We start from the raw sequence: 72,089 nt of genomic DNA, 5'->3' as shown, positions 1-72,089 counted from the left end.
CCAGCGTTCTATATGAATTACTCTGGCCCTGCTTGATTCAGCAGGGCCAGGCCGTGTAAGGGCGAACCTTCATTACAGTGACAATGTTGGATCTCTGTGTGAAAAGAGCTATAGTCTCATTCACCAATTTCCTTTTTTATACCCCCAAGTTATAGCGACAGGTGACCAAATGAAACACAGTGTTACTTTTAGTAAACACGGTTTAAATACTGTTGGAAACAGTATTGTACACAACTCAACAAAATGTATCACAAAGGTCTAGTCATTTTTAGGCACTGACAAAAGCTCAGAATTCTTACATATTATATCTTTAGTGCCTCTTTTCAGGTAAAGACATTTAATTGTTTAAAGGTCTCATATTATTATATATAAACTGTCCTCCCTGAGCCTGCCAACTCCCAGAATGAGGAAAGCAAACAAGTCCTGCATCGTCTCTGCAGCCCACCCACTGGTAAACCGGTGCTCATAGGTTCATAGATGTTCATAGGCAGTCCTCCTCAGCGCTGTGATCGGTGTTATCCGAGTGGGGGCGTTCGGTTAGGTGTGCCCAGCGGTAAGATAGCAGTGTTTCACAATGTTGTCACTTACAGCTGGAGACACAAATCGCTCTATTGTTGGTTGTAAAAATCAACATCAGTGCCTATATTCTGTCCCAGCTACAGAAGAACAGAAGAGACAGCGGTTGCGTTTCATTTTTAACAACAACGTGCTGGCTATGCTTCCTGTTGGTTTGTATGTGTGTGCTAACCACTTCACGTCTGACTGCTTCGACACTGACCCTCGTAGAAGGATCAGTCCCAACCATACGGGACCCAGCAACTGCACCCAAGCTACAGGTAAGTGTTGCTACGTTTTGATAGCATTTACAGTTACCTACGAGTATTGTGAAGTCAGCTGGAAATTGGCAAGCTAGTTAGCTCCGCTTCGGCTCTGTGAACAGTGTCCAAAAGTTTGGAGACTGTGTTGGACCTTTTGCTAACTGTTAGCCATTAGGTAGTGACTGTAACAACACATACGAGCAAACTAACATTATTCAGACACGTTAACCATTCTGAAACGTCCTGCTGCAGTCGCAGAGTCTGTATTCCTGCAGGAATCTCTCCTTCTGGGTCTGATTCTGGGTCAAACTGGTATGGTTGAGCGATAGCATCCCAGCGAGCCATAGCAATACATCCACCGAAACATTAGCGCACGCTACCACTAGTGTAAGCGGCATCCTCTCCCTGAGAGGGGTGGGTTGCAGGCCAGGCAAGCGTTGACAGACGGAGCTCATTAGCATTTAAAGGTGCAGGAACAGAAACAGCCTGCTCTCAGTAGAGCCCACTTGAGCGACTTTTAGACAGCTGAATTTCAGGACCACGGATGGTTTTAGGGCAATGCATATCAAATACAGTGTTGTTGGACCTCTGACAGCGATGTGAAATTGATGAAAAACAGTATAATATGGGCCCTTTAAAGCTCATACTCACACGCACATGTTCTTTTTTTATCAAAAAAAATACATGTTTTTACACCATATATCCAGGTCATTAGTTGTCCTTCAGCAGTGTCTGTTTGAAGATTTTTAATCCTTGTATCTTTGCTCTTTGAAAATTTAAGAGGCTGCAGAGTTTTTCATCCACCTTCTGCATCTATATACACAATTTGTTTGAGTAAACAAGTTAGTGGCTTCAGGGCTTGTTTCAGAGTCATGCTGAGGTTAGTCTCTCTCACTTAAGTCCTGTCCTGCCAGTTTGTTTGAGCACTCTTATTAAATCGCCATACTGTTGTAGCTCTCTCCATGACCTGCCAAGGATAAAAAATCTGTTTACTGTAAATTGCACCCCGCTCTCTCTCAAATACCATCTGCTGCCCGAACAGCTCTACACTCACAGTCTCTAAAAATAGAGCTCCTGATTGGCTCCTGAGGAGACGGGGGTCCACATCAGGCTTGAAACTCCTCAATACGTCTGCTTTTGACTTATGGCTGTTTTCATCTCATCTAGTTCAACATTACATGCAAGGTAGTTCACCAATCTGCTTAATGTCTCATAGAAATGGTGTGTTTCAGTCAGGTTAAGGTTTTAAAGCCAAATACTGACACAGTGGAGTTATTGACCATTTTATAACATTGAACAGAGCTATATTGGTTGTGGTGGTGTTGGCTCAGAGAACATCTGATGTGGTGCACACTTAACAGGATCTAGGTAACCGTTCCAAACAGGGTTGAACTCAGGAATCTATCGTATTAAAATACAAAACAATCTTGTATCTTCCCAACAATTACATAAACCAAACAGAATATTGTGAAATCCATATTAACTCACTTCTGCTCTCTCTTCGTTCTGCCTGGAATGGTTTGGAGAGACATGGAGGAGTCAGGGCCCTGAAGAGGTTTATGCAACAGCATAAAACTGATGCTAAGTTAATTGTTCCTATTTAGTAGGTCTTGCATAGATTCAGAGCTTAAAAAATATTACGTACGTATCATCCATAAGTACACATACATTTTATTGTTGAAAATTTACTTTTTGTACCTTAAGAATTTAGATTGAATATGCATAATAAGAATTCCTTTGATTTGTCAACTGCACTGGGGGAGGAGAATGTAAACAAATTCATTTAAAACAAAAAGAAAACATCCATCTGATGGTACTGACCCGGACCTGACAGTAGTGACAGAGAGCTGACGGTGGCGACTGAAGACCAATTACAACAAACAATCTGACAAATTTCACCACTCAAGTCAATGTTTCATGTAACAATATGGGACTACAAATGACGTTTTTTTTTTTTTTTTTTTTCACAAGTTAGAGCAGCAGATATAGTAACTGCAGTTTAAAAGCTGAGAAAAGACACTCTCTGATTGTAGTGGTGCTGAAGAACGATGACCACAGCATTTACCGTCTCATCTGACTGGTGTTCACATTATGTTTTTAAGCCGCTCAGTGTGAGCAACTGACCTGCTATCTATTAGCTATCTATCTGATTGTAAACAGCCGCTAGCAGTGACTTTTCCTGCTGTGTGCTTGGTTGGACTTTCAGCTGGTACAGGACATGTCAAAGTGTCTCTATTTGTTGATAAGAAGAGGGCATTCGCTAGAAAAGCTGATATAGGTTGGTTCAAAGTGGTGACTGCAGTGTCTTAGTGGCAGAAAATACTGACAATGTCACTGCTGTTTGCAAATGTGTTGAAATGTGTTTCCAGCTGCCGCCAATGTGAAAACATATATATATATATATATATATATATATATATATATATATATATATATATATATATATATATATATATATATATATATATATATATATATATATACTGTAGCAAAAAACAAACTCTTCAATTTCAGTTTGACTTTAAATGATGGCAGCACCAAGGGGAAGATCATTAAAATCACTGGATTCATCCTCTGGGGTCCATTAATATGAAGGCCCACATAATTATCTTTCACTGCACCCATTCTTCGTGGACAACTGGCAACAAAACCGGGATGCAGACATCACAGAAATAGAACTGGGGTGGTCTGATCAGCCAGAGCTTATTGCCTAACCGTCTAATTGATTCTGCATGAAGTACCCTCTTTAAATCAATATCTCTTTTCTATCTTAACCCCTCTCTCCCTTGACCCATTATTAAATGCAGTGTCAATTCTGAATTCTAAAATCACATTTCATCTTCTGATAAGGTTAACAGGATTTCAGAAAACACAAGTGATGATTGAATATTTTACAGTCCCCCTTAAGGGTGGGCTGCAGTATTAAAAAAGACAGATGCTAGAAAATGGCAAAATTTTCCATCGCTGCAGATTGCGTAGCTTGTCACAAAAGAGAAAAGCAGAAGAATCCATAATAATCTTCCAGAGGCAGGGCCCGTATCTCCAGCTCTGCACATATTTAAAGGTCATCTGTGGTTTTACAAGTGGAGGTAATGGCGTTCCTATATATCTATGAATTGGCTGATCTGTCGCTAAAGGCTTGTTTATGAGCGGTTTGTTCCTCTCTGCGCTCCTCTCCAACCACAGGGCTCATTTCAGCCACCATAAAATACACAATTGGTCCGATTCGTCAATGAATTAGTGGGACGCTGACGGTTTCCCCCCACGCTGCAGTATGATCACAGATTCACGTGCAGCCACGAGCTATTATTGTATTAACTGATTAGGAGAAACTGTCATCTTTAGGCTGATTGGAGGGATAGAGGTCTTGCATTGCACTGATGCACTGCCTATACACAAACAGCTCCGGAACATCTGGTGTAGAGGGTCTGATGATGAGGCATTCATGTGTCAGAGAGGGTCTCACCTCTGCTCACAGCTCATCACATTTTGCGTTGATATTAATAGCTATTCAGCAGGGATGTAATGATACCAAAAAACTCATGGTATGATTTCCTCACGATAAATAGTCCATCATATAATATTTTTCACAATACATATATCTGTATATCATTTGTTTTATTTAATTAATATTAATTTTTAACTTGAAGTACTCCTGGTTTTCCATAGTAAATTAAAGTAGCTGACCATGATCTAAGCATGAAAGTAAAACGTAGCCATGAATTGTCTTTGGCAATAAATGAAGGGATTCTGTACAAGTGTAAAACAATACAGAAGTCAGTGGCAATCTTACCCTCCCTTAGGTTCTACAGCAGGACTACAAAGGCACCCAGGGGGATGAGACATGGAGGAAAACAGTGAACAGGGACTCACAGGTCCCATCGTTCTCCTTCCCTGTTGTTGTCTAGCAGACTCCCGGGGCTACAAAAATCTGTGTCTGGGTAACTGAGACGTCATTATTTTCTAACCACCTAACCTGGTTGTCTAGTGTCTTGTCTGCTGTTGTATTCTCTCACAGTTGGCTTATAAAAACAAACAGCCTGTGGCTGTAGTAGCTGCAGTGTCTCTGGGCTCCTTAGGTGAATCAGACAGGCCAGGTGGCGGAGCAGTGACAAGACAGCCTGGTGGCAGCCTGTCTTGCAGACGACAGGCCTGTTTTCTCTGCCTTACAAGCCTAGAGACACTCTTGCACTGAGGAGGGGCTCAGGAGGAAGAGTGACCATGACTGGAGTGGCAGAAGACCAGCAGAAAGGCCAAAGAGATCAGTGTGAAGGTGTTACCTGGGCAGCTGTGGCTCAGGAGGTAGAGTGGGTTGTCCAGAAATGAGAAGGTCATTGGTTCAATTCTCGGACTTGCTTGGCTGCATGTCAAAATAACCTTGCGCAGGTAGTGAACTCCAAATTGCAAGCAGGTTGTGTATTGTAAAGTTCTTTCAGTGGTCAGTAGAGTCCATTTATTTGAGCTTCTATACTAACACTTTAAGTAAAGCATAGAGAGCGCGACCAACGAAGCCAACCAATCAGAGGTGGAGTAGGGTGGGTCTTATGAGTCTGTCTTCTTAGAGTATAACGACTGCACCCTCTCCTGTTCAACAAAACAACAGAATGATATGGAAATATCATATGGAAGGTCAAGCAAAATAACCATGTGCTATGGTAATGGATGTTCGTCACTGTCCCACGATGTAATCGCAACATGCATACATCCCTATTATTTAAAAATATCATGTCTGTTGAAATATTGAATACAATTCAGTTTAGTGGGTTTTCACTGAGGAACTAAGGCCTGGGATTTCTACAGGTGGTCCGCAACCCCTAGGAAGCCACTGCAGGGGTGTTACCAAATTATCGGTGGATAATATTTTGAACGTTTGTTGTTCACACAACAAAAAAGAAGTCTACGGTTGATTCCTAGAGAGCAAGTAACTCTAACCATACACTAAATTGCTGTGCAGCACTCATCCATAATGGTTAACCAGTCAGAAACATATTGGCCAGTTATTTGCTTTATTATTGAGTCTACAGATATTCTTGTGAGCCACAGTGGATTGTTTTGTAACTTATCAAAAAGGGGCTCTGAAATACCCTCCACCTCAGAACCCGAAAGAGACATTGCAGAGGGTGAGGCTTATATTAGCCTGACTACAACTGCCTGCACATCTCCTTTCCATCATCTCATCGCAGTTCATCGTCAGTGTTTCTGTATGGTTTTCTTCTGTTGTTATTGTAACCATTATCTGTCTTCCTAATGCTCCATGATCATCCCTGATCTCCCTGTCTGAAAATGCACTTTTTCTTCTATTCTTTCCTTCTGACAGCAACAGACAGTGAAAATCCAGGTATTACGTACTGTCTGTTCCAGTCATCCATCATTCATCCATGGTGGTCATTTGGAGGACAGCTGCTATGCCTATGGTGTACAGAGTTGTTTTGTTTTTTTATATATATTTTTAGTCAGATGTATACGAGACTGACAACTGAAAAACTTTGCTATAAAATGTTCGCTGTAGACAGCGGGGGAGCACTTTGTCTGCGTCGGACATGCAGTGAAAGCAGCAAGTCAGCTGCCGCACAGCAGTCTTCTGTAAGGGTCTCTACCAATACAATGAGCCACAAAACTACTGTGCAATAGCAAAATTTTGGGCAGCACACACACCCCAACCAGTGCAGATACGGCATAAAAACAGTGCTAAGTTTCCCAATTTTCTCAGTTTTGACATAAAATCAAGATGTCTATGGACTGTGTTGAAGGAATATCTGCTCAAGTTAGCATTCTAACCAGTAATAGTAACAATCGCAATGTAAAAAAAAAAAAAAAAAAAGTGTAATGTGAGAGGATTTGCTGTGTAGTGATGAACCTGCAGAGAGATCAGCTCAATCTGCAGCTCCCTTTGTTTGTTGTTTTTGTTTCTTTTGGAGCTGTGTGGTGAGTTTCAGATTATTGTTTAGCTGTCTCACAACTCAACTGTGTTTAGTTCAACTGTAACTTCTCCTCTTCTCTATGCCACAAAAGGCAACAGTTTTTGGTGGCAAAGCTCTCATAAACCCAATGTGCACTACTTGCTCAGGAAACAGACAGAGAGACTAGGTAGAGACTAGCTGGTGAACACAGCACAGCATTTAGCTGCTACAGAGCCACAGGAGTTGATGGAGACCAAAGAGTGACAGATGATGAAGTTAAAGGATATTTTTGCTCTCTTGGTTAAGTAACTGTTTGCTAACATATTTGCCATGTCAGCTTTACTGGCAATGACATAGAGTGCTGCAGGAATAATGTATTTTTGTAGACTAACACAGAAATTAGCATCGCCTGGGGTTCCCTGGACCTGGGCGTTGGATTTTGGATTATTGCAAAAAAAGGGTCTGTGGCAAATAAAAATGTAATGATACTTTTACACTTTTATCATTATTATTAAAGCATAGCAAGCTAACTTTAGATTATAAATGAAACACATTGTAATTATAATTCAGTTATTAAATAATAATTTATTATTATTATTAATTGTACAATAATAATAATTATTATTATTATCGTGGTCACATGCATTAAAAAAATAATAAAAATACTACAAATCTACAATAAAGTGTACTATAAAATACTCCACCTGTAAAGACAGACTACTTAGTAGATGAATCTTGTATGTGTTCACAATTTGATTGTGTTGCCCCCAAGTGACCAAGAAAAGGCTTGCAGGGGAAAGGGAGAGATGAGTAGTGTTCACACTTGAGCAGTGCAAAAGCATCTAGGGCCCCCACTTGCTTTAAAAAAAAAAAAAAAATCAATAAATGTGGTGTTCAGGGCCCTTCAAGGCCACTTCAAAAAAAAAAGAAAAAAAAGAAATCTCCATCTCGTCAACATGATGGCTTTAATATTCAAGGAAGCTGATGCTGATTTGAGTTTCCTTGGTGTCTTTACAGCAGAAGTCAGTGGGCTGACATTGAGGAAAAACAGCCATTTAAGCAGAGCGCGGTGTGGAGGACAGATACTGATGCTCAGCTTGCTGCCTGTGTATAATATTGTGAAAGGTCGTTCTTCTTTGCCCAGCATTTTTAGTACAGTTCTATCTCTCACCTCCAGCTCTGCCGGGGGGTGATAGCACCAAGGTGCGCTGTAATTTTCCTGCGTTTTCTCATCTTTATCTTCTCGGCTGGTTTGGCTCTGTATGAGCGGAGCGTGTCCTACACACACCCCGGAGTGTAATCTCACATTGTGTGGCGGCTTCATTTAAATGAGGCCCTTCTGAGGGTCATCACCCTACTCTTTCGCTCAAACACTCCACTCCAAAGAGTGACTCAGGGCTGCAACCTACACTGGCCCTCAGACACAGACCACACAGCCAGCAGAGGGAAAGGGAAAGTACCATCTGTATTTATACTGCTGGCTGTGGTGCTAGGGAGGAACAATTTTTGGTCTCTAACACAACATCGTCCTGGATGTTACTTGCCTGTGTTTAATACTTTTAACATATTTTGTCATCATGCTCATCTATGCAAACAGCTTCTTATGACCTGTACTTATGTTTATTGTTAGACAGTGACCGTTAGAGGTCACAGTGGCAAAGAAGGAAGTCAGGTGACTTAGGGTAACGAGTGATGAAGTTCACAGGATGTCAGAATTGATGTGAAGGTTCAAACCAAAGTTTGTTTGTTCAGTCAAACACAAACAAGTGGGATTTACTGGGACAGACACTGGCAGCCAGGGAGGAGGTTACATTCTAAAATTAAAAACGTAAACATGGAGGGTACTTTATGAACAAATTCTAATATTTTAAGACTCCAAATTTGCAGAAAGCCAAATAACAACTGTGGATGCGGAGGGCGTGTCATCTGATTATCAGATAGAATTATCTCTGGTGAATGGTGAGTAACAATATAGAGTACCAGATGAAGGACATCCTTCCCAAAATGGTAAGCATACTTACCATTAACAATATAGAGCAGTATTCGTTTTCATTAAATTTAAAATTTGTTTGCTATAGTACAACAACATTAAATATGTAGTGTATTAACACTTGGATTCATTTGATCTTTGTTTGATAAATATGTAGTAGATTTTTTATTATCCTTTTCTCTCATTGTTTCATTACCACTAAACCGATGCTTTTGAAAGTAGTAGTCCATCTGTATGTCCCTCCAGCATAAATGTTAGCACAGCACATTTTCTGCCAAACCACAGTTAAGTTCAGGGTGTTTTTGTTACAACTTTATTTGTTCAGGTTCCATTTTTTAATTTCTCTCTCGTCGCAATGCTGTGATAAGCTCTGGTTAGGTTTAGGCCCTCGGAAAAACATAGAAAAACATAATTGTTTTGTTTTTTTTTTAAAATATCACTTTTGTCACCCCAAACACAGCTGGAAATGTCTCCAGGTTTCCTTAGAAAAATCCTGTAGTGTCATGCTTTAAAATGCCAACTGCGGCTGCCCATTTGGCAGTTGCTGCCTGTAACTCCCACCACCATCTCCTCCACCAGCCAACGTGAAAGTCAGTTAATAAACATGTAATGTGAACGTGATGCATATTTTTGCCAGTATGGCACATAGCCTGTGTACAAACATGGACTTATGCAAGGTATAAAGAGATTAATACGTTCCAATAAAATGAAAGTTTGTAAACACCTTCATGCGACGGAAATTACAGAACATATATACATTTAACTGCTAACATTTATTTCCTGGCAACTTAGCGGCATCCATCCATCAGGTATAAATCAAATGAGAAAAGTCCTATCTATGATCACAAATTTGAGACCTTGCATGATGTAAGTTGTAGGGGGTGTCTGGGGAGACTCATGACCTCAGTATTTCTAAAACCTTAGCTACGGCCCTGCTATAAATCAGGCAGGGTTCGATAGCAGAGACGTGAATAAACCATTGTTATCAATACCGTGAACACGATAATATTTGATGCTTGGTATGAAATTGATGAGTGTAATGTTATTTGTTTTCGCCATGTATCATCAGTGAGCAGGTGCTGTAGGTAGGAGCTGTAGGCTTTGGTAACAGCAGAAGAAGAGGCAGCGGCAGCACTTGAGCATTAGAATGTGCTGGAGCTCTGTCAGCTGGCTGCAGGCCTCGGCTCGCAGCGGGGAGCTGCAGCTGGACGGCTCCACACCACTGGAAGGCAAATCACATCACACCCACCGTCTGAACCACACACGATAAGGCTTCATTACCATAAGTTTATTTTCTCCTGTTTAAATGGCTGCTAAAACAAAAGGGCAGTTGATTATTTTTCCTTGATCAGTGTAGCATTCAAGGAGTCTGATTTGAAAGGGGGGTGGTGGGGGGGGGTGACGACAATGAAATCCCTCTGAGGGAAAAGGGGAAGGCTGACATGCATACAAGGCAGGGAGGACGGTTGGATCCTCGTGGCGGGGATCAGCCTGTCCAGCCTCCACAATGGACCCGTGAGACAAAACGGACACACAAAAGAGCTGAATCTGACAGTCTGTCCACTCTGCCGGCCACCGTCTCCAGAGATGAGGAGCAGGCCGCCTGCTCCTCCACCTTCACAAAAGCCTCCTTCAGCATTGTACTGAATATTTGACAGATTTGACACATTAGACTCAGTTCATAGAGCTATGGCCACACAGGGAATACACTCATTTAAATACGGAGGGGGGTGGGGGGCATGAAACTTTAAAGCGTGTCTGTCTCTGTTTAGCTAGGTTTCCATACGGTGCCATGTTGAACCAAACCTGAGCCTGTTTGCTTTTTTTTTTTTTGGTAGATGGCCACAACCATGACCTCCTAGCGGTTACCTTTACCCATCTTACATGGATAATCAAACACTGAAGAATCCAGCAGAAATGGGAACAGCTCCCTGAACAGACAGCTCATTACTAACTATTTATCATAGGGACTCCTGGAAGTTGTTAAATGTGCATGAAATGATTCTGGACAAAGATAGTAAATTGTTGATTCTCATTCCGCTTTTTATTGACCTGCGAGTGAAACTCAACAATCAACTATCTTTGTCCAGAAGAGCTTTGATGCACTAACACTAGCACAACAAAGAACTGGAAAAGATCTGATGACATCACACATAGGTAAGAGTGTGATGTCATCCTTTCCTCAGGATGCCATCCCTGCACTAGATCGTTATTTAGCAAATAATTGTTTGCTGCTTTATCAACGCTCCAAATCTCATACATTGAACCTAGAAGGCGGCAGATTTGTTGTGATGATCGCTAGGTGTAATAGAAATGCACTGGTTACAGTGCAAAGGTATTCTAATAGGAATGTGTGCAAACATATACTACTTACATTTACTTTTAGGGCATTCAGCAGATGCTTTTGTCCAAAGCGACTTACAATAAGTACATTTGTCACAAGAAAGAAACAACAACATATCACCGTGGATAAAGTAAAGAATAAAAAAAATAGAAAAGGTTACTATTGCTATTACTAATACTATTTGATGAGTTGCTGTAGCTCCTTGACAGGTAAAGAATCGTTAGCCAGGTGACATTTTCCAGGATGATCCTAGATGTTTTTTTTTTTTCCTTTTCTGGAATGGCCCTCATTCAATTTGAGGGGATTGCATTTTTATGAAAACAAGGGGGGAAAAAATGAGAAAATCTGAAAGAAAAATTTACTTTTTAGTATCTGTTTATTCACAGGTTATCCATTTGATGAGATTTCTCAGGTATTTGTACCCAGTGGAAGGTCCCGACCCTCTGATTCAGTGTTAGTGTTATGATCAATTCATTCGTATACATGATTGAGGAATCATGTATATGAATGAATCCAAGGTCCAAACTGAACTGAGAGCGCTGGTGTCTTGTGCTCCATATTTTTCGGGTAAATTTGACAGTTTTAACAACCAGGAAGAGAAAAGTTAACACCCAATTAAATGTCCAGTGTTAGTCCAGTGCAGTGTGGTTGCAAATTTGCCAGCTGAACATCCCCCAGTTTCATTTTCCCCTAGAGTTGCTGCTAAAAACATGAATGTGAATTGCTGTCTCTCGAGCCAGTATTAAATCTGTCTGGCTCTTGGTTCGTGTTTTGGGCTACTGTAGAAACATGACGGTGCAGCATTGTAGATTTGAACAGTAGATATTAAAGGCTCATTCGGAGGGAACAATAACACTACGATTTTCTTAGATTCAGGTGATTATGTGTCAATGAAAACCTAATTATGAATCTTGTTTCCATTTTTTCTCCCAATAATTCCACTAAATCCTATACACTGGACCTTTTAAATGAGTACCAAGTGTAAAGAAATGTCATTTTAGATATCTTGGATAAAATGTTTAGCCTCTGCCACCCCACCTCTGACTATGGGAGGACACTGGACATATTGTCCACCACTGTTTTTTTCTCCCTAGCTTTGAGATGCACGTATCAAATGTGCTCCGTTCTGGACAAAAACACTCACACAAAAAAATACTCAACTTCACAGCCATTTTGCTTCCGAGGTAGTGTGTGCAGCTCAGCCTTGTAATCTTTGCTTTTGTTTGGTGTATGAACAAAACCAGCAGGTAATGACAGCAAAACCGACAACAAACCGCCTATTCGGATCCAGTCCGAGGAGCGGAGCACTGTGGAAATGTGCGTTTAACCTTCGAGCTCTGCCTCGGCTGCAGGGCTGATTGGCTGGATGAGAGGGCTCTGATTGGGGACAACTCTCACTAACTACCCACTAATTTAAAGGCTTGATTGGCCGGGTAGTGAAGGGCAAGCCAACCTGTGTGACAGCATGGTGCACTTTGAATGTGTCCCTACAGCCACATGTCGCACGTGTGTGTTGGAGCAGCGGGAAGCAGATTTGGTGTGTTCCATTATCTTTTTTTTTTCTTTCTCTTTGATAAATATGGATTAGCATTTTGCATGGTGTTGCATCTGAATGGGGAGACAGTAGCATTGCTAAGACGGCTGGAAAACAGAGGATTACAAGAGGCTTTTTCCACCGTAATTTGATTTTAAAAGAGTCTTACCTTTGTTCTATGTGCCCAGTTAGGATGTGCTGGGAGGTTGAGATTAGCACGGAGAATCAAGTTTGTGACAAAGCCGATTAAGCAGTTGAAACAGGGCCAACAACGTTTTCTTGTGAGAAAAAAAAAAAAATTAATTCAATGTATTGTTTCTCCTGTCACACAAAGCGACGTTTCTATTTCCTGTTCTGATTGTATGCCAAAAAATGTGAATGTATTTAGAATTGTATTTCACTGTAATACAGAACATGTTTACTCAACCACTCCGACCGGACAGGTAGAGGTTTCGACATGACATAAGAGGAGAAGTGCACAATAATTTCATCCGTTTACAGATAAAAAGAAAAAAGAAAAAAAAATGTGATGACATTTTGGTCTGGTCAGAATGAATGCAGCTCAAGATGTACTGTGGTCGTTTACTGCCATCCACTGGTTACACTCCTGCATGTCAAACCATGCGTGTTCCATACCTTGATTCAAGGTGTATGTTTTAGAAAGAACCAGTCAGCCTTTAAAAAAAAAAAAAAAAAAAAAAAGAACTAAAGGCTTGTTGTTGTTATAACCCATCCATGCAAAATGGGCTGTTAAATTAAAAGTGTTGAAATGGGCAGAGTAATAGAAATGCCATAGAAATGAATAATAAATGTATCAATCAATGTAAACAATCTGCAAAGTCACCATGCATTTAGTGACAGTATTATTGATTTTCCAAATCCACAGTTCAGGTCTACTTTTGAGGTCACAATAAGATTCAGTTTTCAATTTCCGAATGTAGAACATTTATAGCTGTAAGCGATATAGTTTAATTAAAATATATATGAAAACAATATTGACCCGTCGATTGGGAATTGGGAGGTTTTCTCACCCGTTTGTGTGTTTTGCACGTATGCAAGGGCAGAGAGAGAGAGAAAAAAAAAATACTTGGAGAATTGCTTATCATTTGCCACACGGTCTTCCTCAGCACTTGATCGTGGTATTGTAGATTATCAACTAAATAAATAAATAAAAATAGATAAATAAAAAATACACACCCCACAAAGACACATCATTTCAGAGGTTGGTAGCCCTATTCACCATCTCTGATATCCAATCACATTTGGCCTTTATGGGGCAATCAAGCCCACTCCACCAGAATGCCACCATTGCTTTTACATTAGCCATGTCAAAGTATTGTCCAAAGTATTGCGTTATTTCTAGCAGTTCGGCTTCTTGCGACTTTAACTCACTCAAACACTTTCCAGGTCGTGTCAGCTACGGCCATTATGCCCTCATGTTGTATACAGGTTTCCCCCTTGTTGATGAACCACCACTAACAATATAAAGTACAGGTGTATGCATGTATCAGCTTCACCTAAACACAAGTGTGTCAAATACTGACACTTGGATTCATCGTGTTTCAAGACACAACAAGGAAGTGACCCGTGCTGGCCTAGTCTAGTCTAGGGATGGCAAAAAGGAACATTGCAGATGAGTTTCCATAATTGGGATAATTGTGAGGAACTTGAGAAACTTTGTAGTTCTATAGCATACAGTCCTTCACTGACACTGACTTTTTTGTTCTGACTGACCACGAGGAGCAGCTGACATCTTTCATGTTATTCCAAAAAAACCTAATCCGGTCACCGTGGCTGAAGGCCACATTCCCATTCAAAAACAGTTCACTTGAATGGGTAGATACACTGTGGATTCCAAACCAAAGACAACAGGTGCCCATCTGCAGAACCTCCTGAATTGAAAGTATCTACCCTGAGTACCAATAATTGCACAGTCATCTGTGTGACAACCATCCAGATATGTTCACCGAACAGTGCTATCATGAAAAAGGGTGTTCACTAAAATAGATCTGTGTTTTTATCTGTGATGCAAAAACAAAAAACCTCAAAAACTGAAATACTCAAGCCGTCCTCAGGATTAACTGTGATCACTTCAGAGAACTGTGCCATCATGTGGTTCAATTTCTAGTAGCTTGATTTATGACCAATTACATGTGAATGAATGACATTCCTATCAGTCTTTGTTTACGTACAGATAAAGATGTTTAGTACCTTCAATGCACCATGACTGAATCAGCTGAATCTTGGTTGGTGCACTTGCTGTACTTTCTCTTGTGGCATCAGCAGTAATGTTCGCGAACTCCCTCCCCTGACATACACACACTAAAAAGTGGACAAAACAACCAATAGTTTTTTTTTATTGCCATTGTGCATGAACTTTGACACTGCAGGTTACACAAGGAGTATCATGTAGTGAGTTGATGAACACTCTGACCTGCCAGTGATGTGCTCTGGTCACTCTCAGTGCTGGTTTTGTATCAGTTGATGGCTTTAACAACAAACTACTTGCTGATCCAGCCCCCATGCTCATAACCAAAGTAATGCGAGATGAGATGCTTGTGTCAAAGAACGGACAACATCCGGGAGGACGACACCTTCTTTTTTTGTTTTTTTTCTTCTTTTTTTTTTATCCTATTATTGCACACAACTAGTTTACCAATGCCAAGTATATGTGGGACATTGGGAAAGCCATAGCTCTTGATTAAGGTGCTGAAATGTCTTAAGAAACCACAACATTGCATTGAGCCTCTTTAAAAGCCACATATATACAAAATATGAATGGAGCGCCAATGCAGGAATTCCACAAGCACACCAGATATCAAAACAAATGTGGGTTATATTTCACTCTTGCAAATGAAAGTTGTGGATCATTTACACTTGGGCAGGGAGATGCGCATTTAACAGCCTAGAGGATGGTGATCTGCACAGGATACATGAGATGTTCAGAAGGGATTTGTTGCTTAGTGGTAGCATCAGGGTGCCTACAACACTCAGTAATAACAGACAGACAGTGAGAGGGAGGCAGGCCAGTTTGATCCTTTTATCTGTGCATCAGAACAGATGAAGGTGCTTCTGTATCTGCAACCAAACATCTCTTAGTACTGTAGCTAGTCTCTTACATCGATCAAACCAAAAAGTCTGAGAGATATTTTAGGAATGAATCAGCATGAGTCTATTTATGTCTCGGATGCTATAATCTCATGGAATGCTTTTAATGGGACAGCAGTTATGCAGATTATCAGAACAGTCGAAGTTTGGATCGGCAGGTTGGGGGTTAAAAGGTGTACAAACATTCATCTTGTATGGCTAAACTTCAGTTACAGCTTGTGCAAACCATGGTGATTGTATCCGTCAGAGCCTTGATGCTTTCCCGGGACTGATCCAACAGTGCCCAATAGAACAGATTGATAACATAAACTCAGATTTGCTTGTTTCTTATCTTGTTCCTTCACCAGACTGTTTATGATTTAAAGTTGAACAATACAAGCTGAAACTTGCTGCCTTCTACTTACATATACCATATACTGCAAAGGTGTTAGTACACAGTTGTAACATTTGAATCAATCTGGTGTTGTGTACACCTGACGAAGTCTGGCATTACCTTTAGCTTTAGTTTGGCTTCTCAGCTCCTGAGAAATATATCAGACTAAACACTCATTTGGTTAGACACTAACTGTGTGTAAGTGCTATCTGGATGTTGGCAGGTAGTTTTCAGAAAGGGGTGTGTGGGCCATGAAGCCAAAATAGTAAGATGTTAAAAGCTCTGTAGAAATGCAGCAATTTGCAATTTTGAAACTAAAGTTCCTCTGTGTGACCCCTTTCATTTGATTATAAAACATAATGATTTATGCAGCTTTAAATCATAATCTCGCCAATCAAGGTTAAGCTTAGGCTGTACTTGATCTAGGTCAAATTATTGTGCTAGTGACTGTGTGAAGAGAACTTTTAACATTTGAGAATTTCAGTTTCTTCAAAGAAAAAACATGTTCAGATTCAAAGTAAGGTGCTAAATAATGCACCGCCTGAATCTTTCTTCTATATAACCTATCAACTTTGTCCTACTGCTCCCCTAGGTGTCACAAATCTTAGTCAGGACAAAAAAAAATAAAAAATCACTCCTCTGTATATTTTGTTGATTACAAAATAATAGTATCATATCGTTATTAGAGCCTGACCTGAGCCCATGTCATGGGGCTAAGGTTTTTTTTATTGAGATTTACAATAACCTCAACATGGGAAAAATTCTGAATTTAACCTGTGATGCTCTAACTATCTATCTAAAATTTCAACTCAAAGGGATTCTTGTGAAAAATGTTGGTTCTAAATCTTAAAAATCTGTCTTGATATATTTTTTTAAACGTATATATATCCTCAGGAATCCAGTATGGCTCGGGCTCAACTCTTGATAAAGTTTGCTTAAGTTTCAGATAAAACTGCTTCTTTGGTTTAGAAAACTGAGATAATTATCAAAACAACATTATTTCTGCCCTTGAGAAAAATGTTTGTACAACTTCACCACCAACCGCACCTGAACCAAATGCTTCAGTTTGATTGTATCTTCATGTGAAGGCGCCACAGACTTGTCCACTTCTGGTCCACTGTCAACGGGCTCAGGAGAGCCAATCACACATCGTCTTCAGGCTCAAGTAACGGAAAACCCACTGAACGTCCTCCGAGTCTCTGTCCAGCATGCTTCCATCAGCACACACACAGCCAGTAATGCCATCAGTCACAGTGTGTGTGTGGTCCATACAGCATCACAGGACAAGTCAGAAGGCAACCGTGAGGGGATGCCCACTACCTCAACCCTTTACTCTCTGCAGCTTTCATGAGCCCCGTCTCAGATTGGACTCAATGGAACAGTAAGGAATGATTCGTCTGGGAATGAAAAACAAAACAAAACAAAACAAAAAATAAAAACAGGAAGAAATGACAGTGAATCTGTTCTGCTTTGTCAAGCTGCAGATATTTGTATGGACATACATTCCAAATTACCTGAGTATAGACTCTGATTGTGAAATACCTGAAGCGAGGCCAGATGCAGACACTGTGCAACCAATTTGAGGCCATTTTGTGTTTCTTTTTTTTTCTTTTTTTCTCTTTGCCGAATTCTTCTCTCATTGCATGTTTTTAGAGAGGCTTAACAATGTGACCTGGATAGTGTAGACAGAATCCTGAATAGTACAGCTGTTTTTCCTGTTCCGTACATAACACAGCAATACACTTTTTTTAACAAGCATTTTCTTTCTTTTCATAGAGATATATGTGTGTATATATTATATTATATATATATATATATATATATATATATATATATATATATATATATATATATATATATATATATGTTTAGAGAGCTTATTCATACTGTGAATGTTGAAACAGAACACAACACATAATTTAATCAGAAATATACTACCAGTTTATAATGCATGCCCCTCCCCCCATCCATAGTGCTCCACTCTTCCCTCCGATGTCTGCATATGAAACCTTTAACCATCAGGTCCTTCCCTGCCAAGGACAGCTCAGACGTTATGCAGGACAGAACATTAAGGTGGCGAGTTTTTGTGGTGGCGGTGGTGGTTATTTGGGACATTGTTGCTACGTCATGCAGAGATAGGGGGGTTGAAGGGGGTCAGCACAGAGAGACGGAGGCTCCCCTGGCAGAGCAAGAGGGAGGTGTTGGTGGGACAGTCAGTGGTGATGTTCGGTGGTCGCTAGCATGGATCCTGGAGCCAGAGGCCAGCTCTGCTCAGGTCTAGCTGATGGCCGGGCTGTCTGTCTGGGGGTCTGCAGTCTCTGAAGGCGAGCCGGGCTCCTCCGGGGGGTCGTCTGTGCTGGTGCTGGTGGAGACCTGAGTGGGGGCACCGTAGAGCGACGTGGCCCCCTGGAGCTCTGAGGCGGAGCCTGTGTTGTCCTCGTCCTCCTCGGGCTCCGAGGCCGGGGTGAGATGCAGGGAGCCTGGGAGTTTGACAGGGCAGAACGCTGAGCCCGTTGGGATGAAGTTGACCTTGTTTTTGTCGGGGCAGGAGAACAGGGGGACTGATGCAGATGTGGACTGCCTGGAGCTGTGGAGGCACACATGCAGCGTCAGCGAGGCAGCCCAGAGGTGTTTAAATTGAACGCAAGTATGAGAACAGTCCTTACCTCATCTCCTCAAAAGCTTTAATCTTCTCACAGCCTTCGGGAGGCTCTCGCTTGAACATGTAACTGTTGTTGGGTTTTGGCGAGGAGGCAAACTTGGGCAGTGGCGAGCTGCTTCCACTGTCTGTGAAAACAAAGATACAGGGTCAGATACCCTGGAAGCGTAGTTTGAAGTGTTATTGAAACATCGTTATCGTTTTCCCCTTCTTCTCACAGCGGAGATGCACAACAACAATCCACACCGATTCTACTGTGGCCTTACATGTGTTATCCCTCTGAGGTACTGATTTGAACAGCAGTCTGTGGAGATCCTTCAGACACAAATCTACTGTCTACATATTGTCGACTTACCAATTTCTACAATGACAGATCAAAGCCACAGTTCACCCACTTCACAATATGCACAAACTGTATATATATATGAGATGTGGGGGTAAAAAAATTAACAAATTTGTAAATAAGAACTACACAGTTTGGTCCCACATAGAGTTTAACTGATTTTTTCTGTTAAAATGGTGATGTGGGGCTTAAGACATTTTGCTCACCTTCTGACCTTTCTGTGAGAGCACAGGTCAGAGCCACTTAAAGAAAGGGAACTCAGTGCAGTCTTCTTTATATATGTACTAAATTTCTGGTGTTGTTTTATACGTTTATCATCAACAAATACAAATAAATGACCAAAAAGTCCAAAACCAACACTTCCCTAACCTGTCTGTGGTTCTCAGCCCTGCGGCCACATGGTGCTCTAGTGAGCATTTGTGGCACTGGCACCATCTAACCATTCATCAGCAATCCAATCTATTCAGCTGGACCGCCTCATGGAGGGAGGAAGTCGGATAAGAGCATGGTTTAAGGCTGCTCCTGGCTAATGTCTCGTCACAGATAAAGGAAATGTGACTCACGCTGGCCAAATAACGAGAAATTTGTGATTATTGTTTCCACATCTTCACAGAGAGCTGTCTCTACCACAACATCCAGGACTATGCTGTTGCACTTGTTGGACGAACCGTGGTCTATGCTGACGGACGAACGACTACGGCGGGATGAGAAGAGGAGCACTCTGAGTGGATGTGAGCAACAAGCATCAGTAATGTGGATGGACAGTAACCGATATCAAACCTTTAATGTGAAGATGCTCGTCGTGTTATCATTATCATCTTGTTGCTGTTGTTTACATCGGCCATGGTCATGGTCACTTAAAGTGCTGTTATCGTAGGCAACCGGACGTGTTTCAGTCCCTTGAAGATGTTTCACCCCTCATCCAAGAGGCTTCTTCAGTTCTAACTAACTGGAGGGGAGTCGCAGGCCATGTGTCATTAAGGACCCGTGTGAGCTCTGAGTGACAGAGTCTTGAGGACAACATGTGGGTCGTTGACATAACCTGCCATCATGTGGGTTGCTAGGGCTTTGTGAGCCCAGGTCTGAATGGTTGTTAAGCTGCCTCGGGAGAGAACTCAGTACTGCGTTGTAAGTGGTGGATAAGTAATGTCTTAGGCCACCTTCTCTGTTCAAAGATGGTTGTTCCAGTTTGATGTAGATTGATTCTTTTATACTCTTTCAAACCATCTGTCTGCTCTTGGTGAACTGGAATAGCCATCTATGAACAGAGTAAGTGGCCTATCATATCCTCTGTTGTTGAATGACACCTTGAACCATATCCTTTAAATATTGACCAATGTTCTCTGCACATTCACCGCAATAAAAGTTTGTCAGAGCCAATTAAACAGCTCTAGCTAGAGGAATCCGAACTATCAGCAAAAACAATGCACTCACTGTATTGCACTGTAATGTACTGGACTGTACTAAATGTCTCAAGGAAACTGTTTCTTCAAGTGTTGTCATAATGTGAGCATATTTCATTGAAATGAGAATCAAGTGCTTTACAGCCCACTATCCCAGGTCTCAATGGATTGTGCCATAATACTTCCCATAAAAATAAGTCCATATTTTAAATAGCCAAAAGGAACATGCTAATTAAAGTTAGCATGCATTCAGCCTTGTTGTAGGAAGCACATTCTTTGACAATGTGTTTGAATCTAGCAATGTGCCTCCTACTTACAGAATATAGGCTACAAAATTAACATAACATGGAAAGACAATGGAAATCACTGCTGTGGTAAGTAAAAAAGTTTGCAGGGTAGATACTACTTGAAAAAGTAGACATACATTTACTAATTCAGTCTGCCTGGATTCCTTGCTCAATCTGCAGAGTTTTCTAAGATCCACCAGAAATACATTTCTCTGACAGCCTACTCCAACAATGACCCCAGCCGCATCTTCATGTCAAAGCTTCTACAATAAGCTGATGTTCTTCACCTTTATCACGGTCATACAGTAGATCCTCTGTGGAGTAAGGACTGCCATCGTGTGATCCTGGTGGGCAGGCAGGCGAGGGGCAGGGCGACAGGCTGGAGCAGCTGCTGGACCGGCCGGGGGCTGAGGGAGTCTGGGTGTCCACACTGCGAGTGCTGCTGCTACGCTGCTGTGGGGGGAAGGGTGCCCGTCGCCCATCAGGAACCTCCAGGGACTGAAGAGTCCAACAGGAGACAGATAACAGGGAAGAAATCCGTACAATGATCATAGTTAGAGTAACATACAGGTTTATAGATACACCAGCTGGTGAAACTCCATTCCTCTATGAACTGAAATGAAAAAAATAGCCCCACCTTTAGCTCTTCCTTCTCTCCATTGTCTTTGATGAAGACTTTCTCCAGCTCATGGTTGATGCCCTCCATGCTGCTGGGCACCCTGGAAATGGAGGGCTTTGGCACTGTGATGTTGGACAGCGGCATCTGGGCCGACTTCGACATGGAAAAGTGCTGCAAAAAACACAGATGTACATGCACACACATATTATTACACACACAGTATTTGATTTAAAAAAAAAATGATGTCCTTTTATATTTGAACCTTTTCCTAATCTGATATAATAATGTATTTACAGTAGTAGATAGTATGTGTTTCTGTGCTGCTAATTGTTTCTCTCAGTGCTTTTGTGGCTTCTAAAAGAACCTGTGGTTTGGAGTTTAGTTTCATTTGTGTGTTCATGTCTGTGTTCTACTGCTGATGCACACATGAACATTTCCTGCTGTGGGTGCTTCACAATAAAAACCTAACACAGTTGGACCAACAAGATGCTGTCATTGTTATTGTCATAGGTTGCAGGAAATACAATGAGGTTGTGCAAGCTGACCAACTTAGCAAAGCTTCGTTCATGGTGCTATTCGTCAGTAAATACAAGTCAAATCAACCAGATATGAACACACTGCAATCTGCCAGCATTGACCTTAAACTTAGTGAAGAGATTCAAACATTCCTTCGTTTGCTAGTTTGTGATTAATACCTGAATGTGGCTGGTTGTGGAGGCGTGGCTGGTGGTGCTGGTGAGGGCGGTGAGGGTGATGGCGTTGTACTGGAGGGGGGAGAGTCGGTCCTTGTCTTTACTGCAGCGTCCTCCTTGTTTATAGCACTGGAGCTGCTGCCGGAGCTTCACAATCTGCTTGAAACAAACAGGACAAGAGGAACAGGCATGACAAGGAGAGACATAAACATTAGCAGGCGGATGGACCAGCAAGTTATTACAGAAGTCAAACCATAACTCATATGGAACAAATATTAAAATGCTTTCTGCACTGTCAGACTTTCCTTCAGTGATGTTGTTGTGTTTGCCACATCGGAGGGATCATTGCAAAAAAGTGTGTATATCACCTATTACATCAATATCACATTTAAAAATGTTTTACTTATATTTTTACCAATAACATCAGTATCGATCCTGGTTTTGTTTTGGCTCTACTGAAAACGGGCATAAGTCTGATTACTTTACTATGACCTAAGCTAAAGAGAACCGACACAACAAGCTGGTAAGGTTGTGGACCTCTTTGCCCTTCTCTTAGTTCTAATTTTGAGTGGTTTATTTGCTTTACAAAAAGCACTTGTTTTTTTTTCCTTTGCTTTTTTTTCTTAAATATGACAACTTAGGAGAAGAAAAACAAGAACAAGCACAGCACGCGATACATGTTGTGTCAGAGATCAGAGAGCAGGGGAAAAGTCTCTGAGTTTTAACAAAGAAAATGTATGAACAAATTATCCATTGAGGTTCCTTGATCCTTGAGGTACGGATAAACTACAGGTTAAAAACTCCTTTTAAAGATACAAATATGTGAAATTATCAATTATCTTTTTGGTTTTAGTGTTCCATATCCGTATCAGTCATCCCTAGAAAACATGTTTTCAGTAGGAAGTAAACCACCAAATTGGAGATGCATTCCATTCCACTAGATGTCACTGTTTCCGAAACAGCCGAGAGACATGACACAGGCATCACCTGCACTGTCTGTTATTCTCTGTAATCAGCTTATGACCTCTGTCAGAACCGAAGTAATTTCACACTGGTTCATTTTTCAAATTAAACTTTCAGGTATATAATATATCAGACAGTTGTGTATCTGAATCTGTTGAAGGCCCTATGAAAGCAGACTAAGGAAGAACAACAGAGAAAGGTTAGTGATGGCCATTTATTAGTTGCAGACCATTTGTTAGTTAAGCTGCTAAAACTAGTTACTGTACACTTGTAACTGCAGCTGCTCATTTCTAATCTGCATTAGCCTTATCTGTGGCAGAACGATGAAGGAATTCCCAGTCCTCCACTGTACACCGGAACTCCAGAACATGTCCATACATGTTCCCTCACACAGACGTCACACTTGCCCTGTTTACTGTAGAAACACAACACATGCAGTACTTATCAATGCAGGCTCTGTGTGAAACGGCTGTTATGTGATCCCCATATTTGGTCCAATGAACCAGTAACACTGAGCAGTCCTGCAACCTCTTTGTTCACTCTCAGCCTTCACTCAGGCCAGTACTTCTGTTCTGCAGCAGACAGTGAAGTGAGTCTCACATACGGTTAGGGGTCTGACATTAAACTGCAGTGAGCTGACAACAGTGTGTACAGTCTCAGCTCACTATTTTCCCATTCATGGCGATCTTATCTATTAGGATAGACAGAAATCAGAAAGATCTGGGTTAAAAATAAACGAGGCATCAGAGTTTTTCCACAGAACAGGGAATTTTGAGAAATCAGCTTGATCTCTACCAACTTCTGATGGGCATTAGTCCATTTTCTGACAATGTAGCCAATTCATTAACAGTTATCTGTGATTGACTGAAAATAAAACATTACAGATTAACTAGTGATTCAAATAAAAATCATAAGCTTTATTGGACTTGCATTCTTTTTTTTCTAAGTTTCATAAGAAAGACTTGGTCTCAGGTCTGTATTTGAACTGGAATCAATAAGATGGTAAATGCTCACCGGCAAATTTCTGCTAGAAAAATGTCTGCAAAACCAGTGCACTAGTTGGTGTGCAGCGATAATATGTGTGGCTTGGTCTGCTGGGAAACACGAGGGCAAGGAAGTGCAATGGAGCCAGCTGTTATTTGTCTCTTTCCTAACCCTTCCTCCATTACACTCAGGAAGAGGAGAACTTGGTTGTCAAAGCTGGTTTGTCTGAATACATTGCATGTTAGTGATCAGCATCACAGGCAGGTCTGCCACTACATTGTGGTGCAGGCATGTTAAAAACCTTGGATACAACAGCACTTCTGGCCACATAGCTATGTGTGGACCTTGTGCAATTGATGATGTCGCAGCAAAGACAAATTATTATAGAAGCTTTTTAGTAAATCTCTGGAATCAGAGAGTCTTACTGGGATTGCACAGTGTGTCGCTGCTTGTCCTGGTGGCAATAATTTTCTTGTCTTTTTGCTGTTTCATAATAGGCTTTTTTGTCGCCTGGAAATTGTCATATTCTGTTTGCATCAAAAGCTGTTCTTTAGAAGGTTAAGGTGTAGACTCATGGGCTAGCCTTTTGCCAACGTCCAATATCTGCTAAGTTAATTCCGCAAGGCGCTAAGTTCTTTCTTTTTTGCTGTGAGCTGCGAATTCTCCCTCAATACTGGCAACAGTGAGTTGAGAACTGTGTGTTTCCCTATGAGACGAGAAAAGAACTGAGGGTTATCCCAGTTGGGGCAATGGAAACAAACAAGCACAAAAAGACCGCCAAATAACTTTGCTGATACAATAATGAAATGGCCATTGTTATCTCCTACTACACATATTGGTGTGAATGGAACACATTTCCTTATTAATATTGCTGCCCCTCTCGATCTGTCCCCAGAGTTGGAGCCTAATACCTGAAAATATCTCATTTTAGTAATGATATCAATACTGCTGGAAGACCAAAAATAAACCCACACACGCTATAAGCATGCACAGGACAGACACGGCGCGTATCACATACAACCACACACGCATGTACAGTAGCACAATAAAGTAATGGAAAGTGACATGAGAAAAGTCACATGACGACCTGTGGAAGCACTAGTGACAACAAATCTTGCAATAAGACTAACTGTGAAAGCACCTCTAGTGGTAAATGAAAATGCCATTTCAAGAGAGAACTATGAATCATTATCATTCCTACCTGGTGCCATCGGACTCTATAATGCTCACTCCCACACAAATCATTTTTGTGCTTTAAATTATAACTGTAAATCAATTTATCTAACTCAGTATTTTATTTTATAACTAGTTCAGCATTTCATTGTATATAGTATCTGACTGTTTTTGTATATTGTATATAGTACTTCATTGTTTTTACATTTACCCTTGTATTTTGATTGTTTTTTGCACTTGAATGTATCCACTGCTTTGATAACTTCATAAATCCCTGAGGGGAAATTACATAGATAGATATGGCGATGTGGTTTTCCTTCGCTGGCAGGGTGACAGAGTGCTACTGCACCACTGTTGGAATTGCTCTTTAAAAAATATCACGTAACGGTCCTCTCCAACGGCTGATTATGGCCCTGCATGGTAGAATTTTCAGAGGTGTATAACAGACTAGCTCAACACCTCATATGTACTTTATGTACTTACAGCCAGTATGCTGCTGGCAGACACATAGAAACCTCCTGGAAAGAGTGCTTTGCGGATGTACAAAAAAGAATTGCCCACGTGTAACACCTCTGTTGCCACAACTTAGTCCTATTGGAAACACAGCGTGGCTGCACAGACCATCTATTCTTTAATTTCTAGAACCAGGGAGTGACTGCACATGCCACAGTTTAGTCGCAACATAGACATTCTTCCTTGGATCTAGCTAAGACAGGAAGTTTATTCCCTGCAAAACTGTTAGACAGCAACCACCAGGCAGCTTAAGTGCATAGATTTTCATCAGCATACCTGTAAGAGCCACCAGGCATCACTTTGTCAACTCAAAACAGTTTCAGCACTCTTTCACTCTTTTGTCTCAAAAATGATGATGCACCCACTACAACACACGTCCTCTGATGTGCTGTCATTCAGATACAGACAGGATTAGACAGATGAATCTTATTATACACACTTTTATCCCTGCTACCACTGGAGTAGGCGTAGTTCTTTAAAGCAGCTGTAATGCTCATGTCTTGTAGCTTATCTACTGACATCTGTGGAATCGGCGTCAGCACTGATTCTCCTCTGCAGCCCTGTAACTTGGTAACGTGACTGTGCACACATTAGTGAGGGCTGTGCTGCCCTCTGGCCGGCCCTTATTGTTCCCTTTGCTGCAGGGGGCACAGTGTAGCCAGCTGGGCTTGGCTGACCATAAATTGCAGCAGGTTATGGCCATTTCGAAGAGAGGAAGTGAGTAGTTAAGAGTAAGATAGCGTTATCTGCCACCTCCCTGCTGCTGCCGAGTATCAGCAGGGAGGAGCTAAGAGGGGCTGATAGTGCCATGACATGTCTGTCACTGCTGTACAGCATCAGCACCATGCAGACACAAAACTAAACCTGTGATGTCACACAGGAGGTTATGTAGCCTGAGCAAAATATCAATAATACAGCAACTGCAGCTCATTCACTACTATTGTATCACTTCTGTCACCTCAAAAACTTACTTACTTACATACGTCTGATAGTAAAATGAATTCATTATGTTTTCTCAGGTCCACTACGATGAGAACAGTAAAGTATAATTTCATATTATTTTCTCAAACTTCTTCATGCAAAGCCCTCATGATTAACAATGATAAACTGTTCAGGAAACTTCCAGAAGTGTAAAGGAGCAATAGGTAAACTTATGTTTATGTTTTAGTTGGAGAATGTTACACTTTAAGTCTTAATTGAAACATTAAGCCGGTCCTGGACAGGATATGCCAGAGGGGGCTAGAAATTAGGTAGTTAAAAAGTGTTTTTCGATATTTTCCAAGTAAATTTACAGTCATTCCTTTATTTATTTGATTCAGAAATACTACATGCATCTTGTCATTGTGTTGATATTTGGACTGAGTTATGTGTTTCAGAAGGAGTTTCCTTTGAGCTCCAAAACCAGTGTCGTATGCTGGGGCAGATATCAATCTGACTGGGGCACTGACAGGAAGGATGTTTAGCATTCTTATTCGATCAGCTACCAGTACATGTATTTGCTTTTACTTTCTTTGTTTGACTCTGTTGTCTCACACAATGTCCCACCCACAACACTGTCAAACTGGTTACATGTCACAATTATAGCCTTTCAACGTTGAATAAATCTGAATCTGCAAAGTAACCAGTAACTGAGGTCATCAAACAAATGTAGTGGAGAGAGTGTAAAGCAGCAGAAAAATAAAATACTCAAATATCCTCAATTACCTCAAAATTGTACTCACTACAGTACACAATTAAGTTGTGGTTAGTTACATGTGATCACTGTTTGCTCTTAATCAAATTAATTATCTTAATTATTAAATGTTATTTATATAAATGTAGAATAATAAGAGCAGTTCTTTTCTAATCAACAGAACCACAAGTCCGATTCAAATCACTATGTGTCCTAATGGCACGCTTAAACATCAAAATTATTTGCGATATTGCTATATGCATCTCAATAATAACAATAAGCTTATAATATTATGAAACGTTTGTTTTGTTATTTTTTTATTTCCCCAACATGTAATTTCAAAGATAGTTTATCAAAGCATGGGTATATAAAAGGATAATACCAAACTATTTATGCTACTATTATGTTATGTTATGTAAGTGAAACCTGTACCTAAGCCTAAATTCACATCTACAAGACAAAGGAAAATATGATGTTGGTGTCCATGATCTCAGCACCTAATGACATATTCCCTCCCTACTGCATGTCTATGGCTGAACATATCTATATACAGATACTTTGAAAATCTTTTGTGAAAACAAGAAGACAATGGGTTTCAACTTTCAAGTAGGGTCATTTGAGATCCTCCTAAGCGCCATGCAGTGCAGCTTTAGCCCTTAGCATCAAAGAAAAGGTTTAGCCTAAAGTGTTTGCATTCATGTTAATGTCATGCCTCTTTGAGCTGGTCGGTGCTGCCCCAGGACGCAGAGCGCTGGTGGCTGCTCTTCTTCTCTACTGTTTCCTCACGCCAACATCCAGGAGTCTGAAAAGAACATCGCAGCTGCACATTAGCATACTTGGATCTTAACTTGTTAAACAATGTTGTCACTGTGACTCTTATAGGAACATTCTATTCTAATCACAATTAAAATTCGATCAAAGCGATGATCAAAACCTTCGACTATTCCAGCAATGGATGATCACTCTGACAAATTCATGGACATGTACAGACTCACATGTATTCACAAACACGCTCCCCGGTGAAAGCTAAGCAGGGCTCTGCAACACAGTCATCCAAGTACACACACACACACACACACACACACACACACACACACACGCTAAATACAACCTCCCTGTCCCACATCCAGAGGAAACTGAACTGCTGTCTTGCTCATCTTAATGTGTCCAAATCAAAGGGCCATTTGTTTATTTAGAGCAGTGAGCCAGTTACTAGAGACTCCCCCCTTGTTCTGTCTTCTTCTCCTCTGTGTTGAAGAGGATGAAGCCACCAAGACCCGTCCAGATGGACCCATATTATTTTCTGACTAAAATTAAGTCAGAAAATGTGTTGTAAAGTACACAAAAAATAGTATATTTTGCCACAAACCTCATATATACATACTTTATATTAAAAAAAAAAGAGGTTTTCTGAACCATTGGACTCAAACACACAAAAAACACCGGTGCAACGCTTTCACAGCAATAAACGAGATACACTATATTGCAGAAAGTATTCGCTCACCTGCCTTGACTCGCATATGAACTTAAGTGACATCTCATTCTTAATCCATAGGGTTTAATATGACATCGGTCCACCCTTTGCAGCTATAACAGCTTCAACTCTTCTGGGAAGGGTTAGGAGTGTGTTTATGGGAATTTTTGACCATTCTTCCAGAAACGCATTTGTGAGGTCACGCACTGATGTTGGATGGGAAGGCCTGGCTCTCAGTCTCCGCTCTAATTCATCCCAAAGGTGTTCTATCGAGTTGAGGTCAGGACTCTGTGCAAGCCAGTCAAGTTCATCCACACCAAACTCTCTCATCCATGTCTTTATGGACCTTGCTCTGTGCACTGGTGCACAGTCATGTTGGAACAGGAAAGGGCCATCCCCAAACTGTTCCCACAAAGTTGGGAGCATGGAATTGTCCAACATCTCCTGGTAAGCTGAAGCATTCAGAGTTCCTTTCACTGGAACTAAGGGGCCAAGCCCAACTCCTGAAAAACAAACCCACGCCATAATCCTCCCTCCACCAAATTTTACACTTGGCACAATGCAGCCAGACAAATACTGTTCTCCTGGCAACCACCAAACGCAGACTTGTCCATTAGATTGCCAGATGGAGAAGCACGATTCATCGCTCCAGAAAACGCGTCGCCACTACTCCAGAGTCCAGTGGTGGCATGCTTTACACAACTGCATCCAGCGCTTTGCATTGCACTTGCTGATGTATGGCTTGGATGCAGCTGCTCGGCCATGGAAACCCATTCCCTGAAACTCTGTTCTACGCACTGTTCTTGAGCTAATCTGAAGGCCACGTGAAGTTTGGAGGTCTGTGGCGATTAACTCTGCAGAAAGCTAGTGATCTCTGTGCACTGTGTGCCTCAGCATCCGCTGACCCCACCCCGTCTACGTGGCCTACCACTTTGTGGCTGAGTTGTTGTCATTCCCACTCGCTTCCACTTTGTCATAATACCACTGACAGTTGACTGTGGAATATCTAGGAGCGAGGAAATTTCACGACTGGACTTGTTGCACAGGTGGCATCCTATCACTGTACCACGATGGAATTCACTGAGCTCCTGAGAGAGACCCATTCTTTCACAAATGTTTGTAGAAAGAGTCTCCATGCCTAGGTGTTTGCTTCTATACACCTGTGACCATGGAAGAGATTGGAACACCTGATTTCAATTATTTGGATGGGTGAGTGAATACTTATATAATATACTGCATATACTGCTAGGTAGCCAGATCTCTGCAGCTGCATCAGTCATTGCAACACATTAATTGTCACGACCACAACAATGTATGCAAATTGAGCCAGTCTTTGTGAATCCTGCTCAACCTTGCAATTTTTTTCTCAGATCACCACAACTATCCTAGGGGTGTGAATCGCAAATTTCTTTACTCAACTCTTCAGTGGAAATATGATTTATCAATGGTTCCAGACATTTAAATGGAAAACAATCTATTCTTTTTAATACAAAGAAAGCACTGTTTAGAAAGGAGTTGCGCATGGATGGAAACGGTGCCATGGGAATTTTCATGCATTGATGTTTTCACTTTGCATCGATGCTGCTGGATCGTTGATCATTAAATCAAAATATCATTCCGGATCGATGGACTAATATCCAATGCACTGTTTTTCAATGTTGCAAAAAAAAACGGCAATTCATAGGCTTTTTCAAGTCTGGCAATAGTTCACAGGGTATTTCCAAACTGAGAAATAAGATCACAATTTAGACTATGATTGCAATAAAATAGAGTGTTTTATTATTTTGTTGACCAATCCTTACTAAACCTTAATTTTGCATTAGAACAAACATTAGTTTTGCACTTGAAATGAAATGAACCTCACCTCTTTGTAAATATGGCATATAAAGACACAGTAAGGGGTATCTCCTTAAGTTTTCTGTAATTTGTTACAAAATAGGTGGTTGGTTTAGAGTTGCCTCTACAGGAATGTTGATGTCTGATAGATCACAAGATTCAGACAGACAGGACTAGAAGTAAGACAGGAAGACATCCCTGCATATACACACATTTGTCAAACAGCAGCACCACCACGCATTCAGACACACACAGTTGGGCTTTTGTGTCTTCTCAAGAGTAAATAATAAACTGCAAGCTAAGAGCAAAGAGGTCATCTGGCTTTTGAAGCTCCACAGATGTAAAGAGGTAAAGGTCACACAACCTGGAAGACACAGGATGTGTGTGGGGACGTCTGAGGTTGAACAGCATGAGAGGATCACAGGGCACGAAGACGTGGGCACAAACTAAGGTCAGGGATGACTCAGAACATTACCACTATGCCATATGAAATAAAACGATATATATACGATTGCTTTGCATATCCATTAATTTGTCAGTTATTTTCACAATTAATCATTTAGTCTACAAAATATCAAATAAAATGGGAAAAATTCTCATCACAATTCCCAAGAGAAAGTGGTAAATTAAAGTAAATGACAAAGAAAAGAAACGGGGAAGAAAACAATTAGAATTTTATCAAAACAGTCAGCAATTAATTTTCTTTCAGTTGACCGATTGATTAATCAAAGGACCATTGCAGCTCTAAAAAATATCTTACAATTAGGAGCCAACAGTGAACCAAAGCCACGGACACAAAGGGGAAACAGTGTTCCCACACAGACAAAGACAAGGTCCACAGGAGGTGATCCAGACCGGCCTGGGAACTTATATCTTTACTCTTTCCTCAAATTCTACTCCAGGATATGTGACCTATAAAGTTTGACAGTAGTGACTCATACAGTCGACACTCAAGCTCAGGCTGCAGATGGTCAAATTGAAGATGATGAGGGAGATCATTGTGGCACACCCCTCAGGTGCAGCTCTCCAGTCTTTAGAGTATTAGAGTAAATACTTCAAAGTATTAGTAAGTAAACAGACAAGACAGTTGAAGACATGAGATTTTTTACATTTTACAGACCAACTGATTAATTTAATAATCTGCAGATTAATGACTAATGAAAAAATTGCACAGCCCTGAAAAGAAAAAAAACAATACCAACTGATACTCAACAGAAGCAAATGAAATGCTGGTGGTAGTTTTCACTAAAAAATCTGACTCACTCAGTGAGTAACACAAGCAGAGGGCTTTCATTCTGAGATGTTTGCATGTACAAGAACAGCTGCATGATGATGCGTCATCAGGGGAAAAATGAGGATAAAAGCAGACTGACGAAGGCGTGACTGGTCACTTTGTGAAATTACGATTGATGTCACTTTCAAAAAGATTGGACTTAGAACAGCCGTGAGTTATAGTCTACAGTCTTATTATCAGTGTTTTCTATTAATCCATTTTCATGCAGTTGTGAGTGGCTTTGGTATTGTTACCTTGCAGAACTGTGGCTCTAAGCTGTTGGTTGGAGTCCAGAGCTAAGATAATGTCTAAGGTAAATGTAAATGGTAATGCTAGCATGCCTTCACAGAGAGATGCCGTCAGACATGAAAATGAGAATCATTTCGCTTCAGTGGCAGCAAACACAACACATGGGCACACTGATAACTGTGCTATATTTAGCCTCCTAGACAACTATGGCTGACCAACAGTAGCATTACCTTAACTGCTCTAAACACCTGGCTACAACTATGTACTGGAATATCCCATACACACCAACTGGTTGTTACTCAGTCCAACTACAACACAGTTACCCTTAACCATCATTCCCATTTTCAAAGGCAGATCATTTTTTTTTTCATTTACAATGACTTTTTCAATCAGCATGACCTCCATTTAGATAATGTATTATCATTAACGTAATAAACTTTGTGCAATCTGGGCTTAAATGTTTATCAACTGATGGGAGAGTTAAACCTTGCCAACATATGTTCCACCATACTCAACCACTTGAAGCGAAAAGTATTGCGGGGTTGCTGAATTCACAATGGATCTGGTGGTGTGGCAAAATGCTGCAGGTCGGTGACACCATTACCAGAATAACTGCACCATGGAATGTCATTTTACAAACAGCAGTCGACAAATCATGCGTATAGTATGCCTTTAAGATACCAATGTAAGGCCCTCTCTGTTTTCTGTCACCAAAATGCCACATAACCTATGCAGGGGCAGGATACAGCAAGATACATGAAGGGAAAAGGGATAAGGGGCTTTGCTCACCTGTGTGGATTTATCTTTCATACAAGATGGGTAGTGCACATGGGGGTCACGAGGCCACTGCCCAGTGAGGTAGGGCCCAGTGATTGTGCCCAGTGAGGATGTCCGCCAAATGGCCCCTGAGCTCCGCACCTGCTGGGATTTTATCCTTTCAACTGCACAGACAGAGAGAAAAGAAAGAGAAAGAGCAACGTTGGTTCAATGTGATGAGAACACTTGTAGTGGCAGAGAATGATTACCCAAATACATCCACTGTGCAGCTTTTCGCTTCTTGTAGTTCATTGAGTTTTGTGATGTATTTCCAGCAGCCAGAGGCCATTTTCACCATAGAAGCTTTGATAAACCCACTGTACACTACCTGCCAAGTACCAAACTGCAAAGTAAGCACTAGCTGGTGATGAGTATAGTTAAAGATGGAGCTAAGGGATTTCTCCACTAGCAAAAACACTCAGCTGTGGCTTGCAGTTGCCCTAAACTTGATAAAAATCTCATCAACACAACAACTTCAAACAGACTTCAGGAACTGATGCAAGGCTTCTGTTTTCACCAACAATACATCTAACTGCACAGTACACACAGCTGAATATGTTTCTACAACTGTTTGGTCTGTTTGGCTTCCAATTTTGCAAAATTGGAAGCCAAACAGACCAATTTTGGTCCATCTTTATGGACCCATATCCATTTCTTTCCTACCATTCCAAAATACACAGATTCATTAAATTCCAACAATCAACTCCCTTTTATCAAAAACAGATAAGAATACACTTCCAGTCACAGACAGCATCATCCTCAGAAACATGTGCTTGTCACACTCATAGGTCAAAAGAATAATGAACACATTTCTAAAAAATTTCATGCTCATATTGTACATAAGGTCAGCGATCTTGTTGTGATCTAGTGTCTTGACCTCTGGTCTTACAATCCTATTTAACAAGGCAGAGGTCTGGGTCACTTGCTATAAATTCACAGGATTACAGGTACACTCAAGAACTAAATTAGACCTTGCCATGATCTTCTAAACATGTTAAGTAGCCTGACAAGGTAGATAAATTTGTTTCACAGAAAGAATATCTCTTCCTCTTGCAGTCTTACATTCGTCACTGTAACTTGATGGTGCTTACTGAATCCACTAAAACTATCTAGCACATAGCACCAGGGCCTCCATAGACATGATATTGTCTTAATCAATTCAGAAAATAAACTGTCATGAAGAACAAGCTTAGTATCTCTATATCGACATGTGGGTCATCCAGCAACTGCATTTGTCAATATGGCCATAATTCTAATGGTATCTCCGAAAACATGGGGGGCAGCATGCAGAAATGGAGTAACAGACAACCGCTGCTCTTTGCTAGCTATCCTTGGCTGTAACTAGTGACCATTAGCTGATTAAATAATGGCTCAATTAGCTCTGGAGCCAGTGGCCCTAGAGTTTGTCTGGATCATCAGATCACAGGGGGAGTCACCAATGGCAGCCGTGCCCAGCTCAGCTGGATTTGGGAGCCCAAGAGTGAACATGGCTGGACTAAAACCAGCCTCCAATATTGATAGAAGTCAGTTTAAGGACAGGGAATGCAGTATAGAGGTGGTTTACAGCTCTAACCAGGATTATGACTCTAAGGGTGACTAGACCTGACCTTTCATTTACTATTATTCTTTCCATGTCAACCACAACTGTACTGACAATATAGTAATACAACTGCATTAGTACTGGCACACAACATTCCATTGGTTGTATAAGGTCTACAATAGACACAATACATGGAGACCAAATCAATAATGCAAATCAAATAGTTTTTATAAACAATCGTGATAAAGATGTTTTATTGAGGCACTGAACAAAAAACGAACCACTGAATCTTTTAATTGAACAGCAAAATCTGATTTGACTGTTGAAGTGCCCTGTACATCCTTGGCACATAATTGTGATACAATTCAGCTTCTTAGTTTTGACATCTATCATTGTGACACAGTCATTGTTATAACACTGACATACCTTCTAATTAATGTATTCCTGACCTGTGACAGTGGTCAAAGTAGTAATCCAGAGACATCCCTGTCCTTACACAGACCCTGTTGTGTGTACTTCAAACAGAAAACCTAAGACAGAATTTACTAAATTAAGTTTAATTAAAGGGGCGGCTGTAGCAGTCAGTGGGTAGAGCTGGTGGACTGGTGATCAGAAGGTCATAAGTTCGAATCCCAGCTCCCCTGGGCAGAACTGAGCTACATGTCGAAATATCCTTGAGCAAGATACTGAACTCCAAAGTTGCTCCTGATGTGCAGATGCCATCAGTGAGCTGGCTAACTCATCCAGGGTGAACCCTGGCCTATGCCCATTGTGTGAAACTGGATTTGGCCCCAGTAAGCCCCGCAGCCCCCTACATCCCGCGACCCTCACGGATTAAGCAGAAAGAAAACGAAATGAAAGTTTAATTAAGTGTTTGCCCATCATATGAAATGCGTAATTATCGAAACCATAGCCATTGTTTTACATTCACATCAAAATGTAGCTGGTAGTTCTGCATATATACATAAAAGTTTGGACACACCTTCTCATTCAATGGTTTTTCTTTATTTTCATGACTATTTACATATGGAATTATGTAGTAAACAAAAAAAGTGTAAAATAACTCTAAACATGTTTTATATTTTAGATTCTTCAAAATAGACACCTTTGCTTTGATTACTGCTTTGCACACTCTTGGCACATGTACGTATATACACACAGTATATAGACATAAATATACAGAAGTGGTGTCTGTTACCAGTTTTGTATGATAGCGGTATGACTTCAGCTATTTTCATTTTGTTTGGAAATGTACCTGTGTGGAATGACAGGTTACAGATGTGTATTAGTGGATTTGAAATCCACTCAATAACCCTTTTCACTACTTTCATGTCTATTTCATTAAGGTCAGTAAACACCTTGTTTTTACTTTTTTTTTTTACAATATCTATAATTTCTTTCTCATCCACTGCTGTCAGAAACATGGATCTGGGATTCCTTCGCATCAACCAGTTGTATTGTAGTAATTTCAGGCGAGTATTAGTGGTTCTCGATTGTGCTTTGGAGCATGCCTCCTCCCATTTTTTTATTGGGATTGCCTCTTGTAGATCCTCTCTCCGTGCCTCCAGCTGTCCTGCAGACATTTCTGTACTTCCGTCTACTAGGCATCTGTAAATTTTGGATATTAAACCCCTCCCTAGACAATTCACATTCATTATTTTTTTCTATGGTAGACATTTCAGGGATACATAATGTTTGATTTTGATATGTTCTAATGAAGTTTCTCAACTGTAGGTTTTAAAAAAAATGATTATATAGGGTCATCTGTCATAGGGTCAGTACAGTAGTGACAGTCGTGTCCGGGGACGTCTGTTATTCAACAAGAATCTAACAAATTCAGGATTTGGTGCCTCTAAATTGAAGCTTCTCACATCTTTTAAACTACATAGCATGTTGTCAGTTGGATTTTTCTTAACTAATGCGGCAGCTAATATAAAAGTATATTCATCCTGTCCTTTGTATACAAATCCTCATCGAGATGTAATCCCCTTGCATTTTTGTGAGCTTCCATGTTTTATCCCGTTTTTTGTAATGTACTCTGATTGACAAGTCTGACTGAGTGGCTTATCATCTTTCTGGGGGCAGCCGTTTACGTGCCATTGTTTTCATCAAACATGTTACCATGGATATAACAAATATAACATCAAACACAAATTAACACTACATTTTGTCAGAAATCACAATTTCATTGGGGACCCCCTTAATTTCCCTGGAACCCACTCATATGACTAGCTTAGGGTCTCATGGAAAATGTTGGTCGTGGTGTTACTGATGTGGGGTGGTGCTTGCGGTTACTTTCTATAATAAACAGCCTGCAGTGGCAGAATTATACAGGCGATTGTGATCTGTAGTTTCCCCCATAAGGACTGACGTTTCTGGCTGTTGCAGTCCCTCTTGAATGACCTACTGCTGCTCTCCTTGGGTTACAATCCTCCTTTGGATCTGCTCGTCACTGCCCGAGTGCCTCTGGGCCATTGCTGAAATTTGACCACTGCTCACGAATTTGTATTTTGTTTTTACAAGAGGAGAAGAGAGGAGTGGACAGGGCAGTGTTTTGGTTTTATGGACACTTCATACTATAGATAAATTAACACACCTGCCACTAAAACATATAAGCTGAGAAATGAATACTCCAATATATAACTTTAGATACATTATATAATTTTGCTTTCACACATTTGTCAGTAAAGCTTGGAAATTAATTTTAGAAACTAAAGTTTCATTTTTGTTATTGCTACTTCATATCCAGATCAAATTACACAGTAAAGCTTTGAGCATGTACAGTGCTGATAAAAAATATTCATCCCCTTAATTATTTTTCCCGTTTTATTGCTTTTATAAATCAGGAAAAAGACACACTGTCCACTTCACTTGCAATTAAGTTTACTGACAACAATGTTTCGGTACTTAAACCTTCATCAGGTTATCTCACAAGATGATGCTAAAGCAACAACCTGATTAATGTCAAAGTATGAAAATGTCAATAAATTTAATTGCAAGTGAAGTGTGCAGGATTATGACGGCCTTCAGTCTGCCCCTATGCACCTGTCAACCTTAAGGTGTGGAAAAGCTGCACTCTGTGATTGCTTTTACAAATGGAATCATGGTAATCATGGAAACAGCCAAAAAAAAAAAACCCCAACAGAACAAACAAACAAAAAAAACACCTTGTTTTCTTTAAAACATTTATGTGCAGCTTTCGCTTAAGGTTTCAGGTCACTGTCTTGCTGGAAACCAGTTTCTCCAAAGTCGCAGTTGTCTTGCAGACTGAATAAGGTTGTCCTCCAGGATTTCCCTATACTTTGCTGCATTCATTTTAGCCTGTACATTTAAAAGCCTTCTGGATCATCCTGCTGCTAAGTAGAATACCCACAGCATGATGATGCCAACACCACACTTCATGGTGGTGATGTGCGCCGTTTGGTGTCCACCAATGCCTTTGGGTGAAATGATTTAATGAGCTTTTTTCAACAGTGGCTTTCTCTTTGTCACTGTCCCATAACGCTTTGACTGGTGAAGAGCCCGGGCAACAGTTGTTTTGTATGCAGAGTCTCTCCCAGCTCAGCTGCTGAAGCTTCTAACTCCTTTAAAGTAGTCTTAGGTGTCTTGGTGAACTCCCTCACTAGTCTCCTTCTTGCACGGACACTCAGTTTGTGAGGACAGATTTCACAGATTTGCTGTGTGTTCTTTTGTAGCCAGGAATACTGATTAATCAGAGACTGGACCTTCAGACACAGGTGTCACACAACAATCACTTGAATCACATTCACTGCACTCAGGTGATTTTCATGTCACTAACTGTCAGACTCCTAGCACCAATTAACTATCCTCGGATCATGAGTCTTGCAGAAAAGAGCAAAAAACTGTCTTGCAACATCACGTGAGTGCTGCACAGTTACGTTACAGCCACAGCCATTTGATAGTGTTGAGCTGGGGAACACTAATTGGTGAAATAAACATGTTGATACAAAGGCAGTGGGTATTCCACATGACATAGTCTACTGAGTGCGAAGTGCACCATGATGCGACAGCCATCAATTAAAGACAGCTGTCAGATTCCCTCAGATATATTAATCATTATTCAGACAGGATGCATGAAGGATCTTCAATGTAAGTTATTTTACCACTCAAAATGTTGTTAAGTTGAAGTACATTAATACTGTTTGAAATACAACACTGTGGTGATGCCAGTTAATTCAAGAGAAAAGGAGAGTTAAGAATTAATTACTGGAAAAATGACTGGCTTTAAGTTAGTTGCTATTCACACATGAACTGTGACAGCTTGCTTGTCCAGTCACATAGGCGAAAATTCCAGTGGGGCAGGTGGGGACACAACCCCCATTCCTGGGCAAAAGATGATTTGCCTGCTTTTGCATGGCTGAATTTTTCAGCACCAAAAGAAGCCAAAAAGAAAAGCTCACACCTCATATGCACTTTTTGTATTCACAGCCCTTGTGCTGCTGGCAGACACATGTAAACCTCCCAGACAGTGTGCTTTGCAAATGTACAAAAACTACATCTCCACTGCTACAACTCAAACTTTGGGCAAACACTGAATGTGCTGTTTGTAATACAAACCAGCAGCCACAACACACAGACACAACCAAAGAATATTTGATTAGCACAAATGTGTCAGATACAGTTGACATCTTTCATGCTGAAATCTCTGTCACAATTATTTGACGCTGCTGCATGTTTTCAGAGGTATAAGCCCATGATAATATTAGAACAGAGTGTTTCTTTCTATACAGATACTGTTACTGTTTACCGGTTCTTCCAAGAAATACTACAGTATTTCCAGTGAAACAGTACAGCCACAGGCTTTGTGTGATTGTGGCAGAGTGTGTCAGAAGTGTGGCTGTTCTAGTTACAGTTGCTCAGAGCATGTCTGGATTCTGTGAGTTCATTCTTACATTTGGTTGATGGTGGAACCTGTGTGAGATAACAAGGTCATCCAGCATAACTTTGAGTCATATGACCATCATAAACTGCAGAGCAACACTCCCACCAGGGGCTCATACATTATTCAAAAAGCTTTACTTAGAAGGACAATTTCACAGGTTTTGCATCTTAATTGTATGGCCAGATCATGTTGCCTAGTCAACAAATATTACAGTGTCTCTTCTCTTGTTTACTTCTAATAACTCCTTCAAAATGAACAGTAGTGAATGGTCTGAAGTAGGTAGGCTGACTGAAAGCATGCACATAGAACATCTATACTATGCGCAAATATTCACTTTACTATTTTGGTCACCTCTCAACAGATAATGTTGTTGTAGTTCTTATAGGGCCTGTATTACAATCTCATGACAGAGGAACATATTAGCATTACCCAAGATAAAGTCCCTTCAAACCAGCAACTGAAATCAGACACTTTTGCATCCAGTTAACTGTAGTACATTATCCACAAGTTTCTGGTAGAGGTAACTGGGGAACTAATGGGGAAACCATTATGTGTGACACTTCTAGTGCTTTGCAGAAGTAGCCAAAGCAACAAACTGTCATAACAACTGAGGTATAAGCGACGCTTTCAAGGCTTTAGAAGTGTAAACTAAGCAGGCTAAGCAATAATCATAGAGTTGGTAATACTCACTTGATACAGTTGCCAACCTAAGTTGCCATGAATGAATGTGACTGAGAGGACACACTGGAAGGTCAGGCTTGCTCTTTCTTTGTAACAATGTTTCCAGCAGTTGGCCAGAATTTCCAAGGTGGGGAACCTTGCAGCATTGTCCTTCCACCACTGGAGTGGGCTCTTATTCCTTGCAATACATTATTCACCCAAATTCAAGAGCACCTCATTCCTCACACGTTCTTCTTTCAGATAAGTGTCTTGCTCAGTGTTGCTTGCGCTCCTCCGAGTCTGAGCCCTGCAATTTATCCAGTATCGGCGTCCTCTTTGAAATTCATGTCTTGTCACTGGCTGGGCCATCCTCCACACTTGCCTGTTGGAAGCTGTTCCTTCTCATTTCTGGCCTGAAGTGCAAGAGTCTTAAGTTTTACTTGCACCTTTAGGACCTCATCTAAGGACAGGAACTTCACCTTGCGAAGCCTAGGGTCAAGGGCAGAAGCAATCACAGACACATTTTTACCGTCATCTCTGAGTAAGATCTTGCGCTCCCACTGTGAAGCTATCCCCTTTGCTGCAGCTGTTTGGAAAGACTTGAATGAAGCAGACTCAAAGAAGGCCTTTGACCAGTGGTAGAGAAGAGACTGTTACATAAGGTTCACCACCCAGGAAGACATTGCCCTACTCAAAGGGCTTGAAAACTTGCTCCAGTTCCTCCAGTAGTGTACAATGGTCACCTCTGAGGTAAAGGCAATGCTTTCCTTCCCATGTGACCTCCAGGTCAGTAAGTGTTGTGGTCACAGGCCACTGTTGCTGTCAGTATGTGATAGGAGCTGATCTATGTTATAGGTACATATTGGATCAACTTATGCTGAGCTGTGCCCTTTTGCTTTAGTTTGTTTTTGAACTTGCTGTTGGCCAGCTCACTCTTTCTGAAATGTTCAACAAGTCACCTTGCAGCCCAAGTGCCTTGCTTATCTGGGAATCCTTCATCAGGGTATGGTTGACCACTAACTGAAGTGTTTGGCCAACACATCGATGTGAAGCAACATGCCTCTCCTCATCCTCAGTGCTCAAAACCACAGCATTAGCAGTATTATCATGAACAACATTGAGCACATCTTTCAAAAAGAAACCACATTTCTCTGCAGTCTTTTCCACCCAGCCCCAATTCTCTGCTGTGTGGCGCTCCTCAAGTGGCATTATGGTCAGTGTGTATGAAGCGAGCTTCCAATCCTGACTCACAAAGAGGCATGTGACTCCCAAATATGCCTCAGTGGCAATATTTGTCCAAGCATGAGTAGTGAGTGTGTTTTTTGATGCAGCATTTTTGATTTCTGCTTTAACCTTCTGCACAGTAGCCTCACATTTCTTCTCAATAAGATCCATTAAGTGGTGTCTGGAGGGAAGTGTGTTTCCTGAATGAAATGTCTTGATCATCTCACGAAAGGCTTGACCCTCTCTTTGATAACCATCTCTGAGATGCTATTCAGGTTCAGCAGACATCTGGGATGTGCATACAGTTAGGCTTCTTTAGTTGATAAAGTCATCCACAGTGCTTTGTCCGGTCTTGAAACACAGACACAAAGCATATGTAAATATAGATATTATTATTTCAAAATTAGTATAATTTCTGTATCACTGTTATATTCATAAACATATATAAATGAAATAATTTACTGTATGTAATATCAAGACTTTACCTGAACTTGAGAATTACTTACATTTTACTTACATTATAAACTTAAAGTGGCCATTACAAAGATTTATTTAATCACTGGGGTCAATTTTTTCCATCAGTGTGGATTGAGGAAAATAATAAAGGATTTACTGATTGAATCCACACTCAGACTGTAACAATAGCCTGCAATGTTAGTTTTAGCAAACTAATTTCTTAAACAAAGCTGATAGTGTATAGAGTAAAGAGCAAATATAAAACGGCAGAATAACAATACAAAATGAAACACGGAGTAACGTTGCGTTTAACAGCAGCAGTGATGCAGGAGGAACAAACATTCAACATCAGAAAATCAATTACTAGCAACAGCAACACATTCCTCATGTTTATAATCCAAATACATAATATGTTTGAGTGGGGACAAAAAGTAAACATGACTTACGGTGCGTCTTGCTCCTGCTGCCATCTTGAGAAATTGCCCCAGGATACTTCCGCTTCAAGTGATCCAGCATAGCAGTAGTACTGCTGCAATTAGCCATTCGTAATTGGCAGAGCTTGCAGAGTACCATTTTGTTCGGTCTCTGCCGATTAACGTAACTCAAAGTATTTACATAATTGATCATGTTGACGCTTTATCCTAGCCCTAGTCCTAACCCAAAACAGTTATAACTTAAGAGACTGACCATCGCCTGCCCACATTCCACAGACAGACAGACAGACAGATAGACAGATAGACAGATAGACATATAGATATATAGATAGATAGATAGACAGATAGATTTAACACATTTTCCAAGGATTGGTTTACAGCAGAGGTCACCAGTTGGTGTACCGCGATTCAGGTGGTACAGCAACATCTGAGTCCACACCTGAACCGTGGTCCACCAACTGGTGACCTGCTGTAAACCATCAACCAAATTAGGCCTATAACCAGTAAATCATTGAGAATGATTACATTGTGATGGAGCATCTATATATCAACAGGCGGCACTTTTCCAGCCTTCACATCACTGGTTTAGTGGCCCCCAGGGATCCCACAGACCAGTTGCATGCACTGTAAATTGTCTAACATGACATAATGTAGTCAATCAAATCAGTGCATTCTGACAAGCGTGTCAACTTGAGTGAAGGAAAATACACAAGACATCTGTTGGAGGAAATGCGAGTCAGAGTCAGTATTTTACATGTTGTGCTCTAAAAAGAGAAAAGTGGACAACGAAAACAGAGCTTTTCATGGAGAATGACCACTAACATGTTAATTCTTCCAACAGGCAAAGCAGTATGTCTCATATGTTCTGATACCATGGTGAATATTAAAAGCAGCAAGGTGAATCACCACCGAGACACGACCTGACACCATGAGAGCCTGGATTTGAAATCCTGACAGGAAAAGCTGAAGCCAATGTCACTCACTGAAATTGTTTAGAAATGTTGTATATATATTGATATGGAGCCAGAACAGTGACTCAGTTCAATAAGTGTGGGCTAGGATAGGAAAAGTCTATCAAGTTCAAATTCTGATCTCCTGGTTTCCTTCCAGTTATTCTCAATACACTCGGCTTTGAACAATACAAGCACAGTCTGTTTTAAGGTTCCTCCATTCATGTGTCTATAAACAATCGCTATAAATCATGCTGAACACAACTCTATTTACATCTGGTGTGTTGTTACCAAAGTTTTGTTTCTGTTTGTCATTGTCATGATGTTGCCTGTGGACTAGCAAATAATTATATAATTTTACAATTCAGTCCCTAAAATGCTTTACTCATATTACAATTAATCATTTCTCCAAAATTTATATGGGTGTTAACAGACTTATCCTTCACAGCACAACAAGAGCGATTTATTAGTATTACAGAGCAGAATAGATGGTTATCTCGGTGAAAAAAAAGTGAATAAAATAAAAGTGCTGACTAGAGATCCAAAACACAAAGTTCCAAATATTAACAATAAACCCACTCAAAACAGACAAATAACAAAACATTTTTTCTACGTAGCTTACTAAACCACAGTACAAGCACAAAAACAACATCACTGTGCCAGGTGGGGTATGTGATGTCCATGTGTCCACTTAAAACCAACTCAAATTCCATGACATAATTTTATCCAATCAATGACAAAAACCGGCAAGACATAATACAAACTTTAAACCATCCTCCTGTTGGCTGCATATGTTACCAGAAGGGCTGTTCCAAAAGGTTTCAGATTGCATGACTCCAGATCTGCTACAGACTGCCCTCTACAGCAAATGTTGCAGTCTGAAGGTTCGGGCCCCAGCAGTGATGTTGGGGGCGCAGGACAGTCCATCGTCAAGGATTACGCCCAGGTTCCTCGCCGTTGATGAAGGTGATACCATGACACCTTTGACAGTGACTGACAGGTCCGTGTGAGGGCAGTCTTTCCCCAAGATGAAGAGGAGTTTACTTTTTCTAAGGTTGAGTTTGAGGTGATGCGCAGCTGTCCAAGTGAAGATGTCAAACATTTCGAGATGTGTCGCAATGTGGGTGATGGAGGACGATGGGGGAAATAAGAGGAAAAGTTGGGTGCCGTCAGCATAACAGTGGTAAGAGAATCCATGTAATGTGATTGCAGAGCCTAGTGATCTAGTGTATAGTGTAAACAGAGGCTGTACTTATACTGTGCCTTGAGGGACACCGGTTTCCAGTAAGCAGGGTTTGGACAAGAAGCCATTCGATGTAACCTTAAAGGTGCGATTTTTCAGGTATGATGTGAACCAGGTTATCACAGTCAGTCAGCAATGCCAAGTTCAGCCAGAGTGGAGAGAAGGATTTGGTGGTTGACTGTGTCAAATGCAGAAGATAAGTCAAGGAGGATGAGGACTAACGAGTTGGACGAGGCTCTGGCAGCACTGAGCAACTCAGTCACCATGAGGAGAGCCATCTCGGTGGAGTGACAAGTCCTGAATCCAGACTGATTAGGGTCAAGAAGGTCATTTTCTAAAAGATAGGAGGACAGTTGGTTGTAGACTGCACGTTCCAGGGTTTTAGAGAGGAATGAAAGAAGAGACACAGGTCTGTAGTTTGAAATGTCAGCCGAGTCTATGGTGGGTTTCCTTAGGAGTGGCTTTACTGTGGCTGTTTTGAAAAGAGCTGGAATAATGCCTGAAGTGAGGGAGGAGTTGATCAGAGTGGTGAGGAATGGCAGGATGTCATGAGAGATGTTTTGGAGAATGGAAGAGGGAATCGGGTCCAGCGAACAGGTGGAGGCACAGTTAGACATCACTAGTGTGAGAAAATCTTCAGAGGACAGAGGGCTGAAGCAGGTAAGGCCATCTGAGGGGAGGGTTGGGGAAGGTGCTTAGCAAAGTGGAGGAGGCCCCCTCAGTAGACATTAGAGCTAGTCTGTGGATGGTAGCACGGAAGATAGGCATTTCAGGTTGCAGCAGGTGGTGACTGTGTGAAGTATGGGCATGAGGGACCTGATGAATTTTAAGGGGAGAGAGAAAGTGACAGTGTGGTGGTCAGACACAGTGAGCGGGGTAACAGAGAGTGCCGAGGAACCACAAGACCTTGTGAAGACAAGGTGTCCAGTGGAGAGGGGGAGAGTATGAGGTCAAATGTGGAGAAGAAGTTGATGAATTCAGCTGGAGTGGCAGTGGAGTGGAGTGTTTTCTGGGGTGATCTAGGTCTCGGAAAGGGCCAGGAAGTGGAGAGTCTGCAGTGATGCACAGGCTGAAATGGTGTCTGCCGTCTTGACTGCAGACTGGCAGTTCCATAGTGCCTCGTAATACTTCAAGGACTGGTTCAGGACTGGTGGAGAATGTTGGATAGCAGAGAGTGGCTGGGTTACAGCCTCAGGCAATGTGTCTCTGGTGAAATCTTCTCCGGTTTGATGTCCTGACTGGGATAGCGTAGGACTCATGGCTACAATAGGAAGTGGACAGCGGAGTTACTTTGACTCCCTCAATGGACTTCCGCAGAGAGACTCCCGAAGTCTTCGTTCAGCTGACGCTGTAGTGACTAGCCCATATGTGCTAGATTTACCTCATGCATGCTTAGCTCCACCCTGCAATCAATCCTACTAATATTTGAACAGGTGAGCACTGGCAGCCACTTTTATGCTGACCTGACTCCACCCTGCAATCAAGCCTATTGGTCACAGCTTCCTTGGGCAAAACTGCCTGTTAACACTCAGTTTCACAGTAATTCAACCAAAGAGTATCTAGACAAGATTAAATATTACAGCTAACCTTCCTCACAGAATGCCTAACACTAGATCTACAATTTCCTCTTACTCATTGGCAGTAAGTTCACAGCTCCTCTTTCCTGGACAAAATAAACCACTTTGAATTGCCTTTTCAGAATGAAGAAACTTATCTTGCCTACAAGCTGTACGAATTATCTCAGGTGAAACTAGGCGAAGGTGAAGTGTGACATAAAAATACAATAAATAACTAGAGAGGGCATGTTCTGAAGAACTTTGGCTGTGAATGTTTGCTGTTGAGTTGCTGATGCTAAATGTGCATTGCTGCCTGTGAAAATTATGAACAGTGTCAAGAATATATGAAACAAATGAGATATTTGAAGGTTTTTGAGAGTTGACGCCAAATGCGCATTGCTGGCTTTGAAAACTTTGAATGATGCCAAGTATATATGAAACATTTGAAATAATTTAGGGTTTATTTAAAAGCTAAGGGTCAACAGAATTGGTGACTTTAATATATTTCAAGTGCCGTCTGAAAAGAATGAAATGTCCTAATGGTTGGGCAAGAATGAAAGATTAAAAATAGAATATAAGTGGTAAGCCAAATTGCAATGCCTGCTTGAATTTGTGTCAAGAAGCAACTGATGGAGTGTGAAGAGATGGTACAGTGAGAATGAATCAAATACTATGAATGAGGCTGTCAAGTTATCTCATAATGTGTCAATGATTGAGAACATTCAAATATTTAAGTGGAGTTTCTGGCTTGAATGAATGAGAAGATAATAGTTTAATATAGTTCAAATTAAATATACTGTGTGTCACTGTGTGTATTAAACTGACTCACTGATAAATCTGTCTCCCTGTGTTGGCCTGAATGTTATTGGTTGTCACTGAAATGGTAACCAAGTTGGTCGTGGTCAAGTTGATTTAATAGTGATTTTAGCTGAGCTCACCTCACATTATCATGATCATCTCTCAAAATCAGTAACTGCTATAACTCAAATAATGGTATGGTAGGTACCATCAGAATCTTGTGAGCACTTTGTGAAATTGTGTGGGTCATAAATGTGGTCATAAATGTGGCATGGAGGAGGTCAAAAAAGTGAATATGTTTGCCTGCCTCCAGATATTTTTCCTCTCAGTTTAATGGAAGTTAATGCAGCAGTTGGTCAGTTTTCCTGTCTTTTTAAAAGCCCACCGAGCCAATCTTTTTTGTCTGATTTGCCCCCAGAGAGCCACTGTTGCGACCAGCACAAGTTTTCCTACAAGCTGGTGTCATGGTTTTTCTGCTGGAGTGAATATTTAGGAAGTGAGGGCGAGTTGAAGCGAGCTCCTTCCCACTCTGTCAGTTGGCTCCTGCACTCTGGCTGTCAACATTCCAGATTCCGACCCAAAAACTCCACTCAAAGTGGCTGAAAGGCTATGAATGTTTGAACTGCAACTGTGCAAAAAGAATGAAAGCTATGAAAGAGTTGAAGTAATGTGACAGAGTCCTAATTTTTGCGAATGTTTCACAGTTTGAATGGATTTTCTATGAGAGTGTATGGTGGGTGGGAGAAGACTTGGAAAATGAGTGGGTTTTAAGGGATTTCTAATTGATTTGATGGGATTTGAAAGAGAAACACAAACTTGAATGTAAACAAATTGTGAAATATTTCCAAATGAGAATGGAGTTTGGATCTAGAAGCATTAATGATCAGATAAGCTTTGAAAATGCTTGAAAGGGGGCAAAAAATAGAGATTCTTTTAAAACATCATCCATCATCTGCTTGAATGGAAAGAAATAGCTGAAAAACATCCAATATTCATAATTATAAATGGCATCACTGAGATGAATAAAAGCAGTCGATTTTCAATTGAGAAAAATATTTTGGGGTTTGAATGGAGTGAATACATTGACTAAAAATCTGACCCCGTAGATATAATATATAATAACATATTTTTTATAACAATAAATAATGAAGATAAATACATAAAAAGAAATCTAGCTGCATGAATTTAAGATTTTGTTAGTGAAGAATGGGTTTATCAGAGATTTACATTTAACATTAACATTTACACTGTAGGCCATTTAGCAGATGCTTTTGTCCAAAGCTACTTATAGTAATTCATACATACATTCATACACTGATGGCGGTGGCTGCCATGCAAAGTGCTGACCAGCACATCAGGAGCAGTTTGGGGTTAAGTATTTTGCCCAAGGGCACTTCGATATGCAGATCAGTGGAATCAGTGAACCAGTGATCTCCCAATTACAAGACAAAGGCACAACCCCTTTCTTACTGAAAACTGCTGCTGGAAACAAGGTTGTTAATGAAGTTTGTGGGCAGTAGTACTAAAAGATGCCAAAACATTCCATAGATCTGAAGGGAACTGCAAGATAAATGATAATTCTCTGTGGGTTATTCACTATAAATGACACCTTTCACATCAAACATAGTCATTTGAGCTTTTGTAGATATATGTAGAAATATTGTCTATTGCAACAATAAAATTTGATATTGGCTGAAATGCTTTTAAAATATCATAAGTTACTATTATGCATAACAACAGCTGATAGTGGACTAAAACATCCATAGCAGCATGACCACGATCCATCTATCTGGCAGCGACATAGCCTTCCATCTCGTTCACATAGCCACCGTCATCGTTTAGCAAAGGTCATCAAAATTTAAGTTGGCTGTGTCTGTTTATGTGGTTGTTGGCGAGGGTCCAAAAACATCACTCCCTTGATGCACGCCATCCCAGACAAAAATGCCCTGGACACGCCACTACTTCCAACTATGATACCTAAAGATGCAAAGTCAAGTGCATGGAACGTAATGTTTTAATCCAGAACAGCTCTAACACAGGATAGCAAACAGCACAGATTGCACAAACTTCAAACATAATTTTGTGCATTTGCAAGAAAATTGTATTCCTCTTTGAGGACGGATATGTATTTTCATTTGTCCGTGTTTTCCAAATAGTATTTTTACATGTATGCATGTAGTTGCAGAGGCTGGCCTGCTTGCCCAGAGGGCTCTGTTTATGTCTAACAGACTGCTAGGCCCCAGTGTTGCCATAGGAGCCATAGACCTACCAGCTGACGACATTTTTTTTTTCCATTTCAATGATGGTAAACAACCTCGATGAAACAAATTAATAATAAGCTTTCAGTGCATTCTGAAAAATCTGGCTAATCATCCCTGTCATGCAGATCAGTGAGCCCTGTTTATCTTCGACAGAGTAGCTGCATCATCACTACACAGGCATCCATATCCTGACATATTTACCTCATCGTAGGAAGGATAATGTCAACGTAATGTAATAAAAGCTGCATTAGCCAATATCGAATTATTCCGTTTAAATCACCATTGTAACACACTGGAATAATACATCAAAACAGCGTATGCTATGCTGTGCTAAAAATATTACGGATATTGTGGTAGAAATCAGACCATGGTTTCAGGACCTATTGTGGTATTTAAACAATTGCATGTATCTTCTCGATGTTTAGAGCGTCAAGCATCAGATTCCTAATGTATTATGACCCAATAAGAATGCTAGCCCACTAGCCTAGCATCTCGCTCCGAAATGAGTAGTTCAATCGCAGTTAGGGAGCACGGCTCGCTTAATTGAAGCTTCATTGGAATACCTGACAATTTAATGTGGTCTGGCTTGTTAGGAGAGCTATAAATGTTTTACAAAAACCTTAAAGCTATTGTCTGAATAATGGCAACGAGCTCTACAATTCGGTGTCCGTGTTATTCCCGAAGCTAAGCTCATTACAATTAAAATGTCATATTTTGATCTGCTTCGCCAATTATTTCCATTAGCTCTGCCTACCATAACAACGTGGCGCCTCATGGCGAATGGTGGTGGAAATTATTACATTTTAGATTTTTATTAGAAGTTAAATATTGGGTGATGGACGATACGTACGCCGAACATAAGAGTAGCGTGTATTTATTGAGTAGAACCCTTGATGCTCATGTTAAGTGCACGCATCATGGTCATTCAACACCGAAACCAATAAATCATCAGATTGTTTAAGCTAGTTTGGTGTGACGGTCGCTCAACACGACACTTAGCATACGTTAGCAGCAGGCTATCAGAAAGATGATGAAGGCAAACCCAATTTACTTTAAGAGACGAGATTACCTTTCAAAAGAGGCGAGAAGGGAGGGCGTTCCGGCGAGGTCCTGCTATCCGGAGGTGCGAGTCTCTGCCTGGGGACCAGCCTACCGTCCGAGCCGCTTCCACCCGGGTTGGCGGGACTGGAGCAACGGGACGTCGTCGGTCCTGTGTTGCTCCCGGCTGCTGAGAAGGAGGAGGAAACGGAGCGGGTTGGGCTGTGCTGATTTGCAAGCAAAAGCTGGTACGGCACCGTGGCGCGGATCGGCTGCAACCGGACCGCGGTGGTGTTGCTACAGGAAGAACAGGAGGATGTTGGGGAGCCGCTGTGTTTTACCCGCTGCTGGGATGAGCTGGCCTCAGCTGTTGATGCTGACATAATCAGCCACGTTCAGTTGATAAAGTTGTTTATGTGACAGTGTGAGTGTTAAAAGTACAATGTGCTGTTAATTAGGTCACTTTGCTTGTTCTCTTTCGCAGCATTCGACTTATATGCTATCTATACCAGTTGACAAACGTTGCCAGCTACCGGCGTGTCTGAAGTTGGTTCACGACAGGCAGCCCTGAAACAGGCTCGAATTCGCATTTAAGTGATGCCAATGAAGAGAACTAACTCACAAAGCTAACACTTTTTTTCCCCCGTGTCTGAGTACGAACACAAACTACACACTGAACTGCTAATTTCCCTTCTAAATAGTCGTTATTACCGCGTCACTTGGTAAAAATGCATCTTTGTCGTCATTCTCGCGACTCCTCACACTCCAAACACAACTTCCAAGACAGCAGTTGTCACTTGCAACAACTCCTGACAGAGGAGGCTGGCCCGTGGGCGGAGGCAACTCACCACGGCTACTTTCTGATTGGCGCTGGACCACTTCCTGGATATGTCAAGGTGATGTTCATTGGATGCATGAGGCTTTAACCAATGGCGTTAGGTAAAGCAGAAGCGCTGTTAGGGGCTGCTATTGGCTGGTGACCACTGCATGGAGGCCTTCAGTGTATCGTTGCTCTGTATGTAAACAATACATAACATTTTATTATATCATATTTAAAGGCAACCGTTTAAGTGTATAGAGGGGTGATTGACCCTTTCTCTATTTTTTTATTCATACTTGATAATGTACCAAATCTATGCAAATGCATTTCCTCTACTCGGCAAAAAAAAATCTGATTTTGAAGGTTAATATTTACAAAATAATAAAAAGAAAATCACCCCGGTAAAGACTTAATGTAGTCTTATAAGATTAAGTTCAAAAGAGGATGCACACAATAATCTAATCAAGAGCTACAGATAAATAAATGCTTAAGTGAATCCTCTCCTTTTTTCAGTGTTTATTGTGTTTTTCTTGTATTATTATTATCCAACAAATGTTAAGCATCCATCAATAAAATTCAAACATGTCCACAAATTTTTCGTATTTAGAACCGTATGGAATTTACTGTATGGTACGTCAGCATCTGGGACCAATCCCACTGCTGATCTCTAGCAAAAGCAATTTTGTGTGAGGTGAATCCTTGACAGTTTAACACAAACAGTGTCAGTGACATCAAGACATGTCAGTATGACAGCACTCACAATACACACCAAAAGAAACTGTTCTCACATGCTATCCACACCATTTAATGTTCAAATGTAACAAGTGGTCATATGGCTTTATCTCTTAGATCTATTGTTCGTGGCATGAACCAATTTCTGTTGAGGAGTTCAGAAACTTACACTGAGCAAAGTCACAACTAATGTCATGTATATTTTAATGCATTGTGATGAAAAATGGATGCCATTATTACAAGAAAGCAAAAACCAATTGGAAATGCAGACTGAATAAATAATGTAATAGATGCAAATGCTGTCATATAGATAAGATGAACCTGAAGGAAGGCCACACTCAGGGAGCAAAATTTAAGTGTGGTGGTGACTGGAAGGGAAAAAGTAAAATTGTCAAAACATTTGTTGTGGGAGGAAGTGTTTTTGCTACATATAAAATGAAATATATAAACCGCATCAAAATAATGAGGTTAGTAAAATAACTGACTGAACATTTTCACTTTATCGTTCAAACAATCTCCACAATTTACACATAAACAGATGACTCAAGCAATCTCACATGAATAAGTACATTCTATCCAATGATTCTACTGAGGACTTGGGTTTAACTCAATGGAAGGTATGTAATTTCTTGTCCAAGTACACTGCTTTATTCAAAGTTATTGCTAGCAGTACGTAGGTGCAATATCCTGAAATGATCTGAAAAAGTCTTTCTTTTGTACTATCTTAAATGACACCTTGTTCATAATCATTGTAATGTAGCACAGCCTGGGTCTAACTTTCATACTTGGGTCACGACTTGTAGCCAAGTTTGTAAGATTGTTACATCTCATTCCATACTCACATAAAATTACCCATGCTTTCAGTTGGTGAAAAGTCCAACCAAACAACACTGTCAGTATTTGACAAGTTGGGAATGACACTCAGATCTTACAAATTGGACCACTGATAAAGGTGTTAGACTCTATGAAATCTAGCAAAATGGAAAGGGAGACTAGCAGTCAGTAGCCCTAAAGTGAGACCTAAACCTAGCTCATATGTGCATCTTGACCCAACCCAACTGTACCTGATTGGCACTGCGAAATTTGAGACGCAAACTTGACCAAAGACCTGAATGCTTTACTACCTATAGCGTGATAAACTAATGCTATGCATTGGCAACAGCTGTCATTTTTGCAATTGTTTCTGTGCATTATGTATCTGCTTGCAACAAATACAGTCACAGGCCTTAAAGATTGGCACAGTTTACACGACAGAGATTTCTGTATAAACATACGCAAACCAAGGGCTTCACACAACAAAATGGAAAAAAATCATGATGCATTTCTGGACCAGTCAGGTTTGATGCAGTGAGCAAAATTATAGTTATGCGATTATTGGATAGGTTATAAATAAGGTCACTAGATTAGTTAACCTTATTTGATAGATAAAACAAAGGTAATGGTAATGCAATGTTATACAACCTGATAGAAACCCAAGTTGTAATCAACCGTAATTAATGTTTATACTTAGACAAATCATTATAAAACACTGTATGTCACCACATTGGAAATGTACCTAAAGGCTCAATAGTTATGATGTCTTACCCAAATATAAGATGGACCATGCACAGGTCCATGTAGCTCCAATCAAGCTGCGATGTCAGAACTTTTGACAACCATTAGCTATTCAACATATGATTTCAATGCTTTTACAATGAAAGTACAAAATGAATGTGTTACTAACAGAAATGCTTGCTTCTCAGCTCTAAAGCAAAATTTACATTTTATGTAATTTTAGTGATTTTAAATGGTTCTAGATGAATCACATTTGCTTATTCGATACATTGCAGGGCTTGAAGCTGATCTCTTGATTACAGTCCTGGTATTAAAATACAAACAGACTAGGCATTATGAAGTACAGAGTTCTCTAAAGTGAAGTCGTAATGAAAAGTAGCTAAGTTGTAGTTGATGTCCCTGGACAGCAGCACATCAGGAATTAGAGGGAACCCGGTTTGCATGGCCAGGACATGAGGAGCCAAAGTGAAGGGCACGTCCCCGAGGAGATCTGGGAGAGTTGAAGTAGCCTCTACTGTTGACGCTCCTGCTGTCGGTGTGGTAATAGGTAGAGCAGCAGGGTAGTTGGTGTTGGAGGGTAGAGCTGGATACGGGCAGGAGGACTGGGAAGAAAAGGGGACACAACTTTAATGTCAGTGCTCTGAAGCTGATCAACTAGTCTCTTTTTGTCATGGTTCTACTTTTTCTACCTTGCAAACAATATTTGTTGACTGTATGTCTAAAAGCCTTCCTTGTTTGTTAAGAAAAGACAATATTTAAGCGTTTAATACTTTGTTTTAAGGATTTTCTTGCAGCTGATGGTCCACCATCCACCATTTTGTTTGACTATTTGCAGCTGAGAGTAGCACCTTATCTGCAGGCATGCATTACACTGTTGGACAATAGTGTATAGAATAACAGAGTAATTGATGATCAAAAAAAACATAATTCATGGTGCATTCTAAAAAAAACTTATAATTCCTTACATTCAAGAAATGTTTTTGCTCAGAACAGCAAAGTTAAAATCATTAATTGCATAAATTGGAATTTTAGGTAAAATAGTGTGACTCCATTCATGTCATTTTCTGGAAGACTGAGTTGACACAGTCAGAGGTGTTCTGATTTGATGTTCTGACCATTTTTTCCTGCCTGATACAGATTCCAATACCTGGGCTTTGGGTATCAGTCAATACCAAGTACCAATCCGGAACAAATGTGTGTTAATGAAAAAAAAAAAGAAAAGGAAGTTGTTGTTTTTTTTTCTTTTAACAGCTGTATATTCTACTAACTCTGTCTGGATGTGACAGGATTGCCATTATTGTTGTATGGCCTGGCTCAGGTAAAACCTTGCAAAGATTGCCATACAACTTTCCTTATTCATCAATTTTGATCGGTCATCTAGGAATAAATAACTTTTTTTTTTTAGAAACTTTCATAGTCAAAGTTAGTTTGAGTTAGTTAAATTAAAGACAAAAAAATACAAAAAAAAACTCTTTAATGTCAGATTTCTTCAAAAGTAATGTAAATTAATTAAATACACCTAGTGTGTAAAAAAAAAAAAAAAAAAGTGATTTAGTATTTAGTAGATGGACCTTTGGCTGCAATCACTGCACTGAGTCTGTGTGGATAGGTCTCAATCAGGCCTGCACATCTGGACACAGCAATTTTACTCCATTCTTCTGCTCAAGCTGTCAGGTTGCACAGTGTTTAAGCTTGAACTACCCCTTTCAACTGTTTCAAATGTTCCATTTTGGTCTCATCAGACCAAAGACCACTCCTCTTCCTCTCCTCTCATAAAAAAAATAAATAAAATTTACCAGCAGTGGTCACATATCAGCAGTGGAGGTGCGCTGTTGCTATATGCCTAAATAAGAATCACTGTGCATGGGTTTTAAGACTACTTAAATGACATAAAGGTCTGCGAAAGTTATCTTTAGCCTTAGTTTTAGATTTTGTGTTAAGTGCTGCAATAAAATGCACATTCCAACCAGCTTTTTATAATGCTGAAAACAAAGCTGTAATGCTGTCATGAACTGAAGGCACGTTGCTTAATTACAGTGACCACACTGTAATTCAGTGCGGCATGTAATAATGCACATGGCATGGAGGAATGCTGTTTATTCCACCATTGTGTCTTTTAAGTTGATGGTATTCCCCTGTATTTGCAAGAGTACAATACACCTTTATTAGCTGAAATGTGTACTCTCTTCATTAAATAAGTAATTATAATTATTATTGGCTATCGGTCAGACACTAACTTGTATCAACTGTTTAACATCTTGCCATTGCCAAACAGGGGAATTTATATACATGCCAAAAGAAATGTTCTTCTTATCCAATCCAAAACTAGCCTTAACCAATTATAGCCACTGCACAACCCACAGTCATTATATCACCAAGTTTCCAGCGTTTTTTGAGGACACCTGAATGAATTTTATTTCAACATTTCCTCGAGTGAGAGGGTTTATTTCACACTTAGTTCAGCATCAGAGTTTACCCTCTGATAACACCACCACCACAAACAGGTATTGTATTCAATCAGGTCTTATCCTGATTCAATTATATGCCACACAGTAACTGCATTTATATTCTTTCAACCACCTGAGATTTGAGCAACGGTAGAAAAAGATCAGAGATCAGTGATCACAATAAGCACAAGTATTCATATTACTTAAAAGCAGAAGACCACAGAGTTTTTGTGAACTTCCTTATTGTTGTCACAATCAACCCAACGGTCAGTTTGGCAGGAAGAATCGTTCATATCTTTCGTTTGTTTGTTCATTCAGTCGCGTTTCTGGTACAATGTTGTTTAGCGACGAATCATGTAATGTACAGTTCTCAGCTCCTCATTCTCAGATGATCGTGCTAACAGCCACCATAAAACTGTAGTTCAAGGCAAATACATAGCTGTGACTTCATGATTATTTGTACTTTTAGACAACACAACAGTGTGTAAATTCACCTTGCCATTAAACTGACGTGTATTGAAGGTAAGCCAAGAGTGACTGACTAAGCAACAAAGGAAATGAAATGTTTTTTTGTTTTTTTTTTTTTCATGGAAACGGTTGCTATGCTTTCCTGTTTCTCACTGGCTAAAATTCGACGACAGTGTCCTAGACACAGCACAAGATTGGCTGGCTCTCAGTCCTCATCAACACTCTGATAACTAAACAGTGAACAACACAGCGACTAGTCTGTGAGTATGAAAGAACAAACAAGAGAGACGTGAAACGTGGAATCTGGTCAGTTTGTTCACGTTAAAGAGTCATTCCTTCGGACTGCTTCGTTCGGAAACGATCCATCTTAACAAGCTAATATAGGAGCCCTAATTTGGTTTTATTCAGCACAAATTATTAAAATAACTGGGATTATTATAGTCTCCCCTTTTACATCCAATTAAAACAATTTCTGTACAATGCTATTGTTGCCATGTTAACCCTGGATACAATTTATTTACAGTGATCCAGGAACCATCACCACCACGTTGATTCTTGGTCAACATAAACAATTTATGAAGGGTCAAAATGGGCACACTAGCACTGCTATAAGAAAGGAAAGCTACAGTGCTCCTGTTTATTTTAATGATGAATAATGCTGACCCAAGCAACATTAGTACTCCTATATTATCTTTACCCTTTAATGTTAGTTAACAATGTTGTAGCTTGCTCTACTTGGCATCTTATTTGCTGTGGCACTGTGCTAAGGTTACATATTAAAATTAATACTGATATTCAAAACCAACTTTGGGTGTCTTGAGAGAGCAGACACCAGCCTTCACTTCTGTAACATTCTACATAGACACTACATAGACAATATGCAGTAATGACTTTAGGGTGATACTGTGCTGCAAGGTGTATACACAGAAAAACCTCAAGAAGTGGAGCAAAACGCAAACCTATTTGGCAAAGTTCATTAGAGGGAACACAACATTATGTCCTTACTCTTAACCTTTGAAGAGAGAAATTGTCTTCCACATGCTGTTTTTCATTGAGCCTGAGGTTGAGTCTGTCTAATGTAGGTGTGGTTTACAGATGCACTGCACATGAAGTGCTCTTATCTTAACCATCTTTTCTTAAATGTTCAATTGGTCTTTTCTTGTAACATGTATTGCCTTCTGAGTGGCGCAGGCTTGGATTTGAAATTCATCTGGAATGACAGATTTGAGACTTTGTTTTGTAGTTTAACATATAATTTAAGGCAAATGTGACACTAAATGTAGAGAAGATGTTACAGGAAATGGTTATTCCTCTGCAATTAAGACGCAGAGGTTTCCTGTGGGACTAAAACAGAGGGAGGGTGGAGGAACAGGGTCCCAGGTCTGGTTTTCTGTTATGCTCACCAACAGAGTTTCTGTGAAACAAAACACAAAACAAGGATCCTACACCTGGGAATGATTAGCATATCTGTAGCAGAAAACTATGATTATGTATATGGTGAAGAATTATGTTTGTATTTTCCTGCATATCTTTATGAGTTCTAGTTCGAGTTCTAAGTTCTAGGAATGCTCTTTACATGTTTTTTGTTTTGTTTTTGTTTTTGCGAAAACTATGAGAACTGTCTGGGAACACTCACTAAGGGTTCTCCAAAGGTCATTTTGTGTACCATTAAGAGAACCTTTAGGGAAAGTTCCCTGAGGGATCCCTGAAGGTTTTTGTGTAACCATCAGAGAACCATTAGGGGACGTTCCCTAAGGGTTGTCTAAAGCTTTTGTTATGTAACTGTCATAGAACCTTTAGGGAACGTTCCCTGTAGATTATATAAAAGGTTTTACAAAAATAGTCTTCAGAGAACCTTCAGCTAACCTTCCCTAAAGGTTCACAGAGGGTTTTATTTCTAAAGCTTGAATGTGTGGGTTAGGTTTATTTCAGTTCATGATGTACAGTGAAGGATTATCATTATCATATATTTATATAATAGTTCTCTATCTCCAGCTCCCTTTCTCTCTCTAGAGCCATCAATTAACGATAAACTCAAGTACGTATCATTATACACATTTAAAAAAAATAAATTATTAACTGGTAATTTAATCAGTCATTAATAGCACTTTCACGTGAGAGTAGAGTGAGTTATCCATGGCTGTGGAAACAGTTAAGCACTGCTTCCAGTTCAGTGAACACCGATCTTTGAAATTGTTGGAATCATTCAATAGATGGGTAAATTGTGCAGTCCCATGTGCAGAGGCTTTGCTCTCACTGTAGTGGCCCAGGGTTCAAGACACCAAATACAGTTTTAAAAAAGGCAAGAGCAAAATAAAAGATTTGTCTTATCATAAAGCTGATATCTGATGAACATCTTACATTCTGACCATCATGTCTTTTTCTGTCTTGTTGTTAAGAAACCAATGTTAACTGTCAAAGGCTGGCTGAGAGTAATTGTGACATCGCTATCTTGGTGTGGGCGCCATGACTGCCATGACTATAATGAAAATTTCATACAAAACATAAATGAAAGTTCAAATTTAAATTAAAGATTAAGAATTAAGAAAACATTTTAACAATAATAATTAGGTATTTCTTTTAATATAACACTGCATCTTGTAGCCCAACTAAATGTAGGTGGTTTCAATGAACTTTAAGTTTAGTTTAATTGCTCTTACAGTGAGCGGGTTACAAGCACAGGCTGTTGCTTAGCTCAGCTTAATGGTTTTAAAACTTGGCTTATATCTACATATGGAAATTTCGTACACTGTTCTGTGAGATAATAACTTTTTAACTGTTAGTTACTGCCAAAGTTTTCTGTTGAGAACACTGTTTGTGTGTGTGCCTGTGTGTGCCTGTGTGTGTGTGTGTGTGTGTGTGTGTGTGTGTGTGTGTGTGTGTGTGTGTGTGTGTGTGTGTGTTTGTGTTGCACATGTAGGCTTTGGAGTGAGGTTACAATGTTGCTGCATCACAGTGCTTCTTGTTGCACCATGTTATTAAAACTGGAGGGATGAGCCGCTCACTAACTGTGTGCCATGTGGTAGCTCCACGATGCCATATGGACAAACACACATACACACACCACTGTCCACAAAAATGTCCTTAATTAGAAACTAAGCAAGTATTAAAACTCATAAAGTGAAAGTAACAACAGTCAGACGGCCAGCAGAGCTCTTTGGATGCTGTTGTCTCAGCTCAGGTTTAAAGCCAACATGGTGAATGGTGGTGGCACATTTTGGCACGCTTGCTCTGCCTGGGCTCTCAGCACCTGTCAACATTACACCAGTAGAGATTGTTCTGCATGAGCCATGCAGGAAGAGGCCAGCTGGGATCCAAATAGGGATTGGTTTCAAAGCTGAATCACTCAGTGTATTGAGAAATCTAAGACTTACAATTTTTTTTTCTGAAAACATTGCCCTTTTCTCTCCCTGCACTAATTATTGAGTTCACAAGGCTGATTACAACACCACAGGGTAAACTTTATATCATCAACTGAAAACCATGAGCTCACCTTTGATGGCTGCACTATGACGTTTGTTGATGGCTGTGCAATGTTCATGGTCTGCATCCTCCTTCTTTGCTCATCAACTGTCTCACCTGCACAAGAAATGTGGCAGACAGTTACTTACTGAAAATTGATTGAGAATATGTGTAAAAGAAACACAATTTCTTACCAATTGAAATTATATCAAAACAATGTTCAAAATAGCTCCTCAGCTCCATCATAAAAGTTGCTTTTTACACTGTTTTTAAATGTATGGATACCAGCTGCTGCTTGCAGTGTCAGAAATGTAAACATTAAGCTAAGCTTAGGACACATGTAGGCAATACATTAATTGAATGTGATTTGTAGTAAATGAGCTTCATGCTAAAACACTGGTACAATCTGGTGTCAATTAAACTAGTGGTTCTCAAAGTTGGGTCTAGACACCAACGGGGGTGCTTGAGGGGGTTCAAGAGGGTCCCCCGCATGAACGGAGATGATTTAGTTTCAGTATAATTCCATCCATAATAGGTAACACAATGATAGAATGTATGACTGTGTTTGTCAGAGGTTTCATACACTTTCATACACCCTTGATATGAAAAAGTTTGAAGTGCTGAAATAAAAAAATAGTTAAAACATACATATATATTAATATTGTTCTATTAGAATTAATAATTGATCAATCAAAAAAAGATTGATCCCAGCTTCTAACATACGAAGATTTGCTACTTTCAAGACCTCTGAGAGACCTCTAGGCCTCTGAGAAAATGTGATTTTTGCAGTTTACTCACTTTCTTGGCAAAAAAATATCAATAAGAAGAAAGTCGACAGATTAGCCTGAAATAATTACTAGTTGCAGCCCCTGTATGCAGATATACATTTTGCAGATAGGTAACTAGAGATAAAATTGAATATCTTGGATTGACTATTGGTCAGACAAAACCAGGCATCTTGCTTCCCTTTAAAATATTGTGATGCATAGTTGTTTCTATTTTCTGTCATTTTATAGACCAAACAAATACTCATTTGATTGAGAAAAAGGATATGCAGGTTAACTACCTGTGAAAAGATTTTAAAATGCAGCCATACAAGTAACTATGAAAACCATTTCAACTGCAGTTACCTGTAATCCTATATGCCTGCCTTTTTAGTTCAACCCATCTCTGTCAATCAGCCTTTTCTGACATGAACTTCATCGAGAAAAAACGCAACATGCCTTACTGATGCACATCTACAAGACACACTCAGAGCTGCAGTGTCAAAATATACCTCAGATTACAGTACACTGGTGAACAGCATGCAATGCCAGGCTTCCCGCTAACAGACATTTACAGACAAAGAAAGAGATAGCAGATGTATTCAGTGAAACACTATGGCATCACCAAACTCATATATTGTACAAAAATGTGTAATTTGTTCAAATGGTGTAACAGATGTGAGGATTTGTTACAAATGCTACAGATAGGTGATTAGCACAAATGTGATATGATTCATTTAAAAATGTGAGAGAGTTGGTGTCCATGAACTGATCATTTGTACAAACATGTGACAGAGTTCATGATTTGTTCAAAAATGTTACAGAGGTAGTGGTTTATACAAACAGGACATGCTTTAAATATCTGACATTTAATGATTTCCTGAAAAAAGTTGCAGAGGTGATAATTTGTACAAAAATGTAACAGGTGTGTAACAGGTAACAGCCCTTCATATGTACCCTTGAAGCAGTCCCCAATTTGGTGACCTCTGCAATGAACCCATTCAACATTTAACTAACATGACTTCAAAATGAATACAAACATTAGATCTGAACTTTTTTACATGTTACACTGTGTTTTCTTTATAGTACATATTCTAACTGTAACACAACATAACTTAGCAGTGATATACAGCAAACTTGTTCCTTCATCACAAATCTGGTCAATGAGGGGGATTATTTGTGCTGTACAAGGGGTTTGCCTATCACAGTACTGGAGTAAAAAACATTTTGCTTGTAGTTGTAGCTTGTAATGTAGTTAGCTGTACATTGTTCACATTAAGATTTCAGCAACATAAGAGCTGCTGACTGAATTCAATGTTCACACCTATGTGCCAGAAGATACAAATAAAACCTGCAGTCCTGTTATTTATACTTAGTCCATGTCCCTACCTATTTTAAGGTTCTGCCAGGGGCCTGGCAGCAGGCTGCTGTCACTGAGTCGATTAATTAGATCTCTCTCATCAAGTGGCTCAAACACTGAGTTAGTAGAGGCACAGATGGGAGAAAGTGAGATGGTAATGTCTCCTCCTCTTTCTCTCCAGGGCCAAACCGACTTTGTCCACATAATGAAATCACTCATACTGATGTCACTGTCTCTGATCTCAGCTCCATGTGTCTCCACGGCAGCTTCACTAATGGTAGAGGAGCGCTGTCCTCCGAGATTCGACCGGGCCCAAAGCCCTCTTTGTGTGCATCTAGATCATACTGACACACATGTACAATGATCTGATCCATCAACAACTCTAACCCTAACCCACCAACAAGATTATGTTTTTTGTTTTTTTTTCCTCAAATTTTCTGCCATGTTAACACTCTACTGTCTGTAACCCTGACAGACCAACCAACCAACATACAAACAGACACTGGTAAAACACAAGTTAATTGGCGATGATAAAAAATATTGACTTTAATTATACAGAATCACTGTTGGAAATGAACAAGCTTTTCCATTAGTATATTATAACCATCACACAATAAATAGAGACAATGGTTGTGTTTGTGTTTTTCAAGCCTTCATTCAAACATAAGTGTTTTCTGCCTGGACAACTAAACACAGATAGAAAAGAGTAGACACTGCCATGGCAGAACTGGCTGACAGCCTCGCCCTGCTGGGACTTTCCACAGACTCAGCCTGGTCTGGCCTGCTTGACAAAGTGAAGAGCTGTGCACCTGTTATCTAGTCAATCAGCTCAGCTTGGGACATTTGTTCTGATCAACTGAGACCTACCAGATGCTGCGGTGTAAGAGAAAACTTAAGATTTAAGAACAGCTCTAAAACGATTTTAAGTCTCCTCCGACTCTAATGAAACCTCAGGTGATCGTATTTGTTGGAGCTGTATTTGTGATGCCTTGTCATTATTCAAATGTTTGAGTTAATTTTAGCCCTACACCAGCATGCTGCTAATTGTAAGGCCATCTTTGATAAGAGGACGTGACTAAATGTTATGCAGGGAGTTTACAGTGAACATCTATGAGCTCAGTTGGTTGCCTCGATCTGAAAGAGAAAGCCTGGCTCTGACACTTGTTCTCTTCTGCCAAAAATAACATGCAGCTCCTGACCATCTGTGTCAGATCCACAAGCTCTTCCAGTTAAAACCACGACAAGACAATAATACTGCACTTCTCTGGGAGACACAGCAAGAGTATGTTTTATTTGGGATGAACCTTCATTTATGTGGATTGTTGATGGTTTAAGGTATAAAAAGATAGCTTGGACATAGTAAAGTAGGAGGGTGTACAACAGGAACTACAGGTCAGATATAAAGATAAAAATGATTATGTGCACATTCTTTTTCAGTGTTACATAATGTCAGGGCTATTTTGACAAAGAGATGATATCAAAATTGCCTATTCAATTTCACTAAGGGGTTGTTACATATTATATCTGTCTAGAAAGATATAATAAGTAACTTTTGTTCTGTTGTTTTTGCGGCACCTACAGTCTGCAGGTTGTGTTGGAAATAGTTTACATGTTTTTTCTCACTGTAAAAAACTGTTCATGGTTAAATGTTTAAATCAGCAGAAATAGTTGGATTGGGTAACTGCTGCATTCCTAGTCAGCACATTGCTCTACAAAATACATAATCATGGTCCAGTCGTTTTTAGACTTGGTCCTTCTTATTGTATAGAGTTTGCACAGTTGTAATGGAGAAATGTCAGTTAACACTAACAGGATGGACCTAAATTCATCTACACATTGGTGCACCTAAATTCAGATTTGAGGTGACTAATAGTATATGGTATACAGTGTGTTCATATATGTACAAATATGTACAACTTACTTTACTTTACTTTAATATGGTTGACTTAATTTTTTACCAAGGTATCATTGTTACATGTTGATTAAGTTGTGACCTGGATGACCTTCATTAGCATATATACCTGGGGATTTGTACCAATAACCACTTGAATTTTAAGTCACATATCCAGCATATCACAAAAAAGCTGAAACTACTGGTTTTCCGATAGAAATAAATCTTGCTTTTCTTTCTGTGTGAAACTTTCTATCTGTCTTTTTGCCTATTATTGATTATGAAGATGCTTTATATAAGAATGCCTCTGCTCAATGTCTTCACATGCTGGACAGTGTGTGACAGTGACAAAGTCTGAGATTCATTGCAAACTGTGGTTCTCTCAATCATTGTGTGTTATGTCCAAAATTGAAATGGTCTGCTTTAAAAGCACATCCCTTCAGTCACTGGTATGTTATCATTTACAAAGCTTTTCTTGGCAAACACCCTATATTTAGCTATCTTCTCTATTAAGCTTGAAATGTGGATATCACAGTCTTTATTCTCTTAATGTTTTGCCATTTGTGGTTCGTGAATTCCGAACGGAACTGGGAAAGCTTTCAGGTTTTCAGCAAATACTGCATGGAACAATCCACTAACTGAAATGCAACTTCAGATCATTAAAACACTGAACAGCTTTAAAACTGTGGTGAAATTCACTGAGTCAAGGTTGTCTTAGTTTAAGTATCTGCACATTTTATCTAATTAATTGAGTGTGCTTTTTCTATCAATTTGCTGTTGTTACTCTGTGTTGCTGCGATTCTTGGCCAGCTTTCCCATGTAAAAGAGAGCTGTAATCTCAATGGCAGGATCCTGGTTACATCAAGGCTAAACAAAAATACAGTTATATGAATGGGGAAAAAAGGGTGTGCTACAAATAAACAGCATGTCCAAATGCTAAAATATCAGTTTCATTTTATATATGGTTGTGTTTCTTACCAACGATGACAAAGCCTCCATCTACTTCCTTCTCAGATGTTGACTTCTTTGAGTCTTTCCGGAGTCCAAGGAAATTGAGCATGATTATTCTCTGTCAACAGAAGGAATCACATGGTTTGACCAACAGTCTCTGATGGGGGCTGTCAGTAGTCTTGTGACCAAGTTTCACTTGACAGTGTTTTAAAAGACTAGCTACATACAAAGTGAAACAGTTCAAAGACAGAAACTATTCTCTATCTGACATGAATTTACTACCAACAATTTGAAATTATGGTGGACAGAAAGCGACCTTCATTAGCGTTACCACATATAAATACAGACTCTTCACTCGTGGTCTTACGACGCGTCGTTGTTTTTCTCTGTTTAATATGACACTTTAAAATGTCCAGCCCTCAGCAAAGACTTATTTAACAGACAAGTTGAAGGCTGTGTGATAATGACGGTTTTACTGTCGTCGTACCTTGTTCTGAAGTTCACAACACGGCCATTAAGTCAGATAATGTTGTTTTAGCTTTAGTACAGTTGGTTCCATTCGATTGGTTTCAATTCAGTACTACTCCGCTAAGTGTTCGTTTCGCTAAACTATTGTACTGTACAGGCTTTAACCGAACTAATCTTGAGTCATTACTTTGTCCGTGCAATACTATACGTATTGTTATGTTACAATGCTGACGTCACTGGTCTCCATTTGTTACATGTTCGTGTAGAAACTACAAATGCTACCGACGGTTCTTCTACATACAATGCTCTTAGCAACACGAAGCGGAACTATTCATTGATGTTTCCGGAAGGACATTTCCACCGGAGCACAACGGAAATGTCGTAGGAAAAGTTATGGGGCGTTGGATTTCTAGTACTGTTATTGCCGGAATTAGACCCCACGGGAGTTTTCAATACAACCGTAGTTACACCGCCCGCGTGGGCTTCTATGTGAAGGAAACCAAATGGAACCAAACATTTCCCGCGCGCTGTTACATTGTCCCATGTTCAGTAAAGCCAAAACAGCAAGCAAGTAAGATGGCAAGCATAATTGATGTCCCCAAACCTAGAATAAACTGCTCCTTGCTGTCTCAGCACATAAGCAGACCAGTGTGCTTCGTTGGACGGGTTGAGAAGGTCAGTGTCGCCTGTACCTAGGATGAGTGACAAACGTTTTCAAACAGTTTTACGAATGGTTAAAGTGCGCCGGGAACGTCAGTAACACGAAGGGCCCGTTTTTTGTCTGCTCTGACAGGTCCACCCGACAGGAAAAACGTTCACTGTCTCGGATGGAGAAGGAAAGGTTGCAACGGTTGAACTGAACGAACCCGTGAGTAACGTACTCTTCTTGAATATGTAAATTGATAAGAGCTTATAGTCCAAATGAACTATCCCAAGTAGGAAAGAACATAAACCTGCTTGTTTCCACAGTGACTGATAATTGGACCTAACCCAAACTCGTTCCTTGTTGTATTTCCAGTTACAGGGCTTAGTTGTTCGACAACAACACGTCTTTTCAGTTCGTCAGACTCTGCTAAGCATCTGGTCTAAAAAACAATTCCATCTGTGTCCAAATAAAAGTGATTCTGTGATTTTGTAAAGATTCTTAGAGTATGATGGCCCTGTGGATACATTAACAACATCAGTGAAATAGTATGCAATGCACACTAAAAGTGTTTGCATTTTCCCTTAATTGTGATTTTAGTGTTAAGGTTTTAGCACTATTAAGTAATTGGAAAACCCAGACCTCCTCTTTCCTCATAAACCACCATGATCCACTATAGGTCACCATTGAACTGTTTAAACACAGCGTGCAAAATTAAGGCATATTTTGTACATAAAGAATGTAAACACATGAACACAATGCAGCATCCACGAGTCCAGTTGACAAATCTTCCAAAACCAACAATAAATGTGCACAAAATGCAATACTTAAACCGAGTAAAACAGTAAAACATCTCTGCACAAAGTTAAGGGTTTGAACTTCTTTGCGGAGGCTTCTCCTGTCTCACCTCTTTCTTTCTTTCTCTTTCCATCTTTTTTTTCTCTCTTTTTGTTCCAGCTTGAGGAAGAGCTGAGCGGTGTCGTGGAAGTCATCGGTATGGTGTCCAACAAAGGAGCAATAATGGCCAACACATACAACCTGCTAAGAGAGGACAAGGGCATTCCTTTCGGTAGGTCGTCTTATATCGCCGGTTTGTACACACAGATAAACACAGCAGGATTTATGTGTAAAGGCTAACGTTCTACCCATTCGTTTGCAGATCTGGAGCTGTATAATGAGGCCCTGAAAGTCATCCACGATTTCCCCCAGCACTACCCTTTTGAAGTGGCAGCAAGCGGATAAGACTCACCTCTAGAAAATGTCGTGTTTTTTTTTGTTTTGTTTTTTTTTTGTTCACTAAAGTTGTCTTTGGTTTGTCCCAATTGTTTGCTTCATGTGGCCTGCTTTTGTTGTGATTACAATAGATTTGTACAAATGAAAATCTTCAATACCAAGTTAATTTGTCAATAAAATGAAAACCTGTAAAGACCAAATGAACTGGAAATCTTGGTGGGTTTTTTTTCTGTAAATGTTCAGCATAATATATTTTTTATTAAAAAAAAATTATAATTCAAAAGTTAAAAACATTAAAATCTGTAAAATATAAACATCATTCATCATTCACCTCTGTGATAGCTTCAGAGGGAACGAAGGCTTCTTCATAAGGCAGGGAAAGGTAAAAGAACTTGAAAAGCAGTTTAACAAGAATAAAATTGGATAAAAATACAAAATAAAAGATCAGAAATGCAGTTGCAGTAATGCAGTTTTTGCTTGAGATGATTACCGGTGAGTAGGGCTTGTTTAAAAAAAAGAGTCTGTTCACACAAGAATAACAATTTGCTGCGCAACAAAATAATGCAGAATGCTGACGGAATTAAAATGGTCTAAACTTTGAGGGAAGAGCGACACCCGGACAACAACTGCATGCACACAGTAGAGTTCTCTTGAAGTTTGTCGTCGAACAGCAAAGCGGTTGAAAGTGTTTCTTTTATTTAATGACTGGATGATTACCTCTGCAAGACAAACGTGAAGCTGGCCAAGTGTTTGTGACAAGTTTCTGTGTCATCACAAGATGTCACCACGTAACGTTAGCGACGTCCTCTAACAAACAGGACCGGCTGACAGTGGCTATCAAGCTAGCAAACACACACAGAGGCCTTCAACATGTGGAACCAGCTGTGGTGAAGAAAGTAACTGTTCAGCGTCTTGTGCAATGATGAACCCCCCAAGGAGGTAGTGGCAGCAGTGAGGCTGCTCTCATGGCTGAACTTCCAATTTTAACACAACAGCACACAACTCCTGATTTGTTGTCCACATACATGCTTTCCAATTAATAATTAATTAATTAATGCTCTTAAAGGTGCTATTTGTGACAGAAGTTCAGTTTCTCAAAGTTTGAGTCTTATTCTCAAGTCATCAAATGATGATGCTCGGGATGGCGGCTTACCCCTACAATCTCAAAGCATTGGGAATGACACTCAAAAATCTACCTTTCTAACAAATAATACCTTGAACCTTTTAACCTGTCTTTCTTAATTTCCAGTTGTCTCATACTGTATTTTTAGCAGATTAAGAATGCTGATTAATAGTTTAGTACACAATAATTAAAATAATTCCCAGTAGGAAATGCTGTATCTGTATTTGAACTCTAGTGAACAGCAGGGGGCAGTATTGCTGGAGAAACCATCTTTGAGCTGGAAAGCCTTCAGATGAGGGGAGAAGAATGTTCTCACACATGCCATTAAATCAACTTGTTGAATGAAACCCAGGTTCAGGGTTGCTCGTTGCCCAGTTCCCGTCGTAATGAGATGTTCTCTAGTGGGAGAAGAGAGAGGTATGTGTTGTCATTACAGCTGAAACAAATAAACATGGGTTCTTCGTCTGTGTCCAATTTTCGCCATAAAATTTGTTGAGTTAAAAGATAAATGAAAGAAACAAGCTTAATGCAGTGAAGAAGACAAAGCTCATACTTTGTGTGTTACAATCGTTTGTTAGGTTTTTTTGTTGAGCTGTGGTTTGCAAACTCAGAAATAACCTGTCATGTTCAAGTGTATAGTATCAAATCATCTCTCTTTCATCGATACATGACACAGATGCTAAATGGATCAAATCATGAGGGACATTGCGTCCTTACGGATGGAGTTTTTGTGTTTGTTTGTTTTTTCTTTTTCATTAATTCAATTGATTTCAAACCATATTTGAACCATATGGCGGACATGTTTCATGTGTACCATTAGATAGTATCAGTATAGTATTGTTGATATCTGAGGATGTGAAGGACACTTCGGTAGGAAACAAACCCATTGCCCCATGATAGAGTGATAGTGTTAGAGCCCTGTCCAGCTCAGTGAGCTACAGGATGACAGCATTATGGTTTTGGTTATATCACACTGTGCCAGTTCCAAATGGTCTACACATACAAAGGGGTTAGCACAAGCAACATGACATACTGAGAAAGGCTCTCGAATTAGACTCTACTGAGAATAACAGCTGATATAACCCTAATGACATCACTAGGGTTATATCTCAACTTTCGATAGTTACTCCAGTCATACTTTGGTCTGGTCAATTCAGTATTTTCTACCTGAAACATTGATTCACTGCATTCCTAAACATACTTCAATGTGGTGAGGACAGTTTGTAGTCATTTATTTATGAATTCTGTCAAATTAACTCTCGGGCCACACATGATGGAGACCAGTAGCTCCCAAACTTGTGGTCAGGACCTTCCAAGGGGTCATAACAGGAATAAACGAAAAAACATGCATGTGCTATGGTAATACCGATTTTCTTAAGTCTTTGCTTTTTGCCAAGAAGACAGAGAAACATGTAAAGACTGTAATGTGTGACTACAACCAACAATAATTTTCCTCAGAAATTAATCTGATGACCACTTTTGGACTGATGAAAAATGTCTTTGAATGTTTGTTGCAAAATCAAAGTGCTCACAGTGGTATTGAATGTATAAAATACATTTCCTGTCATGTGAGATAAGGGACAATTCTTCTGGAAGAAAAAGTTTAGTTGTGTTTATTCAATTAATTCACTTGACTAATGGATGAATTGATCTGTAGGTTTATTTCTGCCAAATGTTTGCACAGTCAATTCAAACATTTGAATTATTACTTTTGCATCCTTCCCAGTGGTAAGATAAGAAGATGAACACCACGATCATGTCTCTATTTGAACATAAAGTGATAAACAAGTGCAAAAATATTCCCAGATTGTATAGGTATGTAACATAATCCAAAAGTTTTCCAGAGCCTTGGGGTTGACTATATGTTGACAGGATATTAATTTGTAAGAATCATCCTTCAGCAGAATGATGAACGCCCAGCACTTTATAACCCTGACATAATATGTGATCAAGCAGGAAATTATCAATGTGAAATATAGCTTTATGGCAAACCAAATGTGTGGATGCGTATATCATTACACGAGGAGGCACGGTGACGATGTCAGCTGCTGTAAAAGTACGAAGTACATTCAGTGTGTGGATGGGTGGGAGAGCAGTAGCCTGGAGGGAGGCAGCTGCTGTGTTCCAGCAAGTCGAAACACTGCTGTTAATGTTGCAGCATCTGCTCCATCTGCTTCCACCCACAGACAGTATCGCCTCCATCTCACACACTTTGTCATGGAAACATCTTCATTTTTTTTGACACCGCTTATCTCTGTCACATCATGCACACACACAAACTCATTAATTTAATTAAATTAATTTATTCAATTTGATTTTTTTGTGTGTGTTTTTTGGAGGGGATCACTACTTCAATAATTGTATAGTGTTTAAAAAATTCTGGGTCCAGCTTCTTTAATGTGAGGATGCTTTTATGTCACTGAAGACTTGAATTTTGGACAAAACATATTTTTTTGTAGAGCTCAACCAATGCATAGTTTGTTCAATAAGGGATGCCGACAAGTTTTTTTTTTTTGTTTTGTTTTTTTTTTTAACTGTGACCGTCCAATAAAATGTACCATCGTCAGATTCTTCAAACTGTTGAATTTTGAAATTGGCCTAACATCACAACATATATTTCTTGCTATAATTTGAAGACAGCTCCTGGGACACTGTGATTGGCATTTTAAATTGTATCTGGTTCTAACATTTTATGTACTAAACGATTCATCTTTTTATTAAAAAAGATACAAAAGCATGCGATGCTTTGGAAAAGAAGATTGTTAGCTTCAGCCCCAAACATGGATTTATGATGTGGATAATTTAAAATGATATTCAAATACTAATTTCCGAACAGTTACTGGCAAAGCTGTTTCATTTATTGCCACTTGGGGCAAAAAAAAGAAAAGAAAACCCAACACTGACGTAGCCCTTTAAACTTTACATTAGCAAACAGTGGTCTGGGTACACATTTAGCACATTGGAATTCATTTTGATGCATGTTCCTGGTAACAGAATGAATGCAAATCCAATTCTCTGAAGGTTGGCCACTTGTAATACTACATTGCCGTGTGATCCATTACTGGAAAAAGCTGTTGGTAAGTGCAGTTTTGAGTTGATATTCATGAATATATTTCTTGCCACTGGGGGGAGCACACAAACCTGTAAACTAAACAGTTTACACTATTACCACCTTATCGCTACTGTTTCAATGGACAGTTCAGTCAGGAGAGACAAGTGAACAAACTAAAGAAAATGTTTATCACAACAGATGATGTGTGATATATGACAGCAGATGATATGTAATATATGACAACAGACAATGTGTGATATATGACAGTAGACGATATGTGATAAATGACAGCAAATGACATGTGATATATGACAGCAGATGGTATGTTATAGCAGATGATATGTGACATGTGACAGCAGATGATATGTGACATATGACAGCAGATGATATGTGATATATGACAGCAGACTATATGTGATAGCAGATGATATATGACATATGACAGCAGACTATATGTGATAGCAGATGATATGTGACATATGACAGCAGGTGATAGTTGATATAACACAGCAAATGATGTGTGACATATGACAGCAGATGGTATGTGATATATCACATCTGATGATATGTGATATATGACAGTAGATTATATGTGATATATGACAGCAGGTAATATGTGATATATCACAACTGATGATATGTGATATATCACAGCAAGTCATATGTGATATATCACAAAAGATGATATGTGACATATGACAGCAGATGGTATGTGAGATATCACAGCAGATGATACGTGATATATTACAGCAGATGATATGCTAAATACGACAGCAGATGGTATGTGATATATCACAGCTGATGATGTGCAAGAAGAATCATCCCATGGATGAAACTGGTGAATCTGATTAGGAGTCGGAGGCCATGCGCAAAACAGCAGCATGAATTATCTAAAGGCAGGGAGACAATCATATTACAAAAGACAGCAGCAAGATGATATATGATGCCAAGCCACAAATATAAAGAGCAGCAGAGATAACATATTTTTGTTAACTAACTCAGATGTTAGCATCACCCTAGTCCCCCCAACAAAAA

General features: G+C 40.0%; 3 protein-coding genes across 4 annotated transcripts; 1 reads left to right on the top strand and 2 right to left on the bottom strand.

The window, feature by feature from the left end:
• Window positions 1-14,926: 14,926 nt before the first annotated feature.
• glcci1a (glucocorticoid induced 1a) lies at window positions 14,927-50,789 on the bottom strand. 2 transcript variants are annotated; one of them, XM_037093207.1, is made up of 8 exons: window positions 50,118-50,788; window positions 32,997-33,148; window positions 28,088-28,177; window positions 22,074-22,226; window positions 21,397-21,549; window positions 21,047-21,257; window positions 18,734-18,854; window positions 14,927-18,654 (listed from the first exon to the last, which is right to left on the bottom strand). In XM_037093207.1, the coding sequence occupies exons 1-8, from the start codon at window positions 50,467-50,469 to the stop codon at window positions 18,345-18,347; spliced, it is 1,542 nt and encodes a 513-aa protein (XP_036949102.1). In that variant the 5' UTR covers window positions 50,470-50,788; the 3' UTR covers window positions 14,927-18,344. The 2 variants fall into 2 exon arrangements, with proteins under 2 accessions (XP_036949102.1, XP_036949103.1); XM_037093208.1 differs by lacking the exon at window positions 28,088-28,177 and having other exon boundaries at window positions 50,118-50,789.
• A 1,036-nt stretch (window positions 50,790-51,825) lies between these two features.
• Window positions 51,826-65,350, bottom strand: umad1 (UBAP1-MVB12-associated (UMA) domain containing 1). The gene is made up of 4 exons (XM_037093573.1): window positions 65,023-65,350; window positions 64,563-64,653; window positions 59,601-59,686; window positions 51,826-53,794 (listed from the first exon to the last, which is right to left on the bottom strand). The coding sequence occupies exons 2-4, from the start codon at window positions 64,642-64,644 to the stop codon at window positions 53,519-53,521; spliced, it is 444 nt and encodes a 147-aa protein (XP_036949468.1). The 5' UTR covers window positions 64,645-64,653; window positions 65,023-65,350; the 3' UTR covers window positions 51,826-53,518.
• Window positions 65,351-65,497: 147 nt separating this feature from the next.
• On the top strand, window positions 65,498-67,083 carry rpa3 (replication protein A3). Its single transcript, XM_037093572.1, has 4 exons — window positions 65,498-65,678; window positions 65,797-65,871; window positions 66,604-66,715; window positions 66,806-67,083. Exons 1-4 carry the CDS (start codon window positions 65,580-65,582, stop codon window positions 66,886-66,888), a joined length of 369 nt encoding a protein of 122 aa, XP_036949467.1. The 5' UTR covers window positions 65,498-65,579; the 3' UTR covers window positions 66,889-67,083.
• The last annotated feature ends 5,006 nt before the right edge of the window (window positions 67,084-72,089 follow it).

Source organism: Acanthopagrus latus, chromosome 3, assembly GCF_904848185.1.
Source record: "Acanthopagrus latus isolate v.2019 chromosome 3, fAcaLat1.1, whole genome shotgun sequence".
Classification (NCBI taxonomy): Eukaryota; Metazoa; Chordata; class Actinopteri; order Spariformes; family Sparidae; genus Acanthopagrus; species Acanthopagrus latus.
This window is presented reverse-complemented; position numbering and strand designations above follow the sequence as displayed.

Bases quoted from the DNA above. Each gene is read 5' to 3' on its own strand.
- umad1 (XM_037093573.1), bottom strand. From the start codon at position 64,644: ATGCTCAATTTCCTTGGACTCCGGAAAGACTCAAAGAAGTCAACATCT. The intron at 59,687-64,562 runs GTAAGAAACACA...TTTCTTGTGCAG, and splicing joins TGGAGGCTTTGTCATCGTTG to GTGAGACAGTTGATGAGCAA. The intron at 53,795-59,600 runs GTGAGCTCATGG...TTTTCTTCCCAG, and splicing joins TCATAGTGCAGCCATCAAAG to TCCTCCTGCCCGTATCCAGC.
- glcci1a (XM_037093207.1), bottom strand. From the start codon at position 50,469: ATGTCAGCATCAACAGCTGAGGCCAGCTCATCCCAGCAGCGGGTAAAA. The intron at 22,227-28,087 runs GCATGACATTAA...TGTTTCAAGCAG, and splicing joins GCACCGACCAGCTCAAAGAG to ATTGTGAAGCTCCGGCAGCA. The intron at 21,258-21,396 runs GTGGGGCTATTT...TGGACTCTTCAG, and splicing joins GAGAGAAGGAAGAGCTAAAG to TCCCTGGAGGTTCCTGATGG.
- rpa3 (XM_037093572.1), top strand. From the start codon at position 65,580: ATGGCAAGCATAATTGATGTCCCCAAACCTAGAATAAACTGCTCCTTG. The intron at 65,872-66,603 runs GTGAGTAACGTA...TTTTTGTTCCAG, and splicing joins CGGTTGAACTGAACGAACCC to CTTGAGGAAGAGCTGAGCGG. The intron at 66,716-66,805 runs GTAGGTCGTCTT...ATTCGTTTGCAG, and splicing joins GGACAAGGGCATTCCTTTCG to ATCTGGAGCTGTATAATGAG.